Below are 50,802 nucleotides of genomic sequence, written 5' to 3'. Positions count from 1 at the left end.
TGGACCCTGACAGACTTAAAAAATGCTGATTATCTTAATTTCTTTCAAGGATGAAAACATCAAACGAAAAAAAAAAGTATAAGATGGGGCATTAATTGTATTAATCCTAAATTTCTTTAATGGATAGGTCAATAAGTGGTCTTTGACAGGCTAAATTTTAAGATATTTTCCAAATTATATTCAAGAATGAATTTCTTAAAAAAATAAAAGAGTGGGGTAAGCTGCATGAAACCTCCAACTATAGCGCATAGATTTGTCAGGAAGTGCAGCAGCGATTTAGTTTCTTCTGTAAAGATCACCTGAAACATATTTATGAATTAATTATACAATTAACAGGTGTGAGAAAGATACAGTAAGGTGCTCCGCTGAATATAAAGTACCTGTAAATAAAAATAACAGTATATAGGTTTAGTAAGAAGTAAAGCAAAATGTGTGCATATATGCATGTCTGTATGTCAGAGAACGACAAGGGAGCAGGGGAGATTCACATTTCTAGATATTCTACAATATGTACCCCTGGAAGTCCTGAAGTTGAAGTTGCATCCTTAACATTTTGGTGCGATAACCTACATGTATCTCATTTTAATGAAACCTATGCTCATATCCATTCCTAACAATATACTATCTGCAAATCTTAATTATCTATAATTTTTTTTATCTGGAACTAAATTTCAAGATTAATACCCTTTTTTGGTACTATGGCTTCTAATTGGTGCTAGCCTCAAACTTGCCATATGTATTACCATTCGTCATGACAAGAGGATTAGTGTTTCAGATTCACCATTGATATGTTATATTCTAATGACTCAAACTCATCTCGTCATTTAAAAAGGAAAATAGATTATTATGATGCCAATTACACATCCGGGTTGCTATCTGCGTTATTCTTGGCCGATTGGCCGGAGTCTTCAACAAATCTCCTATTGCATTTGCTTTTTATGTAGGTATGCCTTAACAAGCTCCCCCTCCCTTGACAATCTTACTCAAACCATATTTCTCTAACAATTCCTCAAAATATCAACTTCTTCCTCACCTGCCAAGTTTCCCATTAGGCCCATTTATACTAGAATGACGTATTTTCATCTGGCCAATTTCCTTGCCACTTCAAAAGACAAAACCTGCTTCTACGCTTGATGAAACCAAGCTGAAAATCAAGCATTGATGGTGAAGTTGTACCAAAAAAAAAAAAATGGTGAAGAAGAAATTTTGGAGCAAATAAGTCTAGAAGTTTTCAGACAATTTGCTGTGATTTCAGTATGATTTTAATTGCTTTCAGTCATTTCTGGTCTTAGGTCTGATTTTAGGTGTTTGTATGGGTTATTTTGATTATGTTAAGTGTCTAGTTGATGGATGGCTGAGTTAGACCTAGCGGTGGTCTTTGGAGTTTAGTTTCTGCTGTCATTTTTGCCAAGTCAGCAAACAAATAAAAGTGAAGCCATACAATTCCCTATGTAATAAGAGCCTTCTGCCCCGTTTCTCCCATCCAACTGTTAACAACAATTTTTGTATATGGTTTATTGCCAACTGTTGGATATATCAGGGTTCCTAGTGTCCCTAGGATCAAATTAGGGTTTCTTGGGCTAATTACAAGGAGGAATAAAGCTGTAAAAGAATCGTTTTTTGCAGAGATTGGATAATTTTCCAGATTTGTTGTTTTCTTTGTCCACCTTTTGGCTGATTTGCTCTAGCCTGAGGCTTGTTCTATGCCTATGGAGGGTCTTGATGCTCCCACCCTGCAAGTTTTCTACACTTCATTCTGTTGATTTCAGAGTGACCTGAAATCAGAGCCTAGAAGTATTGTAGACTGGCCTTTGTAGAGTTGGCCTACATCAATGCTACTTTTATGCATGATTTCTTGCTTACAGCCAAATAGCATCTAAGAACCCACTTATCTTGTAGCTTGTGACCCATATTCACTCAGTATTTCCTTGTTACTATCTATGTGCATCATAAGCCATGGGCATATAAAGAGGCTGTTGTAAAATCTTAATGTCATCAAGCTGTGGTCAAAGAACTTTTTCCTCGACACAATTAGACCCCAGGATGCTCCTTCTTTTCGAAGGATCCTTTATCTTTCAGGAGCTTACAAGTTAAAATTCACTCTAATGTCAAATTCAGTAAAACAAAAATTGATTGGTAGCTTATAGATTTATCCAAGAGAATAGTAACCTAGAGGTGAAAGCTGTTTCGAGATTGGGGATGCATAGTTCTAAAAGAATAATAACAATACACGTAGGGAGTCTATGAGAAAGATAACAATGAGTTTGAAGCAAGTGCACCACCCTTGCTAAAAGACTTGAGCAACTGAGCTCAAGATTTTGGTGTGGATTGCAGACATGTGCTCTTGTTGTTGTTAAGATGACATTTAGCAGACATAGGTTGTTGTTTTCTTGATGAACTTTGACTTTCGCATTCCTTCAAGGTGATTTTTTTCAGTGAGGTCTACCTGCATCCCCTCCTTGTCATCCATATTCATTCATTGTTATCATACTCGTTTACTCCTCAACAATCATTCTTTCCTAGTTTACATGTCAATTACATGATTATTACAGGATACGACCCTCATCATATCTGGTCTATCAAGAAGCAACTTGACAACAGTTTGCATCAAGGATCCCAATCATTTTCAACGCCTCCTTTGTTCTAAGACATCCTATAGTCCTTGATATCTAACCTCGCATAAGAAATACAGTACTGATATTATTTCCCATGCTCATAGTCTGATACATTCCTGCTCCTATTTAGCTTTATTAGAACATAGATTGATCACTGCGTTAACATCCTTCAGAATCTCCTGTCTCCGTGGTACATGAGCACTCTTTCTTTCATTGTTTTAGCATTTTTAGCTTGAAGCCAGTGCAAGCTGGGTTAGCAATGATTATCCATTATTCATTTTTATCTTCCTCAAGATTGTTATTATTTTTCAGCTCAAGTATTGAGGCCATAGCTCAAACCTACACAAATATCACTTGCCTTTGTGGACCTTTTTTCACGTGAGGGTGTCTATCCCCATGCTTCTACCTTCCTTTGCTGTGAGATATGTTTAACTTGCCAACAATTTGATGTTCTATTAGTGCACCACAAACATCATTCTGGATCATCAACATCAATCTTGTTAGGATATGACTTTGATCATGTATTAATTCCCCAACTCAACTTGCTAGCTTCTTAACAAAATCACACACCACTCAGAAACTTACATGTCTATCCTGACAAGAGATACAAAGGAAACCATTTACAACAAAGGACAATTTTTAATTCTTACTATGAGGCAGCATAAGATGAAAAAGAAATTGCTTCCCCCCATATATATAGGATTTGTGATAATTCTAATTTGAAAATAGCAGCAACAGAATTATTTTAGATTACAGAATACTTTTATGAAGTTCAAACACTTTCTCATTTGATTGCTTTATATTTCAAGAAGGTAAAGATCACATACAGAACACAAGATGATGCTGAATTAAGTTGATTAAAACATTAGAAACTTCATCCTACCTATAACTAAGACTGAGCATATGCCATTTGATGGAGCCATTTATCAAGCATCATTTTCACAGATATACATTTGAATCTAATCCTCATATTGGAAGATTAAGCATTCTTTTCGATTGAACTCCAAATAAAATTCAGAACAAGCACATATGAGCCCGCTGGATATATTATTTCACTCACCTTAATTGGTGAAAAATCATAAAAGAAGAATACCCCGGGAGGAGGCTTGGGATAAACATTTCCATCTTTGAAGTGCTCTGTCACTGAGAACTGCAAGTAAAACAACAGCAAAGTTCAGGTGCCAGACTGTGTACTAAATCACCAGACAAGAGTTACAGATCAAATCAACTTCACCTGGTTTGAGTGAATTTTCCGTCCTCTTATGTCAGTGTAAATTGTGGGAACAACCTGAGAAATACCGAATTGCAGTCCCTTAATGATGCTTGAGTAATCACATATGATGTCAAAAGAAAGAGCTAAGGAGTTTATAGGATAGGTGCAAAGGTAAGGAAACCAAACATTTCACAATTAATTGGATGTATAGAAAAGAGGATAAAGACTAAGATTGTCCATTACAATCCAGTCAAAAGAAGTCTTCATGACAAAAACATAGCAAGTAATGTACTCACTTTTATGAAATATTGGTACATTCCAGATGAGGCTTCTTGTGTCCACTGTGCACTGTAATTTTTATCAAAACCAAATAAGCAATCAAAAGATGTGATCCTAAATTCTTATATCTGAATGGTTACAGTTACCAGTTAGCTGAAAACTTGAGGTAATCCATCCAACTTACCCATCAAGTGGATTTATAACACCTGGAAACTCTTTTCCAAAGGATAGCTTATTTATTTTGTGGCTTATCTGGCGTTTTTAATGGAAGGATGTTAGTCATGATATTCTGTTAGACAAATAAGTTAGACTGAAATTCATATATATCCAAATATAATGCAAGAAAAAGTAACTTATGCTACTCACATCATAACTTTCTGTTGGGAAAGCCAATAAGTCATGCACTCGAATTTTAGAATGGTGGAAGCTTTTTCCAGGCATAAAGTGAAAATTTCCAGCTACTTTATTGACATCCAAGAACCCATGGATGTTGCATCCTTCCCCTTCTTCTTCCTTTATCTTTTGGAAAAAGCCCTCTCTTATGCACTGAAATAGCATTTAAAATCAGCATCAAATCAAGAAAAGCAAAAGCCTAAAGCGCATAAAAAAATCTTTGAAGAGAGAAAGTTAATGATTTAGCATTAAAGATGCCTTTAGAACATTTATAAGAACAAAAAAAGAACTGAGCATCAAACGAGCACCATGATGTAAAGTATCTGGCCAGTAACTAAAGCCATTATGGAAGAGCATAACCTACAGCTTTTGAGCATATAGATAGTAAATAATCCCTCTTGAAACTTGTAATCAAAAACTACTGAAGATAATTGTCCCATATTTTGAGCTTAATTTGCACTACTGTAATTTACCTTGTACAACAAGAATTAAGAAGATGGCATTAAATAATGGTATCCCTATTTATAGGAAGACAGCACCCATATGTCACAAGCTTCAAAAGCGGAAAAGAAATGTCAACACACGGTCATAAGCCATAACTAGCAGTGCATGTGAACTGCACAGTGCATTTGAGACTAAAGGCTATATTAGGTTCTTTATTTCCATTAGAAGCACGAACTCAAGTACTTTACCATTTTGAAACTTTTGAAATTTCTAGCATCTCTGAACCTAAATAATTTTGCTCCATTCCAAACTATACGTTGTATGCAAAATTGTGCAAGCATGATTTGAAAAATATGAGTTACTTCAGCTTCATATGTTATAGTCAAGAAAGGAACAAAATCTTATTACAATAATTTAAGAACTATAATTGGATTTGAACTCTATTCTTCCAATTCTCATTGACAGTGCAATGAGACTAGATCTTCTCAAAATGTCAAATGAACCTAAGATAACACTGCATTGCATTATCTCTAATGGTGCTCAAGTTACTTGAAACATCTAGATTGCAAAAATACCATGTCATATGCACAAACAACATTTATCAAAACTATTATCACGGTTGATGGATATTCTCTTCTAGAAAGCTGGGTAAAACAAACCAACCACAAGACTAGCACCATGCTACTATTTCTTGCTGCAGTCATTTACAATGCATACATTTTGCATTTTATGCAAAGACTCGCAGATTATGCCATGACTGGAAAATGTTAATAATATATGTTTTCAGACAACATTAAAGAGAATGTAATATTGTAATCTATATTCTGAGCTGTCCTTGGCAGCTGTAGAGTTGTGGTGGAGATGAACACCACTTGCTAATGACATCCCACAAAACCAGCAATTTGAATCCTTTTCTTGTCTAATGTGCGTTTATAGTCACGCTCAACCATTTAAATCATTTGGTTAACAATATTTATGAGGAAATACATGTCACTTGTGCCAAATCCAAAGCCAGTTCTAAATTATAACTTTTTTAAAAATGACATGCTTCAAAATCAACAGAACTCCGAGAGTGGTCAGCTTAAAATGGGTAATATCATCATGTCGACCTGGTCAATCAAATCTGGATTTGATAGGGCCCATCCTTTCTTCTGATATGCTTCTTGAACTTCTTCGCATGAGTTACAGCAAGCATCATCTGACTGCATCAAAAGAAGCAAGCTCTTACATTTAAAGTTGAGAGAAGGCTCACAATCTTTGAATCTAATCCTAAAGAAGAAGAACAATTGACATGGCAGAGTACCCTAAGTAAAAGATCAATGCATCCAAGAAGCAGTATGGACTTCAGTGCAGTTAAGATAACATACCTCTTCTGCACCATAGCAAGAACCACAATAAGTCTCGTTATGCTCAAGCCTTCCTCCATGCCTTTGTAAAGGCCTTTCGATCTGTATGAAAGAAAGAAACATATAACTGCCTAAATATTAAATGAGTAAAGAATATAATATATTGCAGACACAAATGAATACCAAAGTTTGTAATCAAGAAAGAATATTGTTCTATAATGAACACCAAGCTTGAATTCATGAATTGCTATGCACTATCAGATGAGAAACATTCCATAGAACATTTTCACAACCACTGAAAGTCCACTATGAGCCACGCTATTCAGAACTTCAAGAGAAAGAGCACCTTCAAAGGTCAGAAACTCAAGCATCAGACCTTAAACTAAAATTGGACAGGATTGACAGGAACTGTCTGAAACTACTAAACTCCAAAACTGTGGTCAATCTTGGATAGATTTTAGCCAAAGAAATCATTTTAACCAAAACTAAAAACTTTGTTGATCACATATCTATCAAGTGATTTGCATTCCAATGCACTATTTGACACATATCTTTTGTTGATATTATATGCTATCGAGACAGTTAAACTTACAAATATATTACACACTATTTGATACTATGTGTTATCAAGACAATTAAAGATATGCTATGTTATTTATTGATCTGTAATTTTTGGTATACATGAATTCACTGTATTGTATGCCAAACAGTCAACCACCAAGCTTGTATGCCAAACAGTCAACCACCAAGCTCACAGGTACAATTGAAACCACCAATAAATTGTATTTTAAGACTTCATGTTTCCTAATACTCCTACAACATACGCACTTCATAAGCATTTAATGTTCTTGTATACCTTGTGATCATGAACACAATCATGGTTCACGGTACCCAGGCTAGAAGGGTCATAGTTGCCACTTAGTCTAGATTCTTCATAAAATGACTGCTTAATCTTACCATAATAATGCAAGATAAAAGAGACTGTCAATAAAGTAATGAAACAGCCTAGATTGGGTTTAAGCAGAGAAATTTTTACATATTTATAAAAAAAAACCTTGATAAAACAAGCAAACAGTCAAACACAAAAACTGAAGGAGACAATTAGATCTTTTGTTGACCTTTGCACAACAGTTTTTGCTGTCATATACAAGCCTCCTATCTTGAAGGGTAAAATATTAGACGAGTGAGGTTTGTGGAAAAGGGGAGTTCTTGTTCACCAAGAACAAGTGTTTTTTCCTTTATCCAGTACACAACAGAGTGCGCATTTCTTGATCCAAGGTCAGGTCTCTTAATAGGATCCCTGCCTGAAACCTCACAAAATTCCACCAAAGAAAAAAAGAAAACCATGATACAAAGCCTAATAACCTGTACTATACCCTAGTCTTTAGAGAACCAAGCAATATCATGATAAAATGGCAAGAAATTGCTCCTATAAACAACGACTGTCCTCAAGATCTTCTACAAAAAAAAAAAAAAAAAAATGCTAAAGAACTGAAAGAAAATGAGTTTGCCAAACACAAAATAACTGCAGGTTATCATTTTGATGCAAGAATGGAAACAAAGTGCAAGCATATTACTTGGGCAAACAAGTATTGCCAATGCTCATGCTAAAAAACATCTCCCACAAATATATCTATGGCTTAACATAGAGGATAACAACTAGATGACATTATTAAAATTTAAAAAAGGGATATTTTTTGTGATAACTTGCACGCAAGTTCTTTACTAATACTAATAGAAGGCAAGGCAGAAATAGCTACTTAGAAATGAAGCAAGGGACTAATTAGAATGAAGGATGGATAAATGGATGAAAAGTCTATATGACTGCAAGAAATGCCTAGAAAATTTGAAGAAAAAAGTCTTAGACAGGAAAATAACTATATATAGTATAAAATTACAGTTTCATGAAGTGGGATTAAATATGGCTGCAAACGCAAGTGATGAAAGCCTTTTTAAACATTGAGATGCAGGACAGATTATGAATAAGGCTAACTTTAAAAAACAATGATCACAAAATTAATTAACTCAAAAGTGATTTGGGCTAATTCATGGTACTAAGGACTAGGTTTCATGGTACTAAGGACTAGGTGTTCATGTAGTAGAAGACAGTGGACTGTCAAAGAGGAAAAAGGCGCAGTACTCTAAGTAGAAGGTTCCACAGTTGAGCTTATGACACAAAATTAAACCGGCACAATACCATCAGGTACCCTCAAACTAAAATAATGCAACTTATATCTGTACTCCAAACTGACAGACTAAAAGGTGGCCTCGATTAAATTTGTTTGATTTAAATTTGCCTCGATGACATAGAATATATCTAGAAAGCTCTCTATTTATATCAAACCGCCACTAAAATTTATTATTAAAAAGATTAAAGATTCACATTACACACAGAATCTTAAAACACAAATAAAAAAAGACTCTAGCATATCTCCCAAACCACTTGAAGCTCAGAGTACAATATTTTCGACCTTTGCCTATACTTGTAAGAAATTCTATGTTATTTTACAGGCTGATATCAATAAATATCAAGGTTAAAGTTTCAACAAATTTGCTAGTCAATTATTTATAGTTAGTTTCAGATGACTCCAATCAACTTCAATTGTTACAATTTTAGATACAGATATATCTTGATTGGTATCACTCCAAAACCACATATTATGGGATTAGAAAAACTATTGTGAGTCTGCCATGGAGAAAATCCTATTCCAACATGCTGCCTTCAATCAGCATATCAAAATATGGAAGTCATGTCAGAAAGATTTTGTCTCAAACGAATCAAAATCATGGTTAAAGGTGTCTCACCAATTAAAGAGAAAGTGATGGATCACCAGTTTCAAGGCACAAACATGTAAAATAGAAATTTCGCAAGGAACTAGTAAGGACGGTAGTATTTATTGAAGGATTTAGCAAGCCAAGAGGAAGACCCAGGCTAGCTTAGCCTGGATAAAGGTGGAAGCATGGTCTGTCGCACTATCCCGTACCACACAATACAAGACGTACCGTACCATATCGGTAAAATTGGTACGAAACTTAACTTTAAGTCGGTACAAGCCCCATACTGCCCTATACCAAGGTGTACCGACCTATACCGAGGCATATTGAGATGCGTACCGATCTATATCGAGGCGTACTGAGATAAAAATTAAAAAAAATGGCTAGAGAGCTATTTCAGTACAGGGATGTACCATACTGTACCAAACCAAACGGATAAGATACCGATACAGTATCCGGTACCGAAATTGCGGACCTTGGATGGATGAAAGTACATGAAAAAGTTTGCACAACACATCAAAGATAGACATAACATGAATAATTAGCAAGTGAGGATTCATAAAGCTGACCCCTAACAATGGTGGCATGGCTTGTTGGTTATGGTTATGATTAGAGATCGAAAATCATGCTGCATATCTTGTTTATCTAAAGAACTCAGTACGCTAAATAACAAGGCCGTGTATGTCTCTTTGGAATGTTTAATGGTTGCAGCAAGCACATATCATGTCTGCTAATGTCAAAGTTTCATAACCGTGGATGTTGAATATATCATCTCAATACAACCATCAGTAAGACATTTATAAATCACACTGAGAATCTGAAAATTCAAGCTAACCATTTATCTCTCATGATACAGCCAATCTAGAAAACAAAAACCACAAATAAGAAAGGTTGCTCAGAACTTGCAAGAATCGTCAAGCGCCAAAGCAAAATAATTTTCATGCAGAGATAACTGCAAAGGGTTTAAAAACTATGCATAAGCTGGAAAAAAAAAGATGGGCATAACACATACATGTTTAGAAGTATTAATTGCTACCAGGAAGCATTTTGAATTTCAAAAGTCACCAAGTTACCAACCTTGGGTGCGCCAATACCATCTTGTCTTGACTCAATAACATTACCAGAATGATCTAATCTTTTCTTTGTTATGTCATGCCTCTGCAAGTAAATAGACATTATGACGTAGAATGTGTTTAATGTTATAATAAATGTGTTTTAGAACATAATTCACAGCAATGCAGTTTGATATGATCATCAAGTCAGTTGAAGATAATGAAAAGAAAAGGTGCAAAATATCTAGCAAAAAAAGAAAGGCAGGTATATGAACATACTATATCATAGTGCTGCTCCCCGCTTATATCCACGGTATCAACACTAACAAGTGAACAAGCAAGTGATGGAAAGGTAATATCAAACTGCAACATAGAAATTGTTATTATTCAGTTTCTATTGATGAAACAGGTTAATGTATCACATAGCTTGCACAAATGCAATTTGAATAACTTAATAGCTATATATTAGCCACTCAAGGATCTAAATTCAGAACAGGCACATCAGGCATATGATACACGAAGTCATCGGAATACAATCAAAATGCTTGAGAATAATTTCAAACTCTTTCCAAAGGATAGCAGCTTAAAATTTCAACAAGACAGGCATTTCTCAGATTTCTTAAATCACAAAATAATCTGTTAACATAGACTAAATGCACCAAGCAGTCTATGTGTGTAAGCAACAAATCTCACAAATAACTGACTGCATGGAGTCTAAATACTGACATTGATTCGTAGCCTTTCTCCTCTTGAAGTATCTACTATCAGCTTAGTCTCAGTTTCTGAATAAATATAAAGTCCTGCAGCGAATGAATAAAAAAAAATGACAATAGTGCTTTTTACATGTTGAAGATCTACAGATTTCAGTGTAAATGATTTCTACTTAGAATACATATGTGAAAATTACAAATTACAAATACATATGTGACAAATGCAGATCACCAAAAAACAAAATCAAAAGGTATCTGATTAGCTGCCACAGGAGAGTTAAGATGAAGCTAATTTGTTTCATGAAGCAACATCTTACTTTAAATGCAAATTGTAAAATTCAACAACTATTTAAAACCAACATAAAGAACAGTTAACAAGTCTGAATAACAAATTCATGCTGGGTAAACCTTTTAAATTCTATCACATTCTTCTCTATCTAGGCCCATCTCTTTCATGGTAGTTAGCTCCCTCCTTGTTTATGTCCATATTACCATCCAGGCTCATTTCTTTTAATTATAGCAAGTTCTTCACGTATCTTCCTTTAAAGTGCAACTTGTTCGCCATAAGTCTTACCTTCTCTTTAAAGATCAGGTACTTAATATACGTTTCTTCCCTTATTCAGGCCATGTTTGATCCTTGTCACACTTGCGGCAGAAATTGCTGAGATAGCCAATAGATTTCCGATCATCTTATGAAGAACAAGTGGCAGCTCCCTCCCTAACTTCTCTTGGGGTAGTGAATCATAAGATCATATCCCCCTATCTTATCCAGGCAATATGTTACCCTCCTTTCACATACTGCCAAGCTCTCTCTCTCTCTCTCTCTCGCACGTGCATGCATACATGCTAAAAATGTTTAGCATTAACACTTATCCTTAAGAAAACCTAAAATATGGTTATTAACTAACAGGTCCTAAGTTCAAAACTTTGTCTCTTACACTTTCACATATTTCAGAAAAAGAAAAAAAATTATGACCATTGGGCTGCATGTTATTAGGATGGCATGCTTTTGGGTCTTGTATCTCCAGTCAGTTGAATTAAGCTGGCATACTTCTAGGTCTTGTATCTCAGGTCCATTGAGCTTGCACTGAGTTACTTGATTGCTGCATTATATCAAGACTTGTATCATATCAACCTTGAGTGGGATCGGGAAAAGTGGCATTGCTAAAAGGATACAGGACAGAAACAGTGAACTTGAGTCATGGTTTCTAGGCCCACTATATATGACAGTGCACTAATATCTGTGAGGGAAATTAGAAGATTTTAGACCAAGCATGATCCTTTCATCATGGGCTAGACGGCTTCATGCACATGTTAGCCTAGACCAGTGCACCTTTTTGCTTCCATTGTTTGTTTTTAAGCCAAGGTATATATTAAGATACCACCTCTATAGGCTCCATCATAAAATTAATTGTACTTAAGCTCCAAATCAAATTGATCATATGGGCACTACAATGTCAAGATGCAATGCTTATTATCAGATCCAATAGGGATTAATATTGACCTTATGATTAAATGGAATGTTGCATATATTTTCAGCTTACAAAGGTGATCTAGAATCAATTTAATGATCATGAATGATCAGGGATTTATTCCAAAATACCTAGAAGCATCAACCAGTTTGCATCAGAGCCAATTAACACATGATCATGCACTTGTATCACACAATACTTTTCTTCTAAATCAACAAAGTAGAACAAAAGCCTGGTAAACTCCATTTGAACCTGTCTTCCCACAAGCACAGCTCTTTAAGTTGGGTTTGAAGAGTGAATGTACCTGCAGATCTTTAGTATGAGGGAAACCAAAGGTTGAGCATTGCTGGCCCTATTCCCTGACCAATTGAAAACAATTGCCGACAGCAGCCAACCATGAACAAACATATATGTGGTGCCGATTTGAAATTTAAATATAAAAAAAAAAACTATATAGAACTAAAACCTTTTCATGTTCAATGGTCTAACATACTGCCTGTAAGATTTACACATCTTCAATGGCCGCTAAGAGGCACATCTCACTTATTAAAGCAATTGTCTTATGTACACCTATAAACTAGCTTGATAGGCTTGTGCAGTCAGCAAGGATTTGTGTAGTTTTAAATTTAAGCCCACATGACTTGTGCAGCCTAAAATTATGAAGCTTGTTACTTCGCTTGCCTTATAAGAGCAACAACGCAAAGAGATCCCGATGAAGCTAATTTGAAAAAGACCCATTGGATTCATATTGCTAGAAGATGAGACAGATATGATGGCTTAGAGAGCCACTACCCAATGAGTTTGAAGGTGGTGCTTGAAGGACTGATTCCATCGATTTGGTCTACCATGGAAGTTTGCCAAACTCCATGCAACACTGAGCAGATTAACTTGTTAAAAGTAGCACAGTGTCTGCAAATCAAGCTTCGCATGCATATCTGAAATATCTTTGATATTTCAAACAATTTCGTTGCACCATGTATCATAGCTAATCAGTAGTTCAAGTGAATCTTGTGCTCGCAGTCATTCATGCCAGCAATTAGGATTAGATCAAATTGGATATTTTTTTGTTTGATATAACTCTAAAAAAATTGTGGTTAAATATGCCAGAAAAACTAGCACGAGGGAGCTCATAACAATCTAATTGTACCATAAATTTTTTGTAATTGAAGAACTGAATCAGTGCCTGGAGGATCATGGATTCAATAGACAGATAAATTCCATAAAAACCAAATATGCCATCAGAAAAGTAATAAAAGTTTAACAAAGAAAAAAAAAGGACTCAAAGAAATTTGAGGTTGAATAAATAAATCAACTCAAAATCTTATTTTGTTTCAACCCATAACCACATGATGCATTTTTTTGAATCTTTCTTATTATTAATCACAAACTACGAACAAAAGAGAGCCTACTCAAAATCCAATTTTTATTTCAACCCATGACCCCATGAAGCATTTGCTTAAATCCTTATTATAATAAATCACCACCTACAAACGAATATAAACCAGTAATCGAGAAAAAGAAACTTACTGGCCTCGGAGATGAACAGGAGGATTATAACGATGGAAGAGATCATGGTGATGAGGCCTCCCGAGAGCGTCCGGCTGTAGAAATCCTCGTTGATCTTGGGATAGGCATCGAGATTCTTGAGCTTGTCGAGGATCCCCATCTCGAAACGCCCTGGAATCGGAGCCCGAGAAGCCGAACCCACCGCCGGAGAAAATCTAGGGTTTTCTCCAGCAGTCTCTGACCAGCGCTCGGATTTCTTTGCGTTCCCGACGGAGGCCTCCCCACAAAGCTTGAGACACGGACGGAATCCCCTGGTCTTCGGTCGCCGGCTTTAATATATAGCGGAGATTATGGTAGGTTTCTTTGTAATTCTGGATGCTAGTAGGGGTATGTGAGTAATTGAGATGCACATATTTGGGTCGGATTTGTGGATATCCGCGGGGAAAGCGGTTGACGGGATTCGGGTTTCTAAATTGACTGAAACACTCCAGATTCGGTGTATCTTTTACGCGGAAGAAGGATTTGCCTTTCTTCCCACGATCATCCACTGGTTGCTTTGAGATCTGTACAACATCACGTGGATTCGATCGAAGGAAGGCTACTCCTCCTTTTGCCTCGAAAGACACGCCCCCGACCCCGTGGCTGGTAGACGGAGGAATTGTGGCGAAGGGAAGTTGTAATTTGGTCTCAAGAGTATCGGCCTACGCCGCCAGAGACGACGCCTTCTCGCCGGATAAAAATCCACAGTATACCGGAATCTGCGCTCCAGCTGTTTGGCTTGGAATCTGGCAATGGAATCCGGAAGATTCATCAACATGGGACGATTATTGTGATCATCGGATTAACGAGGTCTGCTGAAAGAATTAACCACGTCCACTCAACTTCTAAGGCATCATTTGTATAGAACTGTTCGCAATAGGGTTTTCGAAAATAAAATTTTTTAAAGTATAATTTTTATAAAAAGCTATTTACTATTTGGTAATATCAAGAGATTTTAATATGTGTTTGGCAAACAAACTAAAAAAATAATTTATTATGGTAAAATGACCATAAAAAATATTACATAGTTTTATACAACAAGACATAATATAATATAGTATAATATTATTGTAATGTAATATAATATTATTATAATATAGTAATATAATATTATATATTATAGCATAATAATATAACATTATTTGATATGATAATTATAACACATAATACATTGACATAATATTATATTTATAGTATAATACAATAATAAAGATATAAAATATTATTATTATTATTATTATATCTGTAATTATTATATTTTATCATGGGTTTTTGGTCCAAAAAAATTATAATTCAAAATAGCTTTCCGATGGAGCCTAAAAGTGCTTTTCAGAAGAAGCTCCAATCTAAAAAATTGTTTTAGCTTTCTTTCAAAGCTAAAACAGCTTTCCAATTTTTTTAAAACTAAATATTTCTATTCAATCTAAAAGTGCTTTTGGAGGGCTGGAAAGTATTTTTCGGCTCTCCAAAAGCTCTACCAAACAAAGCCGAAGACTATGGTAGAGACGTTTCATGAAAGACTGTGGTAGGTTCACGTTAGACAAATGTAATTAGATTCAAGTTGGGCATAAATTCAAGATATAAATTATTCTGCAAGATTTAATTTATTTATTCAATATATTAATTTCAGATTTAGTGTTCTCGCCTGTCCGCTCTGTTTTTAACCTATATGATAATTGGACCGCTGGAGGGAGTAACAACACAACTCGTTTAAAACTAGTTTAAACCATTCGTGACTCATTTAACCTGCTAATACTCATTTAATCTATTATAACATGATATGAAACTGATTAATATGTTAATGAGTTTCACGTGCCAAGTTAAGTTACCTATTTAACAAACAGATTAGGTTCTATTTTGGATTTTTGAAACGTTTAATAAATGGATCAAGTTCAAGTAGGGAGGTTTTCTTCAATACCTCTGTTTCAACCTAACCCGAGCTAATTCATTGCCGTGCCTAATCTAATTCAATTAAAAATAGTGTAGCAACCTCCTGCTTAGTTGTATAAAATTTTACCAGCCACATGGCACAGTAAGATTGGTGCAACTCAAAGGACTAGTGCAATTCACAAAGACCTGAACAAAGTGCTGGAATTTTTTTTATAAATGTGGGCTTTCATTGTTTATGCATTGATTTTAATTTGATTTATTAAGTAATACGAGCTAAGTTGCCATCTGAATGAATGTTTAAGAAACTCATAATTAATTGGATTATATGGTTATTTTGGGCTTTATTGTCTTGGTCATGTGGTGTAGCGAGTATTGGTATAGACATGATTTGATTAATAAGTTATGTAATGGATAGATCCATTAGCATTACTAACTGGGCTAGGTCTCCACTCCACACCTATATATATATATATATAGAAAAATCTTAAGATATCAAGTCCTCTACATTCCTGTAGAGCATCTATCCTATTGAGGAGATAGATATTAAGGAAGAGATTGAGAGAAAGATCTATCTCATTTTTGTAGTTTCTTCTTCAGCAATATGCTCAGGACTCTCAAGGTACGCTTCTATTTTGGTCTAGTTTATTTGTGTTCTAATCTTTTGCATGGTATCCATAAAAATTCAACATAAAAAGCTACCAGGCAAGCACCATGTAGATCTAAAAAAAATAATTGCGTGATTGACTAGTGCCCATACTATTTTTTTAATTTAAATTTCAAGGGTCAAGCGAGAAAGAAGAAGAGGAGGAGCAATAGAAAGCTCTGAGGTAGGAGTCCGAGAGGAAGCAAAAGATGAAGCACATGAAGAATTTGGAGAAAGAGATGCAAGAGAAGCTCGAGAAGATTCGAGCAGTTGCGGGGACTAAAGATGACAGAATCTGCTACAAGGATGATTTGGAGGAGCATTACGTTCCGGAGGAATAGGATAGGAAGATGAATGTTTGATATGATTCCGAATTCGGGATTGAACAAGAGGGGAGTTCGGAGAAGCCAGATTCTGACATGAAGGACAAATTACTTGGTCTTCCGAAAGATTGGATTTTGAAACAGGAGGACGAAAAACCACAGAGGGATAAGAAGAGAAAAAAAAAGAGGAAGATATCTCTCGAGGACAAAGTGGATCATGATGAAGAGTTGTACTATATATTGGTAGATTTATGTATATATTTGTATTTTTTATATTTTTCTTGTGAAATTTTTTAATAATAAAATTAAAAAGTGCGGAGAGAGAATTCGAACTCAGAATTTTTACTCTAATACTATGTTAAAATCACCACTTATCCCAAAAATGTAAATTGATAGGATGAAGTAGATATGTTTATATATTTTATATTTTTTTACACTATAAAATGGATTATGAGCACACAATTGGGGAGTTGAAGACTAGTATAAGTCTGTTCCTGCTGACGGCTATCGTTTGCGTGTTGAAGAGACTTTAATGGAAGGGCTCTATAGACAGAATAGTTATCATCCTGAAGCCATATGTTTCACTGAAGAAGTTTTCTCCTTGTAGACAGAATGAGTGGAAGGTGACATATCATACGAAGTTGAAAGATTTGATTCTTAGAAGAGGAAAACTACATCATGAGGATGGTAAGTGTTGGGGGAATACGGTTTTCCCCCAGTAATACAGTAACCCCGCCACCAAAAGGCTACGCAACCGACGACTGAGGTCGGCGCCCGACCCCAGAACATCCGTCCTCGGATCATCCGACCTAGAGGACTTCCGACCTCAAAGGCCTGTCTTTGTCGACCACCTACTACGGCCGTACCTCTCCGAGGTCCGGCCAAGGGCCATATCCTGCCACTGCCCCAGCATTTATTACGCATGATCCCTGCAAACCCCCAATTCACTCAACAATTAATGTGAATCTCCGGCCTACACAACAATTAATGCGCACCTCCAGCTTACTCAACAATTAATGCGCATGGCTCCTATCATCTACGGATCCCCAGTTCTCCACGGCAAGTCAGCTCGGCAGAGTCCTGTCAGCCATGATAAGTCTGACCCCGGCCTCACCTCCGACATCAGTGCAATTATTTACTTGTTCGTGCACCAGATCAAGCAACGTGCCGAGCTGTACGACGGCCTTGCCCAGTCACATCGCAGGTAAACCGCCGCCCCTATAAAAGGGAACCATGCTTCTTAAGGGCGGGGGGGGACGGAGAAAAAAACATTGCTACTCTCATTTTCCTCTGAACACTGTTTTGCCCCCTCTGACTTAAGCATCGGAGGGCCGGCGCCGGAAGACCCGGCCACCGGCTTTTCTGCAGGCACCCTGACGGAGGACGCCGCCCGCCGACGGATCACCACTCCCTCGCGCCCGCCGACAGCTCCCCCTCCTCGACGGACGATCGCCCCCGGGTCCAATTTCCAGCAACAGTTGGCGCTAGAGGAAGGGACCGAGTCGCGATCATGAAATTGAGAAGTAAGGGAGCCTCCAACATCTCCCGGCGTCCCCCACAGAGTCCTGGACATTCCGTCCAGAATTCACCTACTCCGGCTGACCCGGTTCCTCAGGTCCAGCCGGAGCAATTCAATGCCCTGGTGCAGCAAGTCCAGGCCCTGGCGACTGCCATCCAAGGCCTGCGGCGTGAGGAGGCCCTACCGACGCTCCCCCCGCAGGCCCAGATCTTCCCGGAGTCCCCTCCCGACGGTCCGATCCCCCAGGGCCAGAATCTTCATGGCTCTTCAAGAGCCAATAACGAAGGGCGGACCTCCCCCCAGAGAGAGTTGCCGGGGGAAGGTCTCAACAGAAGACCCCAACCCTCTGAAGTCGAATCAGCCCCAAACCACCGTGAGCCGGAGCAAACCACGGTGACGATTCCTCGGGTTGGGGAGCTCGACAGGAAAGTCGAGCACTTGGAGCGCCAGATTGAGGCGCTCCACAGCAAGAAGGCAAGACAGGAGGGGGATTTTGAGTTCGCCACCAAGTCCCCCTTCTCCCGCCAGATCGAAGATGAGCCGGTCCCCTTGAGGTTCAAAATGCCTCAAGTGGAGCCCTACAGTGGAATCACCGACCCCCTCGATCACTTGGAGAGCTACCGAGCTCTCATGGCCCTACAAGGATCCTCGGAGGCTGTGCTTTGTAAGGCCTTCCCGGCGACTCTTCGAGGGATAGCTCGACTCTGGTTTTCCGGGCTGAAACCGAGCACCGTATCTTCCTTCGAGCAACTCGGCAGACAGTTTGCCACCAATTTCGCGGCCAGCCGACGCCAACGGCGGACGTCAGATTCCCTCCTGGATATCAAGCAGAAGGAAGGGGAGTCCCTCAAGGAGTATCTGGACCGCTTTACCGCCGCCACATGGGAAGTCCGCGAGCTGAACCAGTCCATAGCCATGTCGGCTCTAAAGACTGGGGCCCGCTCTTATCGATTCCTCTTCTCTATCGAGAAGAGCTTCCCGGCCGACTTCACCGAGATGCTGGCCCGAGCTCGGAAGTATGCTAAGGCCGAGGAGGCGATCGCCTCCAGGCGGGGCGCAATCGAGCCCGCCTCAAGAAAGCAGAAGAAACGCCGCGAGGAGCGCGGCCGTTAAAGAAGCTGATCCCCCCGAGAGAAGAACCTCCCCCGACTGAGAAGCCCACCTCGGCAGCGGGGACAACCCCAGCGAAGGACCTCACTACGACCAAGGTCCCCACCACGGCCTCGGGCATACCCAGGGAGGTACGAAAATTATACCCCTGTCAACGCTCCCCGGGCCGAAATTTTGATGGAAATCGAAGGCCGGGACTTCTTCCGACCTCCACCTCCCATGCGGGATACGGAATTCCCACGCAACCCCAGGAAGTACTGCCGCTTCCACCGAGACCGCGGGCACGACACGGAGGACTGTATTCAGCTCCGAGACGAGATCGAGGCGCTTATTCGCCGTGGGGTGCTCAATCGGTTCGTTCGGAACCGACGCGAAGAAAGGAGGCCAGCGGAAAACGCAGCACCGTCCGAGAATCCGGATGACAACAGGCCTATCGCCGGCACCATCAATGTAATCGGAGAAGCCTCGGCAGGAGGATCAGCCCAAGGAATCTCTCCGAAGCGCCCGCGTACTGCTGAAGTCATTTCGTTCTCGGACGAGGATTTGGAAGGGGTTGAGACCCCTCACGATGACGCTGTGGTCATCTCCATGATTGTAAATAAATTCGATGTAAAACGTGTCCTAGTTGACAATGGAAGTTCAGCCAACGTTTTGTACTACCATGCCTACCAAAAAATGGGGTTACCAAAAGGACAACTCCGAAAAATTAATGCCCCACTAGTCGGGTTTACCGGAGACTCGGTCCCGGTCGAGGGCGAGGTCAGCTTTCTTGTTACGGTCGGCCTCGCTCCTCGAGAAAGCACTGTGAGGACGGACTTTCTTGTGGTCCGTCTATCCTCGGCCTACAACGCCATCCTGGTGCGACCGGGGCTAAATGCCCTCCGAGCTGTGGTCTCGACCCGACATCTACTCATGCGATTCCCCACCGACCGAGGAGTAGGCGAGGCCCGCGGGGATCAGCTGGTCGCCAAGCAGTGCTACATGGCGGCTCACAGAGTGAAGCAGCCAACTGAGGCGCCGGCTCAGGCAACGGGTCCGTCGTTACCCATAGAAATCCTGGACGCAAGGGATAATCCCTGGAAGAAGCAAGTAGAGCCTGGTGAGCTTCTTGTTCAAGTCCCCCTACGAAAAAATTTTTCCGAGCGAACTGTGCAGGTCGGCTCCGGCCTTGGCGTCCGCGAAAGGGATCACCTCGTCAGCTTCCTGCGGGACAACGCTGATGTCTTCGCCTGGTCGCCCGCTGACATACCAGGAATTGACCCTGAGGTCATGGTCCATCGACTCCAGGTGAAGCCGACCAGCAGACCTGTGAAGCAGAAAAAGAGGGGCTCCGCCTCGGAACGACAACGAGCTGCAGCCGAGGAAGTAGACAAACTCCTCGAAGCCGGCTTCATCCGGGAAGTCTCCTACCCGGATTGGCTCGCCAACATAGTCCTCGTAAAGAAGGCCAATGGAAAATGGTGCATGTGCGTGGACTACACTGACCTGTACAAGGCCTGCCCGAAGGATAGCTTTCCCCTTCCAAGCATCGACCAGCTCGTGGACTCTACCTCAGGACATCAACTGCTGACATTCATGGACGCCTTCTCCGGATACAATCAGATCCGGATGGCGCCAGAAAATGAGGAGAAGACGGCCTTCATCACCGACAAGGGCACCTATTGCTACAAGGTGATGCCTTTCGGTTTGAAGAATGCTGGAGCCACGTATCAGAGGCTGGGCAGCCAAATATTTGAGGACCAGATCGGCCGAAATATGGAAGTCTACGTGGACGACATGCTGGTGAAGAGCCAAGTGGCGGAGCACCATGTAGCCGATCTCAACGAAACATTCTCCAAGCTCAGGAGGTACCGAATGAAACTCAACCCAGCAAAATGCGCCTTCGGAGTCACCTCTGGCAAATTCCTGGGCTTCATAGTGACCCAGTGTGGAGTTGAAGCCAACCCCGAGAAAATCCGGGCGCTGCAGGGGATGACGCCTCCAAAGACAGTCAAAGAAGTGCAGCGACTTACCGGACGGGTCGCCGCCTTGGGGAGATTCGTCTTCCGATCGGCCGAGCGCTGTCTCCCCTTCTTCAAGATCCTTAAGCGGCCAAAGGACTTCCTGTGGACAGAAGAATGCCAGCAGGCCTTTGAGGAGCTCAGACGCCTTCTGGCCTCTCCCCCGCTGCTCACCAAGCCTCAGCGGGGCGAGGTTCTCTACTTATACTTGGCCGTCTCCCCGATCGCAGTAAGCTCAGTCCTGGTCCGGGAAGAGGACAAGCTCCAAAAGCCAGTTTACTACATCAGCCGGGTCCTCAGGGATCCTGAGACCCGATATTCTAAACTTGAGAAGACAATTTTTGCCCTTATCATCTCGGCTCGAAGACTCCGCCCTTATTTTCAAGCACATACAATAGTCATACTGACCGACCAGCCTATGAAGCAAATATTGCAAAGGTCAGATCGTGCAGGGAGGATCGCCAAGTGGGCGGTAGAGCTCGGAGAATTCGATCTCGAATATCGGCCCAGGCCGGCCATCAAAGCTCAAGTACTCGCCGACTTCCTTGTGGAATGTACCTTGCCGGACGACCCCGAGCCACCATCTGCGCCTATAGACGGAACCCCGAAGCAACCGTGGGTCCTATATTCGGACGGGTCTTCAACTTCGGGGGTTAGCGGGGCTGGATTAATCCTCACCAGCCCAGATGGAGTGGTGGCCGAGCAAGCCTTACGCCTCGAGTTCCCGGCCTCAAACAACGAGGCGGAGTACGAGGCGCTTATTGCTGGGCTCAAATTGGCAAAAGAACTGAAAGTGGAAGATTTGAAGGCCTTCAGCGATTCCCAGCTGATAGTGAGCCAAATTCAGGGAGACTTTGAAGCGAAAGAGCCATCAATGCAAAAGTATCTTCAAAGAGTGCGGGAACTTACGTCCGCCCTAGGCTCTTTCAACATCCAGCACATTTCCAGAGCGGAGAATATCAGGGCGGACCAGTTATCCAAACTAGCGACCTCCCGCATGAGCGAGCTTTCCAAGGAGACGACGCTCGAATATCTTCAGACACCCAGCACGGAGGAACCCGAACCCACCATGTGCATCGACTTCGAGCCGAGCTGGATCGACGGGCTCGTCCGTTATCTCCGGGACGGAGCCCTCCCTCAAGATGAGATTGAGGCTCGCCGGATCAGGCGTCAAGCTCCACGGTATGTCCTATACGAAAATAGGCTTTATCGTCGATCATTCACTTCTCCCCTCCTCAGATGTCTCCGCCCCTCCGAGGCGAACTATGCCCTTCGAGAGGTCCATGAAGGAATTTGCGAAAATCACCTGGGAGGTCGGGCGTTAGCCCATAAGATCCTGCGACAAGGATATTACTGGCCCACACTCCAGAAGGATGCGACGGATTTCGTTCGGAGGTGCGACCGGTGCCAACAGAACGCCAACATCCAACGCCGACCTTCGGCCCTGCTAACCTCAGTCACCGCCCCCTGGCCGTTTGCCCAGTGGGGAATCGACATTCTGGGACCCTTCCCTCTGGCCATCGGACAAAGGAAATTTCTGGTCGTCTCCATCGACTACTTCACCAAATGGGTCGAAGCTGAACCTGTGGCCCGGATCACCGAGCATAAGATGCGGGACTTCGTGTGGAAGTCCATTATTTGTAGATTTGGACTCCCTCGTATCCTTATATCCGACAACGGCCGGCAGTTCGACAACGTCCACTTCAGAGAATTTTGCTCTGAGCTCGGCATCGACCACCGCTTCACCTCGGTCGCCCATCCCCAGACAAACGGAGAAACTGAAGTAACAAATCGTACCATTTTGCAGGGACTCAAGGCCAGGCTTGATCGGTCCAAAGGACAGTGGGTTGAGGACCTGTACAACGTCCTCTGGGCTTATCGGACTACGTTCCGATTGCCCACCGGCGAGACCCCCTTTAACCTGGCATACGGCACGGAGGCTGTCATCCCACTGGAAATCGGCCTCCCCTCCCCAAGAGTGGAGCATTATGATCATGACTCCAACTCTTCTCGGCTCAGAAACAACCTGAATCTCGTCGAAGAGACACGAGAGGTCGTCCGGGTCCGTATGGCAAGATACCAACAGAAAACAGCTCAATACTACAACTCTCGGGTCAAGCCCAAGCTCTTCAAAGTAGGGGACCTCGTCCTTAGGAGGGCCGAGGCCTCTCAGCCAACTGAGCAAGGAAAGCTCGCCCCAAATTGGGAAGGGCCGTATCAAATCGCCCGAGTACAACGACCCGGGGCATATAAGTTGAAATCCCTCGAAGGGACTCCCATTCCGCGAAGCTGGAATTCCGAGAATCTACGAATGTACTACCAATGAAACCCCTAGGGGCTCAAGACAATCAAAAACACGGACTCGGTCTCCTTTTTTACATATGATCCGACCCTTCCAATAATTATGATTATTTCTTCTAACGTCGGGTCGTTTGTGATCCTCAGATTCCTCGGCCAAGGTCGGGATGCCTCGAGGCTCGACCGTAGAGTCCTAAACTCCCTCGGCCTCGGGAAGTGTAGCAGGACAGTAGAGCATCGACCTGGCGCACGATCCCTCGACTAAGGTCGGGATGCCCCGAGGGTCGACCGTAGAGTCCCAAACTCCCTCGACCTCGGAAAGCATCGCAGGTCGGTAGCGCGTTCCCAGACCCACCGACCTGGCGCACGATCCCTCGACTAAGGTCGGGATGCCCCGAGGGTCGACCGTAGAGTCCCAAACTCCCTCGACCTCGGAAAGCGTCGCAGGTCGGTAGCGCGTTCCCAGACCCACCGACCTGGCGCACGATCCCTCGACTAAGGTCGGGATGCCCCGGGGATCGACCGTAGAGTCCCAAACTCCCTCGACCTCGGGAAGCGTCGCAGGTCGGTAGCGCGTTCCCAGACCCACCGACCTGGCGCACGATCCCTCGACTAAGGTCGGAATGCCCCGAGGGTCGACCGTAGAGTCCCAAACTCCCTCGACCCCGGAAAGCGTCGCAGGTCGGTAGCGCGTTCCCAGACCCACCGACCTGGCACACGATCCCTCGACTAAGGTCGGGATGCCCCGAGGGTCGACCGTAGAGTCCCAAACTCCCTCAACCTCGGGAAGCGTCGCAGGTCGGTAGCGCGTTCCCAGACCCACCAACCTGGCGCACGATCCCTCGACTAAGGTCGGGATGCCCCGAGGGTCGACCGTAGAGTCCCAAACTCCATCGACCTCGGGAAGCGTTGCAGGTCGATAGCGCGTTCCCAGACCCATTGACCTGGCACACGACCTCCCGACTAACATCGGGTGCCTCGAGGTTCGACCGTAGAGTCTCAAACTCCCTCGACCTCGGGAAGAGTCGCAGATCGATGGAGCATCCCCAAACCCCCTCAACCTCGGCGGGCGCCATAGGGCTCATGAGAAGCCCGAGCTCCCCGAAAGTCAAAGAATGACTCCGGAAGTTGGTGAGGAGATAAGGCCACCTACTCTGATACGAGGGGCGCAATTTTGGAAACACAAAAGGTACATCCTACTTGGTGCTCGCCTTGTTATATTTACCTACGTATTGACAGTGAAATCCCGATTAAAATCGGGACCTTAATCTGGCCAAGGTCGGATTGTTTCTACAAGTCGGTGTAAGATTAATCTCCCGCTGACCTTGTGCATGCTCCGTCTACCGACAATCTCCACCACAACTCATGTAAACCCTTATGGGCAAGGGCCAAATTCAGCCCCCATGCCCAGACTCCAATGTCAACCTGCGAAGATGACCTCAAAGGCCGAGGTGTTCCTTACAGGCCCCGACTCTGCTCGCCTGAATCTCGGCAGAGTCCGAGGGCAATGACTATGAAAACCCTGGCGACGATGTGACTATTGGCCTAAGCTCCCCTTTTAGGGGGCAACTTTCTTACGGACCTACGCCCCAGGAGCCAAGCTCAAAAGCTTGGCCGAGCACCTCGGTAGCGACCTATGTAGGTCTAGCGCGGCCCCACTTGGGGGCCGAGACCCGAACCCGGTGCCACGAGAACCTAAAAGCCAAACTTGGCAACCTTTGCGACCTTCGAATCCGAGCTACAAGACTTGGCGAAATTTCCTAAAGTCTAAGCTCGGAGCCCCCCCTTAGTTAGCGTAATCAGAGTTCGGACACTTATACACGCTGGAAGAAAGGTAAGACATAGCCAAAGAACATGTCTTTATTAATACTATCCGAAGGCTCGGATACAAAGTCGAGAGTCGGCGGAAGTACCGACCTCGTTTGCAAGCGAAAAAGACAAAGGGAAGAAGAATAAATGCAGAAGTGAAAGAAAAAGCTTTCATTAATAAAATGCCAAAAGGCTAAGTACAAAACTAGAGGCCGACCTTCTACAAAGTTGAAGGCCGACCTCGTTTACAATAAAGAGAGAAAAAACCAAAGTCCTAAGGGGCGGCGGCTCCATTGGCATCACCCTCGTCGTCTATGGGAATGACCTGCGGGTCTTCAGTAGGCGCGGGCTCAGGGTCTGCGGCGGGGGCCTCGGCTGGCGCCGCGGGAACAACCTCGCTGGTTTCGCGAGGTAGAGCCTCTGCCATCGCCGGTTCGGCTGCCTCGGCCTCGACCTCAGCAAGGTCTTCCTCGGACACAAGGGCAGCGGGGACATCGTCGTCGTCGTCGGAGCCATACCCGAACTTCATCCTCGGACGGATTGTAGAAAGGTCAAGCTGGGGGCAATACCGGAACATCTGCCTCCGAAAGTTGTCGAAGCCCCGGAGGAACCCGTCCACAGTTTCCTCCTCTAACATATCGCGGAACTCTTCTGACTCCTTGAAGAGTTCCACGGCGTTCTCGGCCCGCTCGAGCGCCCTCTTCTCCCGGGCCTCGAGCTGCTCGATCTTGAGGCGGAAGACCCCGGCCTCGTACTTCAGACCCGCGACCTCAGACTGGGCCTCCCCCAGGCGTGCCTCCGAGGCACGCAGGGCCGACTTCGCCAACGAATGGGCGGCCCTCTCCTCTTCGAGCGCCTCGACCATGGCGAGTCGCCCGGCCTCGGTGGCTTCCCTTCGCGCTTCGGCCTCGGCCAGCGCCGCATCCAGCTCGGCGATTCTCTTCTTGGCCGGCTCCAACTGCCGGCTGAATCGCCGAGTCTCTTCTTGACACTCTTGGGCAATATACACCAGGGTGTCGATCTCGTGAACGTGCTGCAAGAGAGAAAGCGATTACGAGTTGAAAAACATAGTATATGCGCCAATAGCCTAAGGGAAACCAGAAGAACCGCTTACCCGAGCGGTATTGCGGTAGGTACCGTCGACGATTTCTTCCAGCGACTGCCTCCGGAACTCGGCCCGGTCTGCTGGAAGCATTACACGCCGAAAGATGGCGCGTGCCACGTCGGCATCATGGAAGGCCGAGCTATCCTCAAGGAGCGGGGACCCCGGCTCGGCCGATTCCTCCCTCGGCCCCCTCGAAGAGCTCGGCTCCTCCGAGCTGGGGACCTCGGGGCCTCTTCTCAGCTCGGACCCCGACCGCTGCGGCAGAATCACAGCTGGCCCCCGTTGGGAGACGGGGGCAGGACGAAGAGGCGCCGCCGAGGTATCGACGACCGCTGTCCGCCCCTGGTCGGCTGCGGAGGCCCCCACCTCCGGGCCTCCTGAGGTAGACGCGCCGGCCGACTTGGACTTCTTTCGGGGCTGAGGAACAGCCCCCCCGGCCTCGGCCTCCCGCCTCTTCAGCCTAGAGAAGAGGGATGTGTTGCTGGTCGGCATGTGGGGGATGTCTGAAACCAAAAAATTTTCCTTAAGTGTCAGACCAGTGTTAGCGAAAAGAAGAAATAGATAAAAACAAGACGAGGCAACTATTCTTACCCTCGAGGCGCGCCGAGCTCAAGCCCACGCTCACCAAGGCCTCCTTCCGTAGGAGCTCGGTTAGGTTGAATCCCTTCCCGAGGGCCCGTAGGGAATCCAAGACCCTCAGCTCCCTCCCCGAGGGCTCGGAGAGCCTATTGAGAGTCTTCAACCGAGGGTGCCCCCACCTCAGGTTGAACCCCCACGGCACCTCAGATGCAAGAAAGAAAAATTTCCCCTTCCACTCATGAATAGAGGAAGGGGCGCCCTGGAAGAGTGACATACCGCCCCGAAAGGCGAAGTATAGCCACTCTGCATCCGCCGGGTTTTTCTTTAATAAGAAACACCGGCGGAAAATGCTCACCGAGATCGGAATCCCGTGCGCGAGGCACAAGGACAAGAACCCGATGATGGTTCTCCACGAGTTCGGAGCAAGCTGTGCTGGGACGAGTTGATACTCCACCAGCAAGTTGTTCATGAACTCGTGAACAGGGAACCGCAGGCCGGCCCAGAGCGTCTCGCGGTAAATCGTGATCCGACCTGGGGGCGGCCGCGTCACCCTGTCTTCCGGCCCTGCAATTTCGAGATGAAACCCGGGCTGGAAGAAGAACCGGGAGCGGATTAACTCCAGCTCCTCCCCCGATAAACTTGACCCTACTTCCTCCGGACCGAGACCCATTTTTACAGAAAATTGAAGTAAACTAAAAGATGAAGGGAGTAGGTAGGAGAAGAAGGGGAACCCTAAATAACACGGGGCAAGAACCTACGGAAAGAGTCGCCGGAAATCGCTCCGGGGACCGTCGGCAAAGTTTCGTTGGGAGGGAGAATGGAGGTAGAGACGGCAAAAGCAAAAGGCAACCAAATAGGACTGTTAGGGCAGACTCGTGGGGTTTATATAGACCCCCCCAACGGCCCGGATTGGCGGGCTTAGTTTCCATCCCCCGTCCAGATAGCGCCAGGTGTCGACCCCGGAACCCGAAGCACCGCATTCATTCCAGATTGATATCTCGGGTACGCAACCGGGGCGCCGTCCCATCGGATCTCACGGCCTCATCATGGGCCCGCTAAACCGGATCACCTTGAAAGACGAGCGGACGTCACCCTCGCTCCCTTCATTTAATAAGCCTCAGGAACACGTGGAGCGCCGAGATAACCCCAGCCTTCCCGGATCGTTATTCCGCTAATACGAGATCGGAAACGTCCGACCTCAGATCATGCCACGTGCTCATTTCGGAGCGCGAAACGGCGTACCTATTTAAGGAGGCGGCTTCGGCTATGAGATCGAGGCGCCACCTTATCGGGCCCAGGGAGCCACATTATGAGCCCGCCATACAAAGTGATCTCGGAGATCTAAAGGGCGTAATCATCATCATGGCTGCTTCGAGATGCGTAAGGATGCAGACCCCGTCATAAGTTCGCTGTATAAAGCGATCTCGACGGGCCAAAGGGCGCAATCCTCGCCATAACTACCTCGAAATGCCTAAAGGGCGCAGACCTCCTCATAAATCCACCATATGAAGCGACCTCGAAGGTTCAAAGGGCGCGGACTTCGTTACAGAAGCTTTAAGCCGCGTAAGGGTGCGGGCGTGATCCCCTTCGGCCTCGATAACCACGATAACAACTTCTACTTCCCACGTCCGAGCCTGCAGCTCGAACTCGAAAGTCGGAGGGTAGTGTTGGGGGAATACGGTTTTCCTCCAGTAATACAGTAACCCCGCCACCGGAAGGCTACGCAACCGACGACCTCGGACGACTGAGGTCGGCGCCCGACCCCAGAACATCCGACCTCGGATCATCCGATCTAGAGGACTTCCGACCTCAAAGGCCTGTCTTTGTCGACCACCTACTACGGCCGTACCTCTCCGAGGTCCGGCCAAGGGCCATATCCTGCCACTGCCCCAGCATTTATTACGCATGATCCCTGCAAACCCCCAATTCACTCAACAATTAATGTGAATCTCCGGCCTACACAACAATTAATGCGCACCTCCGGCTTACTCAACAATTAATGCGCATGGCTCCTATCATCTACGGATCCCCAGTTCTCCACGGCAAGTCAGCTCGGCAGAGTCCTGTCAGCCATGATAAGTCTGACCCCGGCCTCACCTCCGACATCAGTGCAATTATTTACTTGTTCGTGCACCAGATCAAGCAACGTGCCGAGCTGTACGACGGCCTTGCCCAGTCACATCGCAGGTAAACCGCCGCCCCCTATAAAAGGGAACCATGCTTCTCAAGGGCGGGGGGGGGGGGGGGGGGGGGACGGAGAAAAAAACATTGCTGCTCTCATTTTCCTCTGAACACTGTTTTGCCCCCTCTGACTTAAGCATCGGAGGGCCGGCGCCGGAAGACCTGGCCACCGGCTTTTCTGCAGGCACCCTGACGGAGGACGCCGCCCGCCGACGGATCACCACTCCCTCGCGCCCGCCGACAGCTCCCCCTCCTCGACGGATGATCGCCCCCGGGTCCAATTTCCAGCAACAGTAAGAAAATAAAAACTTAGAAAGCTAAAAGCCTGTTTGCATATTCTTGCAAAAATATTTTGTAGGAATTGGGTGTACTGACCAGCCCAGCCTATAGTCTCATCCAAGTCCAAGCTCGTGGGCCATTAGTCTACAGGAAGAAAAAAAAAATCTATGGAGTTTTAGTTTTTCCTCCCCCAAGCTCTGCGATGGGGGTGGTGCATTGATATAGGTTATGCTCAGATGGGCTGTACAAGCCGATTACCCAAAGAAATCAAATAATGAAGCGAAGCAATTAAACTTATTGTAAAAGCAAGCCGAGTTGAAACTACTCATGGCTTATGGAAAGATTCCATCAAGACCTCAGAAAAAGCACAGGATTTGATGGCGTACAGTACATGAGAGTTAAAAAGGTGCTCATGGCATACAGTACAGCACCTAAAAAATATTATTTAGATTTTTTAATTCTATACCAAAAATTTATCCAGTGTATAGCCAACATGAATAAATGCACGTCCATATAGGTCCTCACATACGATCTTCGTTTAAGCTCTAACATTTTCGCTAGGCTAAGAGTTCAAATCCAATCACAACTACGAGCACCACAATTAACTCATGGTCAATTCCAATGGACCTAAAGTGCAATGTCTCCTAATCCATATAGGTCATAAGCTAGATCCACTCTGATACCATCTGTAACAATACTAGACTTTATCCCAAAAAACTAGCTAAAAGATATTATTTAGGTTCCTCAATCCTGTATAAGTATCCAAGATCTATCCAGTATATAGCCAATATGGGTCTAAACACATGCCTGCATGGATCTTCATATTAGAATTCAATTACAGACTCTAATTTAATTAGATGCGATTGAAATTATAGTTGTAACAAATTAGCAAGGACCTTTATTTGGATGTCTGTAATTGGAAATCGCAAATACAATTACAGCTATTTGGTTGTTTAATATGGAAAGACAGTCATCATGTAATTGAGCTGATAAAATTCTCCTAGAAATAATGAATTGTTCAATATTTTTATTACATTATAATATTTATCATATTATTTTTATAGTTATGATAGAAAATAAAAATACTATTAAATTATCATTGGATTGGTATAAGAATAATTATTATAGTAAATTAGTAATATGAATATAAAATAATTTGATACCATAACTACACATTATTTATCATATGCATTAAAATAAACAATAATTTTTATAATATTATTTTGCAATTATAGTTATTATAATAATATTATAGAATTGTGAGTGTTAAATATAATATATTTATTGATATTATAACGATGTAACATTAAAATAATTATGTTGTAGTAATATAATATTATTATAACATTATAAGGTACAATGCTAGAATAATACTAGTATATTATAATATTACAATATAATATTAACAAAATATAATTTTAAAAATTATAATAATAGTATAATATAATATTATAATACAATATTGCTATTATTGTAATTATAAACTACTAATAATATAATATGATATGATTATAATATTATTATAATAATATCAATATTATTGTAATATTACTATTTGTAATAATGCTATTACAACAATACAACATTAATGTAGTAATAATATTATAATATTATTATTTTATCCAAAGGATTTTCTAAATTACAAGATTCTTGTAGTTGGAAATGCAACTAATTTTGGCTATTATTATAATATTATAATATTACAAGTTTTGCTGCTTTTTATGATTGAACTGCGACCTACAGTTGCAATTGCAGGCATCCAAAAACTTTTTTGGGGTGTCTATAATTCCATCGCAACCAACTACAACTACAGTTTATCAATTGCAGTCAACTAAATAGCCCCATAGCTGCCAAAGAGAACAAAAGATGCTCAACAACAGATTACTAGAGGTACCAATGAGCACGAGTGCTCAATCCAAACGTTAATAGCATGCACAGTTTAATCTTGGATGGTACAGGAGCTATAGCATGTGAATGCACACCATAAGAAGCTTTGTTGAACAAATGATCTCATTTCATTTATATCTAATATCATCCATATAAGGTGAGACATTAATTTATTAAATCAGTCATATATCCAGATTTTTTTTTCTATTTGACCCTTCAAATTCATCATTTACGATTAATAAAATGACCGACCGTGCCATAGGAAAGCTTACTAGGTATATGCAAGATTTACCTCGAATTAGAATTTCGGGGTCTCACATGAGATACAAGCATTATGTATCATAATTATTGGAATTATTAGAACAGAAAAATGGATATGACTATATAGTTTTAATCTCACTAGCCGACAACTCAAAAATCATCATGATTTTAAGCAGATGGATATGCTCTGGTTCAAACCTATTCAGGAATGTTTAGGTGACATGTATGTGAAAAGTCAACAGTGTATAACCAACCTTGAGATGCATGATCTCTGTGTCGACACTGGAAAGTAATGTTGGTAGTCTACAAAGTTTACATAGACTAGCTGAAGCAAAATGCAGGATACAAGACCTTAGGTAAGACATTAAATGTGTACCAAGTGCTAAGATAAACTTGCTATCTGCGTTGAGACCAAAAGGAAAAACTCACTGTCTGGGAAAAGCTGGTGGTGTTTGGCAGCATTAACAGCTGAAGGTTACTATTAAATATCACATAGTAGAAAAAGTTTCAGTGGACATGATCCTCATACATGCAACTAAATCTTAAATGTATCAGATATGGCAGTCCACAACAGCAGCGATGAAGGGACAGCTGATATCCACAAGGACTACACAAGCCTGAAGCACAGTTTGCTTTAGTGAATCTCAGGTGGCAACCAAAATAATCAGGTAATTGATATCTTTAATGAACAGATTCATTTGCTGGGTCCTGCACAAAACAGACAAGGAACCTGAATTCGATTATCCTGATTAGTACATTGACATTGAATTGGATCTTGTGACAGTTGGAAAATAGAATGGATAAATTTAAATAACATATGAACTCTACAATCTATCGACAAGTTTTGCGGCAAAGAAATTCCCATGATAGTCAGCTTTCAGACAACATTTGCCATAAGCATCAATCAACCAAAATATTCCACTTAAAGAAAATTGTTTTCATAGGCGTCTTTCAAGTGAAAATTTTCAGAAAAAGTAGACTAACTTGATGCCAGTTTCTAGTACCGCAATTTTTGCAAGCAGGGGAGAATGAAGTTTACCACATCTAAGATCCCCATCAAAGAGGCAAGGGCAGGAGCATGTTGCACAAGGAGATTATTTTAGGACTGGAAATGACATGAAAAGAAGGGCAAAAATGTAAAGTTGGTGAGAAAGGCTAAAGATCACTCCTGAAGAAAGGTATGCATAAAGAAGGACATTCTTCAGGTATAGTTCATATGATGGCAACTACCAACCGCGAGTACAACAGTGTCTCCTTAGATCATCTCAAAAAACTACTGGGAAAGATTTCTATAATATAGCGTATGTTCCTGAAGAAAATTTTCTTGGTAACTAGAGTAAAATTCTCCTAATAATCAAAGAAAACAAAAGTAGAAGTCTCACATTCAAATCCATGCTCCTTGACAAAGTCAAAAGCCACTGATCATGCAATATTCAGTTTAACATGTCATATAAACTATTTCTAAAAATTAAAGATCTGGTGCTGGTAAGGAAATCTATTTTTGCATGCACGATCCCAGATCTCTTGCTAAACATGGCAACCTAATAAAGGAGTAAAAATGTCAGTTTTTAGAGACAATCATCCAAAAGAAGTGTCTGTAAATCTAGAAGGTGCAAGACCAGGGAACAAAGGTGAAGCAACAAAAAAGATTAAAAAAAATGAAGGAAGAAGAAGAAGACCCAAATAGTAAATAAGATTTTAGATGAGGTTACAACTAAAATGTGCTATTTTCTGATAATAATTTCAGCATTTTCACCTTCCATCAAGAGCTTGTGGTTAACAAGAACATTGCATAGTGGATAAGGCCTACTTGAAATAGTCTTGTGCATGAAGACCACATTGTAGATATAAGCATATCAGCAAATTGAAGGGTCAAAACATGTTGAGGGATGTTATCAACATCAAAGGCTGAATGTAGAGGATCATCTAACAGTGTTGAGAGAAGAGAGAGAAAGAGAGAGAGAGAGAGAGAGAGCAATGGTGATGAAATGTCACTGTCTGAACCCAAAGCATCTTGCTATAGGGTATGGGAGAGAAGATCAGAGAGGCCAGGAAAGGAGCAGTAACATGGGGATGACAACAGTGTGTATTGGGAAAATGAAAGCTATGACAGCAAATAACACCACGAATTTATCTCTTCTTTTAATTCCTAAATACAGTAAAATGTGCAGCAATGGTTATGAACTTAATGCAGATTTTATTCGGCCATAAATATATCCAAATTTCACATGGCTATCAAAAAATAAATAAATTCAAGAAATAGACTTAACAAATTACTGCAGCAATACGTTATCAATCAACAAGCTCTCTCTAATATATATTTTTTTCCTGTAGTTGAATTTTTCATTCTCCTCATAATTTGCTAAAAAAAAGTTTCAAGCTTTTCTCTGTTAATAACATAAAGATGCAAGGAAACTTTCTCAAAGAAACTCAATGATCAGCACATAGGCACAGGTCAGTAGTTCCTAAGAAAGAGAGAGGTTGGAAGGAGAACTGATACAAATAATTAGAATGGACATCATCTTTTGTAGAAGTATAGTACTCACTTTTATAAGGAGGATGATGAATAATCAGCCAAATGCAGCAGCCAATCTTTAAAGTAGGTCATAGCATCAGCCTCCGCATGAGAGAGGGCACCTAGAGGGGTGATTGTAATCTGGGAACATTACCAAGAATTTCCCATAATTAGTTGCTAATTTCAAATAAAACTATTAAAAAATAATAAACAGAGGGTGAACTAACATATCCTTCTTGAAGGGCTTTATGGTCTGTGTCCTCTGCTTCGTCCTCTTCCATCTTTCTCTTTGACAGCTGTTCAAAATGCAACAAAGTAAAACAGATGTTCATTCAGATTTTCTGTTAACAGGATAGCACTTTCACGCTGATAAGTTTTGCTAAGCAAATAAGAAAACATAAGCATGTCTATCTGTGTGCATGTGTGCATTGAACGAATATATATAAACATGGATGTATACATTATATAGAAGGGGAACCAGGGGTTTAAGCAAAATAATGGATAAGTTTCATTTAAGACGTGATGCCAGGCGAGTTTCATAGTGCAACACAATTTAAAAAAACACCCATTCAATAAGAAGCAGGATCTGAGGATAATCCGATATGCAAGACCATGTCCAGTGGTGATACAAAGAAAAGGCCAATGAATATACAGCAACACAACCAAATATTTTGCCATGCAATAGATAGCATCGTCTAGTAAAACATAAACTCAACTTTGGGTAAGTATGCCCCTCCATTCATAACAAAGAAAATTTTATGTCTCACCTACCATACACAAGAACTTAGAGTTGTCATTTGGTAACATGTCCATATCCACTTATTCAAAACCTGTTTTGATGCCTGCATCCATGTTATATGACAACACTTCCTTCCAATTATAAATGCTGGTAGAAATTGAAATTTCTTGCTATGAAGACATAGTTGCTAGAAAAAGTTTACCACATTAAGACACAACAATTATAAGAATCAAATCTAAAACCTCCTAGGGTTTTTTGCATAAATACCCTTCTAAAAATTCGAATTTGCGTGAATATCCTCTTTAAATTTATATTTATTTCTGTACCCTCATAAAACACTGTTTTTGCACAAATGCTCCTAATATAACGGTTCTTCTAATACTGTTAATAAAAATCATATTTATTTTAATTAGAAATAAAATAAAATTTTGAAATTACTTTTTTGTCCCCCATCGTGACCGCCTTATAAATTTTTTTTTGTACATTTACCCATTAAGAGTATTTTAGTCATTTCAATTTGAAACTATTAATTTTTTAACGGCATTAGATGACATAGGTACATATGCAAAAATAAAGAGAAAAAAAAGGATAAAATAGCAAAACAAGTGTTTTACGAAGGTATACATGTAAATATCAATTTTGGAAGGGTATTCATGCAAAATTTGATATTTAGGAGGGTATTCATGCAAAAAACTTCCTATGGAATTAAAAAAATTCCTTCAAATGGTAAAAGTGATGGGAGGGGTCAGAGGAGAAGAGACTAAAATGAGAGCACAAGACTTCAAGATCTCATGCAAAGAAGAAATGAGAGAATAAAGTGAAAGAGAGAGAGAGAGAGAGATCAAAACAAGAAAGATTTATCATGGTTTACATTTACAACCATCTGGTTCCGGGAAAATGTAATAAGCCAAAAATTGATGGGTCCAAAACAACAATTTTGTTCTAGTGTAGGTACATATAGCAATGAATAATGGAGATATATACAATAAAACTAATTTATTCTCACCGAAGAAGGGAGTTAAGGTCGGGCAGATTGTTAAGATGTAATTTATTTGGCCCATTAATGTATTGCTACTATGTTTGTTTGTTGTAACTTGATTTTTCCAATATCTTACTGAAAAACTTGTTTTCAAGCTATTAGCTCCTTATGTGGCAAAGGTAGAAACATGACTACTTAGTGAAATTCAATATTAGACACATTATATTTAAGTGACCTATCTTAGACCAAGGCTTTTACGTGCCAACCCTTGCTGATTGGCACATATTGTGTCTGTGTCTGACCAGTAAAGTCACCGCATCAGATCAGCATAGCACCCATCAAATCCTTTTAAAATAATTAAATAAAACAAATTTTTTAAGTTACTTTTAATTATTTTGGTATGCCTTGTGCCATTGGTACTCAAGTCATTGCCATAGACTTTCAAGTTATAAGATGACAAGTGTTTCACTCAAGTAAAAAACCTAAAGCTGATCTAACTCCTTGGTGGCTGCACTTCATTAACGGAGGTTGCACATCTTCCGTTGCATTTTTCATCTCTCATACTTTTCTCTATAATCTGCTTCTCCTCTATGTTTCTTTCTTTGTCATCATCTCTTGATTTGTGTAGAGTTTGCTCAAGACTCATCTCACCCATTGCTGTTTCTAGTTCTCTCTTGCAAACAGTGATGATGCTCCCTAAAGCAAAAAAATCCCCTCTTACTCCTGCAGCAAGCATCCTTTCATGTCCTTCCATCTTCTTACTAGTAAACACCATCCTTTCTAAACATGCTTATATTATTTTATTGATAACTCATACTTTAATCTAACCATATTTGCACCTTACTAATAGCTCCCCTTAACCCACCTTAGTTCCATGAAGCATTATAAACAAGGATTGCCAAACTGGCTGGTTTGACACGTATCGAATTGGACCGGTTGGTTACCAGCATGGTTCAACTCATATTTTCAAGACCATTCAGTGGTACAGCCCCTCGAATACTATTCATCAGCTCAGCCCTGAACCCGAATATTCAGCCAGTTTATTTTCATGATGGTTTGAGTCTTCAAGTGATTTAATTCGCCCCCCTACCCATCCACAATGCTCGCTATGGTTTAGAGTGCGCTCTCCCTTGCCCACTGCTCATGACCCCCTCCGCCATTCGAGGGTTTCGACCCTCTCACTGATAAGCCCTTCCTCCCTCCCTCTCCCGCACTCTCTCTTTCTCTCTCACACTTAGGGTTAGGGGTTGAGGGCCCCTCTCCCTTCCTCCCTCCCTCCCTCCCTCCCTCTCTCTCTCGCTTAGGGTTAGGGCTAGGGTTTAGAGAGCCCCTCTTCCTTTCTCCCTCTCTCTTTCTCTTCCTTTTTCTCTTCCTTTCTCCTTTTCTCCCTCTCTCTCCCCCTCTCCCTGTTTTCAATACGCCCTGAAATGACACAGTACAGACTCGTACCATACCGAACCAATTGCTAGCCAGTACACCCTCTAGTACCGGTTTAGCTCACCTTGTTTATAAATTTTCCATTTTAGCTTTCCCTTTTCAGTTAGCAGTGCCCATGCCATTATAACCGTACTTAGTTTTATCCTCAAGCAAAGGTTATTGCACTTCTTTTGTACGGCATTTTGAGCTAACACAAATTTGCTTTAGTATATTACAATGGTAGACTATTTCAAATTACATCTGTGCTATGTAGCAGGACTTGGCTTGTTGATCAACTTCTCTTTTGCTGAAATCTCCTTAAGTTGTAACTTGATTTTGATTATTTAAGATTGATTAACACTGCATATATTGCTGACATTTGTCAGTTCAGATTACCAGTAACTTGACTAGATGTTTTCCAAGTTTATTTTCATGTGCATGCAGCTCTAATAGTAGAAAATCACTAATAACCCCTCATGTTACAAGTTTGAATTTTGGAAAGTTACCATCCAAGAAACCTCTATGCGCACTACATATATTCAAAGGAAACCATCATGTTTTAGGCAAACAAAAATTCACTGGAAAATTTAATTACCAAATTAGCCAATTTGTAGAAAAAGATCAATGAAAGAAATAATTTTTCACCACTGTTCCAGTTTCACAAAATTTTGTTTTCCTACACAGGTCATCTGGAGACAAGTTAGAACACACCTGGTCCAAGCTCACTACACAAATATCATGTAAAACTTAATCTGGATCAGAATTATTCTGTAAAACGACAAGTATTCTTAAATTTTTGAGAAGTAACCAGGGATCTGCAAGTTGATTCGCTGCAAGCTTGACAAATTGGATTCTGATTTAATACTGCAGCAGTGCAGCTGCTGTTGATGCTTTTATTTAACATGGAGGAATGTTAGGCCTTGAAAAAAGGTAGTAAGCTTTGTTGACAATTTCTCAATTTATCTTGCCAACAGGTTGTCCGGAGCAGTTGCAGATGTGGCATAAAGACAATTTTTCACTCACTTTAGACACTAGCAAATAATTGGGATATATACGTTAAAACTATCAGTTCAATAAAGTACAGTTGTTGAAAGAACATAAATGCAATCAGCAATCAATCCAAAGGTAAAATCTAGTTATAAAGATTTTAAGCAAACTACAACAAATGGGTAAACATTCTATTGCAAGAATTAACAAAAAGGAGATAAGTACTTATCATGCCTTCCATATGCATAATGAAAAGTTATGCAAATTTAATATTTACTTCAAAAGAAAGCAAATTTACCACTCTCTTGAACAAAAGATGATTTTCTACTGGAACTGAGGCATTCTTTTCAGAGATTGGTGTCATGTCAACATCAATATTTGCTGTTTGATAGCTTTCCATGCTTGGTGTGTTTTCATTTGTCTGCTCCCACCCAATCCGGACCATGGCCTTCCCCTGTTTTGTGATCTTAAATCCCTAATGGGAAGGCAAGAAAAGCAAGAAAGAGACAGGAATAAGATGTTTACATCATTTCTCGAAAGTAATCATCAAATGTTTCATCATTACCAAATCAAAGTAAATTGCAGTGAAAAAATAAACAACTATATTTAATTGATTGTTCAATAACCAGTTGCAGAAATATCAATGTTGCATAATTCAAATGACATACATGTAGAACTACAGGTAGAGACCTATACTCCATGTTGTAGCATTAAAGCTAAAGATATAAATAGCCATGTCAGAGGAACACTTCTATTTGCCTTGGATTGGTTTCAAAAATGACGCTAGGGAAATGGATGAAGGTAGTTGTGTAAAATCATAATGATGCAAAGGTGCCACCAGAGGGTTGTGTAATGGATGCATGCTGAGACAAATAAAAGGAAAATTAAAGAAGGAAACAAGCTGACTGTATAAATTCTGACAAATGTTTTTTTTAATAAAAAAAAGAAAGAAAAAGCTCTGCAGTCCTTTTTTGGCTTTTGGTCAGCAGGAAACTCGGACATGGATCACATTTCAGATATCAAGATGCAGTTCAGGTCAAAAATTGCTAATCTATGAAGAGCGGAACATTAATTCCTAAGATATAGGGATTATTAAAAATTCAAATAGACTAAGCATGTTATGCCCTTTCAAAGGTTTGGTTGCAGAATTTACCTTGTGATGTGCAACATCTGTTGGCACGTCTATATTCAAAAATGAACCTTCAGGGTATGTCTTATTTCTGAGGTCAGTCAACACAGCATTTATGACAGGCAAGCAAACCTCTGCAGCAAGTTTGAGGTCATTGACAGTGCTCTTACTGCCCATCCTGAAAATTTATTGTCCCAGTGATACAACAAGAAGCACAAAGCTAATTCGTAACCACCCTACTCTTGCTCACAGTAATGAATACAAGCTATGTCATGAAATCTGCAGAGTAATAAAGCCATAACTAGATATAAAGTTTAAAATGATTCATGTCCAATTTGACCTAGCCAATCACAAGCACAGTTATCTTCTATAATTCCACATCATATGTAATTAATGCTTTACATGATCAATTCAGAATCAGATTTATGGAGACTTCTTTGCAATCTGCTGGGTCCACAACCAATATGAAAAGCAAGCCATTCCAAAACTATGCAACAGGAGCTTTTAAGTGACACATAGCACAACAAAAGAAATGTATCCTGAACAATTTCAAAATTTCATCATCATCCAAGCCTTTCACCATAAAACATGGGATGGCTGCAAAGAACAACTCAAAGTAGAGAAGGCACCGTTGGAGGAATATGGAGATGTCGCGACCAACTGCCAACCTAACGTCAACCCTCTAAAATAGATACTGAAATCTTGGCCAAGAAAAGTTTCGGCAAGACAGAGGCCTACTGTAAATCCTATGAAACTAGGGGTTCTCCCTTATAGGTTGCACTTTAAACTCAAGCAAGAAGGGAGGATCTTGTATGATTCCCTTAGACTTGCCAAGAGTCTAAACGAAGTCTTTTGATGATGACATCTGATATAAGGAGCTGAGTTCATCTCAAATGCACAAATAAGCCAAAGAGCCAAATAAAATGCAGTCCCATTAATCAATTTCACAAATTTAAAGCAGAATGTCTTAAGAAAGTGCATTTCACTATAGTTAAGCAGGATACACTGATTCATTCTGATAACCTCAAATTGGAATATCCTTCTCAGTCATGAGTACCAACCTAGCATAGGAAACTATAATTTTTTTTGTTTGCGAGAGTGGTGCCATAACTTTGCTGAACAAAAAAACTTTTAATTTAGAACAGCCAAATTATATGGATCTTTTCATCCATTTCTATGCAAGTGTAAAATCAAAGCATCACCCTAATCCTTTTCCTCTTGAGGTTTATGGGGCAATCTAAACAGTACAGCCAACGCATCCACAAGTTTCTGTCATGAGTTCTAAAAAGTGAAGTTTTTATTTCCAAATTAGTGATGGAAGGATAACTTATAAAGCAAAGTTTCTTCAATAGTCGTATACTTGTACATCAAATAAGTAGCAACAGTGTGATGCTAACACCCTGGTGACATGTAGATATCCAGGAAATATGCAAAGACTGACTATAAACTAGTCAACTAGTAACAGTGATTAACTTTTGTTATGGTACTATCCATTCACACAACACCAAAGGAAAACCACGCTACCAAAGAGGTCATGGTTCCAACATTCCTTAGACAAAATAATTATACCACCAACATACATGGACAGTTTCCAGTCATATGACTTGACATGATATACTTTATAAGCTGCATTTGATAGTATAATTTTGCTCAAATGATTGAATTCCGCAAGCAAATAAAATTGAAGATGATGCTGATAAACTCATATCAGGATATATCAAACAAATGCAATATCCTAACAGAATTCTTTTTCTTTGAATATGAAACTACAAGAAAAGTTATTAAGATTTCAACAAAGGCAGAAACATCTTAGACTCACCAATTATGTGATATAGCTAAAGCAGGGACACCATATAAGAAAGCCTCCCGAGCACCAGCTACTGTCCCAGAGTAAACTCTAGAGTAATAAATGAGAAATGCTCATGAGAGTGCAAGAAATATTTTGAATATGAAGTTTGAATTTACAAGACTATGTTGTTTTAACTTTTGACTACCAACCAACAACACAACATTCAACAAGAATTTGTAATCAAGCTGAAAGATTAATGGATAAATATGTCCATATCAATAATGCAATACCATATTATCAAATATCCAGACAAATGGGAACTTCAATTTGCTGAATCTATGGAATTATTGTAAAAGAACAACTTTAGACAGTGAGGACCAAACAAAGAGGTTCCAGTCTGGCCTTCCCAAGCCAATCCAGAATTATTAAGCAATTTATAATAGCATATCTCACATTGATAAAGCGTATATCTTTATAATTTGCCAGAGAATATGGTGCATAATTTATTTATAAGTATTGGTGCAAATACAGGAGGGAGACATCAGGCATAAACTCTTAGAGACAGAGATCCCTTTATCCTACAGATGTGAAAAATACTTAAGAGTGTGGAAGAAGGATGCCAAAAGGAAGAAAGTAATAAGAACAAAAAAAAATGCTAAAATAAAATCAGCACAGAGAAAAGCAAGGATTGAGCAAAACTCCATTCATCACCCTGAACTGCTCAGCTCCTGATTTGGGAGTTCCAGTTTTGCATCAACAGATCAGATTTTTTGCAACCAAAAGTCTTTTTGTTTCATTCCAATCATGTAACCTAGCAAATGCCTTCCATGGTAGCTCGTCTGTCTAGTCATTTCTAACCTTCTTCAACCATCAAACAAACATCAGAAGCTCTTACTGGTGAACCAGGGACTAGTTGTAGAATATGGCCATTATTAAGCCGGAGAGCCAAGGAAAAGGGATGGCAAGTTAGGAAAGGGATCATATCTCTCATCCTTTATATGGAAACAGCAACTACTATGCAAGCACCACCTTTCATTTTACAAGCAAGGACAAGTTAAATGTGGTCATAGTAGATCATCAACAAAAAAGTAAAAATCCTGAAAGGAATCGAGAGATTCCAAATTTTCATCAGAGATCGGCTACCACGTAAACCTGCATTCTTACAAGATAAATGTTGTATATCATAGATTGAAGGAGATTCATCATCTCTAACAAATAAGGCTGCAAATGGGTCGGGTCGGGTTGACCCCCGACCCGACCCGACCCGACCCGACCCGTTTTGGAGGACCCGTGTGACCGGTCGGGTCCTAAAATTAGATTTGTTCCATTATTCGGATCGGATCTGGGTTTACTGAATTCAAACCCGACCCGAACCATTTAAAATTTGGGTAATTTTGGATTTTCAATCCTACGACCCGCCCCGACCTGACCCGACCCGAATATGTAATTTTGGGTTTAACCCTCTAAATCACACCAACCCTATCAACAACACCAAATCTACTTTTGTGCCATGTCCCGTACTAGTGGCGCAGGACCACCATTCAGCACTGGGTCATTGGTGACTAGAAAAATCTCACGTATTGTCTGAAAAAAAGAAATCTCAAAGAAAATAGTCACATCAGTACAGGGTAATAGTCCAAAGCACAGGCCCCTAACCGTGGCACCCAAAAAAAGAAAAAGGGAAAAAAAGAGAGAGAAGGTCCCATGTGATAGATGTGGCATCCAAATGTGGTGTAAAGGACAGTGACAAACAACACCAATCTTATCACAACACCTGGCAATAAACTTTCTTTGGCATCAAAATGTTGGACACCAGAGAACTTAGCATTCAGTAACCCTTGCACATGGCGCCACATTGGACTTCAGACTAAATCTCACACGTTATTTGTACCAAACAAAAGAAAAGTGTACAACTTTGATTTAGGGCTAAATCATGAATTGTCTTTGCAGTGTTGAACGGATCTCACATCAGTTCTCAATTTGGAGGGCAATTCATGGGATTGCATATTATTGACTGTCACATTCTACAATCACCTTCTAAGTGATTGAAAGTATAAGATATCTATCTACCAAAAAAAAATAGAGGTATTGTGTAGGGGAAGAGGGAAGTCATGGATGGGTTGATCGTTACAAATAATAAGAAATTTTTTGCCAAGACCTGAACCCGACTCAGACCCGAACTGGATCTGAATTTTTTGGGTTGGGTCGGGTTATACATGGACCCAACCCGACCCGAATGACCCGTTGGGTCAAAATTGTAGCCGTGGACCTGAACCGACCCGACCCGATCTTCTATTGGATTGGGTCTAGGTCCAAAATTAGGACCCAAACAAGGAATCGGGTTGGATCGGGGTCACTCATGACCCGGTCCGACCCGACCCATTTGCACCCCTACTATCAAATCTTTCAACTTTTATGTTCCTTCTCATGCCACAAAAAAGGAAGCAAGTATCACTTCTTATGTTCATGTTTGCCAATGATGATGATATCACATGGTACCACACCATGCCGATGTTTTACATGAATAGTCTGGGAAGAGACACAATCAAAGAAAACTAAACCATCTGCAATCTTTTTTTAAGAAAAAAAAGGGTTATCTTCTATTACTTTCCAGAAAGACATCAAAGCAATTCAGATATTGGCCACTTCCAGTTAAAAAAGGGACACCATCATAAGATCTAGGAAGGGTCAGATGTACATAGCCTTAGCCCTGCATGCAAAGAGGCTATTTCTGTATTTCAAACCCATGGCCTCTAGGTCACAATAGAGCAACCTTATTGTTGCACCACGGCTCACCCTCTGGCAAGGATTGTTGTTTCAGTACCAAAACCCGTACAGATTGCCTGACAGCATGGTTCGATACGGTACCATGCCATCCCATACGGAGCCCGTATTGACACAATAGAGCCGAAGGAGGGCGAGGAAGAAGGAGAAGGGAAGAGAGGAAAAGAGAGGAGGAAGGGAGGGGGATGGCCGGAGGCCAAGGAGGGCTGGGGAGAGAGGAAGAGAGAGAGGGAAAGGGAAAGGGATGGCCGGAGGAGGGCCACGGAGTGCCCAGGAGGGGTGCTTTCCGATTTCACTTATAATTTTCAAAATAAAAAAGGTCTCCCCTCGGGGCCTTTGTTTTAATGAAACAAAGGAACCGAGGGTAGAGCCCTTCCTCTGCCCCTCCTCCAGCCATCCCCCTTCCTCTCCTTCTCCCTCCCTATCTCCCTCTTTTCCTCTCTCTCCTTCTCCCTCTCCCCCACCCTTGCTGATTTCTCGGATCGAGGGTCAGAATTGTACCAGTCCACCCTCGGTACAGCTCGATATGCCCTGAATAGATAGTTCGGTGTGGTACGGTAAACCTTACTCTCTAGCAACTTCTAGCTATTTTCTTAGAAAAATAGACATGTTTGAGCCGCATCATATTTTTAGCCAATTGCTTAATTCTAAGAATGCTCCTTAACAGTTACAAGACTTTTACACAATTAACATTAAAAATAGCTTAAGCAATCAGTTCTATAGCACTGTTTACTAGTTTAGAGTAGTCAATAACAAAGTATCTTCCTAGAAATTTGTTGGTCTCTTGGCTTCTTGACTCAAAATGTAGCTTCAAGTGAAACTACTCCAATTTCATCAAGATAATGTAGTTCCAAAGAAACATTGTTCAGTTATTGACACGAGTAATTAAGACCAACATATTGAACTAGTGTCATTCTTAACAACAACTAATACAACCTATGCTAAAAGCTCACCTTTCTTTCATGAATCATTTTATATCTTCTTTAAATAAAATTGCTTTTCAATTACAACATGAAAAATGCCCAAAAAGCCAAAATCATCTGAAATATAGCAGAACTACCAAAAATACTTTATCCAATGGCTAGGATAAATATCCCCAGAAATTAAAATTCTGATCCTTGTAGTCCATAGCGGTCATCCAAATATTTATGTAGCAACAATGGCATTACAGTTAGCCATTGTATGGTTAAAACACTAGAATGGTTGCCTGTTCTCTTATGCCAAATCCGCACTAAAGCATTAGCCTGCAGCTAGATATGCATTTTGTCAGTTTTTTATAAGAAAATGCTGTGGTTTTGAAAAGACTATGAAATCCATATACGATCAACTAGTAAGTATAAGACCAACATTCTGCTCAATTTATCAAACAGGATCCCTCTTCCACGTACAACAAAAGTATCAGAATGATTTAGCTTCTAAGTAAAGTTCATGTCAAATAGAGTAGCATATGATTAAAGAAAGCATGAATGACTTGTTACTAACACATGATATCCACAATTGCAACCAATGTTGATGCCGCTGATTACCTGCATCATGTAGCAGTAAATTAATGATTTATCAAGTCATTTAAACATTCCAATGCAAATTGTTTGGAGAGATGTGTTCTTAAATATAATTCATATTAGCTAAGAATAAGAAAGTGGCAAGACTAACTGAGAATGTCAAGAAAATTCTACAAGGATAATCATATCAGAATATGTTGTAATCTAAAATTTTTCACGCAGCTCAAGGATGATAGTATAAATTTCTCATAAGCATGCCTATATATCAGTCTAGAGCTTACCAAATCAGGAATTATACCATCAAAGAGCTTTCCAGAAATACCCAAAGAAGCAGAATCTGCAGGAGTTCCTGTAAATTACAGAAAAAAAACTAATAATGAAGTTGTTTTTGATATGTTTTATTAGACTGCAGAATATGGTGAGTGCCAGGTAAAAGATTGGTTGAAAAAAAAAGGTGCATGGTCGATGTTTGGTTGGAAGCTTGCTAAATAAGAACATATTTCCTGATCTCTAATTGGGAACAAGGGTGATGGTATGACCGAAAACAGGTAACTTTTGCAAATAAAATGAGAAAACCTATGAAAATAGAAAAGGACCAAACCAAATTATTGAAGACAGGTAACATAAGCAGCATTTCTAACCTAAGAATGATTTCTTTATTTGAAGTCCGCATCCAGCCGAGGGTCTCAGCAAGCTAAGCTAGCACAAATGCCTCAAGACATGGGGCAGTGAAAGCATATCCATGCTCCAACCAAGTCTTGGACCAAGCTCAGCTGATTAGGCTGAGTGAACCTAAGTTGTGCATGGCAGTTCAAACTACACTATACAAATTAGCCAGTGAGTTAAATATAATAACCAAGCCATCTATTTGACTTTCTTCATAACTACATGTATATCATGTAAATGTCCAAGACTTTTATGCTCTCAGCTTCTTGATGATATTGAACCATGGGTCAATAATGTTGTAAATACCTTAGTTCGATGGTCATATTTGGAATGATCAGGAACTAATACAAAATTTCAAATTCCTCAGATCCACTTCAAGTAAATGACCAAAAAGAATGCTTTTGACATACCAGGTTACAAAATTATGTACAGGGCAGGTAAGTAGAAATTAATTCAACTTCTATAATATACTGAAGATTCCTTGGCAATCATTTCTAGATATCTGGAAAGACTAGATTGGTGTTGCTGTGTTTTCTCTCCACACTTAAGAACAACAGCAATAGTGCTTCTATCTGCTATACTGAAAAAACTCATGTTTGTGCATATATTATACTACTGAACTGCATTTGCTTCAACATTTCACAAGTTGCCTCAAATACATATGAACAAGGTCCGCCGTACCGGTACCGGTCGGCATACCGGTGGCGGCCCGGACCGGTACGAAACCGGTCCCGAACCAGTGGCGTACCGGTCCGAATCGGTCCCGTACCGGTTCTTCAACAATAAATTATCGCTACCGGATTCCACGCTGATCCGGTACAGGTCCCAGGCCGGACCGGTACGTACCGGCCCGTACCGGCCGGTACGGCAGACCATGCATATGAACAACGAGAGATTAAGATGGACAGCTTACTTACAGTTAATATGTGGATCATATAGAGTCCCCTTCATGTAGAATCATTGAATGCAATACCTTGTTGGCTGAAATGGATAAATATATTTTGATACATCCCATTTTCTTACGACACTTTTCAAAGGACTAGGAGACTCTTTCCTTTCTACTATCTTGAAAAAAAAATGATTATATTTACATGAATTTTGAGCCCATTTCATTTGGAGGTATCATGGGTTCAATTATTTTCAAGTTTCCAGGTTTGAAGCTTCTAGCATTTCTAATATTATACCTGGTTGAACCGTAGACAGAATGCACAAGGATAGTGAAATCACTGAAGCGGCATTTAAAATGTCCCAACTATTTATTCAGAGGCTATCCTATGGTGGTTTCTAATCATGTTTCTCTTTTTGTTTCTGATGCATAGAGCACATTCAGGTCCTCCAATTGAGGATGACAAAAGTCCTTAATTTTCTCCTGAGGGCATGCTTGGCAGGGCTTTAAGAAAAGTGTTTTTATGACTTTTAAATTAAAAAAGCAGTTTCTGAAAAAACAGGTCTCTGACAACATTATCAAGTTAACATTATTACAGAAAGAATTTCCACAAGAAGAAGAGTCAAGAAAAAAACTTTTAGGAGAAGCGAAAAAATCTATCTTTTGGCTTCTTTTCTTTTTATAAAGCAAAAGCAACACCAAACACGCCCTAAAAGATTTCAATTAAAACGTAAGGACATCCATGCCACCTCCATTCCCATTTGGTTGACAAAGGATGATCTGCTCTATAGGAGATAGTTGATTCATTAATATACAGTAACCAACCTTTCCATCCAAGCATTACAAAGCAACTCATAAGTTGCAAATGACCATGGGGAACTTCCTATGCAAGATTGCTTTAAGCTATGTGCAACTTTTCCAATGAAAGATTTTGACGGGAAAACCACTTAGATGCAACTCAAAAAGATTCACATGAAACATAAATAACTTGGCAGAATGACAAACCTGAAACTGCAAAGGCTGCAGCACCTTCAATTTCAACACGTTTGGCACTGAGAGGATGACGCCACGTGACGCTATGGCTAACACCTGACTGGTCCCTGTAAATTATTGACGAAGTAATAATGATGATACTGAAATTACCATGTCAGTCAAAAAAAAAGTGCCTTTGGATTGCTAAAAATAAAGAAGAAATCAGTGCTAAGTGTCTAAGTAGATGAGTGATATAAGATTCAAGAACTTGATCAATCTAATTCATATCTCCTACGGATACAGCACCAACGCCATTGTAATGAAGATGAGTACGAGTGTCTGTGAAGGCCATGAGATCATTGTGAAACGTCGACAATCTCCGATTACAAAATTGTGCAAGCCGCTCCTTGCAGCGAGGCAATATGTTATTACTAGCATTACTGTTGATATTAGCAACAGGCATCACTGCCCCGGACTTATCGAATTGGATTTATATACTTTAAAAAAAAAAAAGTTAGATGGATACAAACGCCGGGAAACAACCAACAACCATTCCTTCATTTATATGTCCGACAAAAAATCCAACCAAGATCGCATGCCATAGAGGTGATATAAAAAAAAATTCCAAGTTGCGTGTAAGGGGAATGGAAAGGATGGAAAGGAACGACGAGACTCACGAAGCGGGGGCGCAAACAAGAACACGGTAGCGATCGGTGGCGACGAGGAGGTCGACGAGGAAGCGCAGCCCGGGGGCATCGATCCCGTCATCATTGGTGATCAGCACGATCGGTTTCGAGATCGCGGCCGCCCTGCCGTCCATCGTTCGTCGGCCAAGAGATGGGGGATGGAATAGGAATCAGATGGTTTGTGAGGCTAATGACGAGGGTTCTTCTCCGAAAGGGAATAAATAGAATGAACGAATACGATGGGTTCTGATGGCACAAGTCCGTCCGCCCGATACGCGCAGAGAGAAAAAGAGGAGGATGCCGGCACGGGACACGGGAATAATACCAGTGGGATAAAATAATCTCCGCCCGTCCCGGCTGGGCGTCAAACGCAGCAAAAGAACGCCGACGTGGCAATGCAATGGCCGAGAAGAACGGAAAAGACGTCCTCATACATGGAAGAGTGATCAGATAGATTTGATGGCTCGGTTGAGAGGGCGTGGACTGCGTCTTTTTCCGTAATAGTCATGGATGTCGGCATTGATTCTTGTTTTTCCATTTTTTTCCGGTGTTCCATCCCACAGCATTGGACTTCTTTTCTTTTCTTTTCTTTTTTCTTTCTTTTTTTTTTAATATATTTTTAACAACGACACCCACACAAAACGTGCAAGCATACGGCCAACAAAATCAAAAGGTAAAGCTAACGAAGAGAAAAAAGAACGGACGATTGGTTCTCCCTAAAAAAAACTTTCCAAAATGATGAGTCTACTCAGCAGTACTATTAGACTTTCAATAGATATGGATGGCTCAAAAGAGCCACGCCCTCTCACTAGTTTGAATATGTCATAAAGCAGCAGCTGCCTGCCAACATCGCTGTGCTGGCCTCGAACCCACTCAGTCACTGTCGCTTTCAAGGTGAATGCAAATCACACCCAAAATAAGCCTCGCATAGGTGATGCCCTCCCACGCAACTTTAAGCTCTGCTCCAATGATAATAGGTGATGCCCTCCCACGCAACTTTAAGCACTAATAATAGTAGTGTTGAAGATCTGCTAGCCCTCGACTGCCATAAGTTTGGCATTGTGATCTCTAATAATAAAGCCCACTTTTCTGCTGTCTCCTTCCTCAGTAACACTATCGTCGAAGTTCATCTTAAGAAAACTAGGAGGTGGAGGTTCCTAAAAGATGAAAGCAACCCTAGTCGCTGTAAAAGCTGAGCAGAAGTCCTAGATATCACTAGCCGTCCCAAGAGAAACCACCACAACGGTACCAATGATCTCCGCAGTATGAAGTAATGCTCTGTTCACTATTATCCTTAGGTGCATCCTATTTTCAAAGATTTGGGCATTCCTATCTAACCATATGCGATAAGTCAAGTAGGCATATCTAATTCTCCGCCCCACGATGCTGAGCCTTTGTGAGGATACTTTTAAAAAGCTAAGAAAAATCTCAATCGATGACATACCCTGCCACGAGTTGGAAAAGACCGTGGTGCACCTCCAGATCTTTGCCGCTATGTTCTAGTTGCATAGACCGGCGTAAGTTTCAAAGCTAGATTATTGGCAACAACAATGTTAGATTTGACTGCATGGCTTCTAACATCATAGCTCCTGAAATTTCTACAGTAATTCCATCTTGATTTTGATAGACATGTCATGTCTAGTTGAAAGGACTCCTCATCATATGGCAGTACCTTGAGGCTTTATCCTTTTTATTTGTCTTTTTCCTGCAGAATTATCTCTTACATTGGAAATCTTGATATCATGTCTCTCTCACGCCCTTCTCAAGCAAATCTCTACGATATATAATACAAAAACCTCTATTTATGATCCAACCTATGTAAATCTACTGATATTATCCTTTTCTGTCTTGGGTACAGCTGATTGATATTTTAAACAAACTAATTGAGTGTATCATTGGGATCTTTTTTATATTTGAAGGGAAATCAAAATCTCTCTTCTTGGATCAACTATTACAATTGGAATTTTGTTCCAAACTATTTTAGCATAAACCTAACAGAAATTTTCCTTTGAAAAGTGTTTCTA

The 50,802-nt window shown here is 41.2% G+C and overlaps 2 protein-coding genes across 6 annotated transcripts in view; both read right to left on the bottom strand.

Annotated features, from left to right (window-relative positions):
- LOC103716459 (uncharacterized) overlaps window positions 1-14,128 on the bottom strand; it is a 14,871-nt gene extending 743 nt beyond the window's left edge. The window contains exons 1-12 of one of the 2 annotated variants that reach the window (XM_008804463.5): window positions 13,827-14,128; window positions 10,844-10,917; window positions 10,397-10,480; window positions 10,143-10,223; window positions 6,312-6,392; window positions 6,054-6,146; window positions 4,474-4,653; window positions 4,292-4,359; window positions 4,125-4,176; window positions 3,850-3,903; window positions 3,676-3,765; window positions 233-299 (exon numbers count right to left, since the gene is read on the bottom strand). In XM_008804463.5, the coding sequence (XP_008802685.1) occupies window positions 233-299; window positions 3,676-3,765; window positions 3,850-3,903; window positions 4,125-4,176; window positions 4,292-4,359; window positions 4,474-4,653; window positions 6,054-6,146; window positions 6,312-6,392; window positions 10,143-10,223; window positions 10,397-10,480; window positions 10,844-10,917; window positions 13,827-13,965 (1,063 nt within the window). In that variant the 5' untranslated portion in view covers window positions 13,966-14,128. The remainder of the gene's footprint in view (window positions 1-232; window positions 300-3,675; window positions 3,766-3,849; window positions 3,904-4,124; window positions 4,177-4,291; window positions 4,360-4,473; window positions 4,654-6,053; window positions 6,147-6,311; window positions 6,393-10,142; window positions 10,224-10,396; window positions 10,481-10,843; window positions 10,918-13,826) is intronic. The other variant, XM_088721002.2, reaches the window with a different exon arrangement.
- Window positions 14,129-32,161: 18,033 nt separating this feature from the next.
- Window positions 32,162-49,416, bottom strand: LOC103718615 (Survival protein SurE-like phosphatase/nucleotidase). Of its 4 annotated transcripts, none has more exons than XM_039116199.3 (10): window positions 48,770-49,416; window positions 48,126-48,220; window positions 45,850-45,917; window positions 45,549-45,592; window positions 41,313-41,390; window positions 39,518-39,671; window positions 38,663-38,839; window positions 34,471-34,539; window positions 34,275-34,384; window positions 32,162-32,436 (listed from the first exon to the last, which is right to left on the bottom strand). In XM_039116199.3, exons 1-9 carry the CDS (start codon window positions 48,910-48,912, stop codon window positions 34,277-34,279), a joined length of 936 nt encoding a protein of 311 aa, XP_038972127.3. In that variant the 5' UTR covers window positions 48,913-49,416; the 3' UTR covers window positions 32,162-32,436; window positions 34,275-34,276. The 4 variants fall into 4 exon arrangements, with proteins under 4 accessions (XP_038972127.3, XP_038972125.3, XP_089786584.1 ...); XM_039116197.3 differs by having other exon boundaries at window positions 32,162-32,458; window positions 48,770-49,029; XM_089930458.1 differs by lacking the exons at window positions 32,162-32,436; window positions 34,275-34,384; window positions 34,471-34,539 and adding an exon at window positions 34,996-35,085 and having other exon boundaries at window positions 48,770-48,989.
- Between the last annotated feature and the right edge of the window lie 1,386 nt (window positions 49,417-50,802).

The sequence above is a fragment of the Phoenix dactylifera genome, chromosome 1 (genome assembly GCF_051530095.1).
Source record: "Phoenix dactylifera cultivar Ajwa chromosome 1, Ajwa_hap1_PhDact_Kaust_v1.1, whole genome shotgun sequence".
Lineage (NCBI taxonomy): Eukaryota > Viridiplantae > Streptophyta > Magnoliopsida > Arecales > Arecaceae > Phoenix > Phoenix dactylifera.
The sequence above is the reverse complement of the archived record's forward strand: the minus strand, read 5'-3'. Positions and strand labels throughout refer to the sequence as shown.

What these genes read in the sequence shown, in the direction of transcription:
- LOC103718615 (XM_039116199.3), bottom strand. Translation starts at nt 48,912, where the DNA reads ATGGACGGCAGGGCGGCCGCGATCTCGAAACCGATCGTGCTGATCACC. An exon ending in ATCTTTTGTTCAAGAGAGTG is followed by an intron (nt 34,540 to 38,662) that starts GTAAATTTGCTT and finishes CATTTTGAACAG; the next exon opens with CTGTCAAAGAGAAAGATGGA. An exon ending in AAGCCCTTCAAGAAGGATAT is followed by an intron (nt 34,385 to 34,470) that starts GTTAGTTCACCC and finishes TAATGTTCCCAG; the next exon opens with ATTACAATCACCCCTCTAGG.